The sequence below is a fragment of the Rattus rattus genome, chromosome 8 (assembly GCF_011064425.1).
Source record: "Rattus rattus isolate New Zealand chromosome 8, Rrattus_CSIRO_v1, whole genome shotgun sequence".
Classification (NCBI taxonomy): domain Eukaryota; kingdom Metazoa; phylum Chordata; class Mammalia; order Rodentia; family Muridae; genus Rattus; species Rattus rattus.
The window spans coordinates 39,023,400-39,093,450 of NC_046161.1; the positions used below are offsets into that span (position 1 = coordinate 39,023,400).

Sequence of the window (70,051 nt, forward strand, 5' to 3'; positions counted from 1 at the left end):
TTAAGACGGGGTTCGAGAGCAGACGGCTTTCGGCAGCTCTCAGGCACTCGCTTTGCGTGTAGTTCCTCCTGTTACTGGCAGCCTTTCAGGGCTCAGATCAGCCGAAGTTCCTGGATCGCGTTCCGGGCCTTAAGGTGTTAACTGTGGGAGTGAGGTCCGGAGTCCCTCCCTCCCTCCTTCGTGACTCAAGTGTCACCACCTCCAAGTCCACCAGACTGGCATGCTAGGAGTTAAGTCTGCCCGCAATCTGCAAGACTGGAGCCTGAGGGGGGAGGGGGAGGGGGGAGAGCAAGGAGCTGGGGGAAGCAGACTGCAGGGAGACAGTGCCTGGAACCCCTTCCCCAGGGACCTGGCCCTGGGCCCCCAGCCCCAAAAGGGGCCCTGCCCTCTCTGGGGTCGCGCTCCCTTCCCCCGCCCTGCCCCCCGCCCTCCAGCTTTGTGTCCCCAGGAGGGTGGGCTGCAGGATTTCCAGCCAAGCCTTGGCTGCCTGCTCAGTTTTTCCAAACCCTCCAGTCGGAGAAGGCGGGAGCCTTGTCAGGATAAGAGTCCCTCCCCCTCTGCCCCTGTCGGCCCCCTAGTCCAGCTTGGAGTTTCCTGTCCCCGCAGCTTTCTAAACTCCTTTCCGACCCTGGCCCCAGCGCCCCCTAGCCCCACCTCTATTGGTTCCCAAGTTCCAAGTTCAGGTTGGAGGGGGCCAGGTGGACTCCACAATCTTAGCGAGACGCAGGTAAAGCCTCGCTATGCGGGCCGACCCTGAGACCTGCGGGGCGCCGGCCTGACTCCCGGCCTGGGCCCGCCCCATCCCAGGACTCGGCCTCTGGCCACCAGGGAAGGTGGCTCTTGGGGTCTCCGGCTCCCGGAAGGAGGCGGTGCCGGGGACGTCCGCACAGCTGGGCGGTAAGGTCGGTTCGGCAGATGCCAGGCCCTAAGGCATACGTCGAGGAGGGGCAGTGTTCCCAGTGCTGGCAGGGCTCTGTCCAGGGAGTCTATTATATAATAATCACCATCTATCAGGAAGCCGGGCTGCTGGAGAGAGTGGGTAAGCCAGGATGCCCGGATCCGCGCCTCATCCAGGGCCCAGAAAGGTGTCTCCAACAAGATACGCACAGTGTGGGGCAAAGCCCAGTGGTCAGATGATGATCATGATGGGAGGGGGATTCCAGGGGCTAGTGGCTAGTGAGGGGCTCTGGGCAATCTGACTGCAGCCTCGAAAACCCCACCCTCAGAACTCTGACAGGCAGTGCCCCGAGCCAATGATTGAAGTTACTGTGGAGCTTGAGGTTAACCCTTTCTTGGGTCCTAGTTGCTTCAGAATATAGAGTCCCTTCCACATAATTTCCCTTGACCGGAGCCCACCTACTCGGACTAGTGCACGCTGGAGAGGAGTACCAGCATTATTTGTGCGTTTTGATCACCCCAGAAATAGGCAGATGGCTAATCTCAGAAAACAAGCAGTCTCGTCCTGGGCGCCCTCTCCCCACCGTCCAAAAGTAAATTTTATTACAAGATGCTGTTGTGGTGTGGGTACAGCTTCCAGAAACAGTTTCGAGCAGCGCTGGCACAGGAACATCGTATCAAGAACAGGCACCTTAACACCCTTATGCCAATGCCGTACTTTTACCGGCAAAAGCTGACACGGACACTCGCTGGCACACCTGTGACATCCCTCCTGATACCAAGACACACAGAAGCATGGTGTCTCTCCTAGTTGGCCAGTAGAGGGAGCCGCTCGATTCCAGCAAAGGGCCACCCGCTTTCCTTCCCTGCTCTCTGACTCCAGGGTTCCACCCATAACTCGTGGCTGCCCAAACCTCGGCTCTGCATCCAGACCTGGAACCTACATTGGGGGAATGAGTCACAGCCACACCCAGGGGAGCGCTCCACAAGGCTGCCTCTTCATGGGACATACCAAATACTCTTGGGTTTTGGGTTTTGTTATGCACTACGTTAGAGACCCCTGCAACTCACCCACCACCAGTATATTTTTGGTTGTGAGCCTAGCCTTTAAGGGCTGAGCCATCTCTCCAGCCTGCCGCCATCACTATTAATACTGACTTCTGGACCTACTATGAACAGGACTTATGCCAAAACGAATTAGTGGTACATGCCTTTAATCCTAGCATTCAGGAGGCGGAGGCAAGTGAATCCCTGTGAGTTCAAGTCCAGCCTGCTCTACATAGAGAGTTCCAGACTAGCCAGGGCTATATAGTGAGAACCTGTCCCAGTGAAGCCCAAGTGTCTTGTCATTTGTGATCTGAGGCTGATCCACAGAGTAACTTGGAGTCAATTTGTTTGCTGGTTCTCTGCCTGTGGTCAGTAGTATACCCTGGAGCCCCTAAAGGGAAAAGAAAATTAAACCCAAATTCATGGTCCTACTGTCCAAAGTACGGGGATCACAGAGCTCAGCTTCTCTGGGCTTCAGTTCCTTTTCCTTTGTTTAAAGATAGACATACTTCATAGAATTGGGGTGATTAAATCCTTAACCTAGCACAGTGCTTGATACAGTAGTTAGTATACACTTGGGCATTATGTGTTGAGAGGATTTAAATGATGACGAGGGGCTAGAGAAATGGCTCATGGGAAGGAGCACTTGCTGCTCTCGGGGAGGGCCCAGACTCAGTCCTAGAACCCACACAGCAGCTCACAACGGTGGACACAGGCACACACGGGTGCATAACACATATGAAGACACACACTCATACATATAAAATAAAAATAGTTCTATTAACAAAAACAAAACATAGTCCCCGGGCATCATGGTCCATTCCTTTAATCCCAGCACTTGGGAGGCAGAGGCAGGCAGGTCTGTGCATTCAAAGCCAGCCTGGTCTACACAGTGAGTTCAGCCTGGTCTACAGAGTGAGTTCAGTCTGGTCTACACAGTGAGTTCAGCCTGGTCTCCAGAGTAAGTTCAGTCTGGTCTACACAGTGAGTTCTAGAACAGCCATGGCTACAGAGACCCTATTTACAAACAAAAGTCAACCCTAAAATATGGCCATTCAGTAATACAACAGTGTTCTGTAAGTCATAATGTTATCACACACACACACATGTCATAGAGTCATTCTCTCCACTTTCAGGGCTTTTGTTTATTTTTATCTATTACTATTACTTATTTTATTATTTTAGATAGAAAGTCATATTTGCCCAGTTTGAGCTCAGGTTCCATATGTAGCTGAAGATGATCTTGAACTCCTGATCCTCTGGCCTTCATTTCCTGTCACCCTGAAGTCTTTTTCATTCAAGGCTTATGCCCCTGCCCCCATCTGGACCTCCCAGATCTTGCCCAGTGCCCATCCACTCCTTCAGTCAACATTCACTGAAGCCCTACTGTCAACCTGGCCAACACTTGAGTCATTCGTGCAAGGAACATAGAGACTGGCAGTTATGATCTGAGTCCTCAGGAATCTTGTGGCAGCCAGATGTACAGAAAGGAGAAAGGACAATCAGTACTCTGGTGGGTGGTACAGATGTGACAGGTGAGGGGGAACTGAAGATGCACAGTTTGCTAGTGTCCTTTCTTTCTGAAACAGGCAGTGCTCAGCACTGGTTGATCTCATTCTAGGTGAAGGGGCAGCGGGATAGAAGAAAAGTGTCCTGAGAGAAGAAGACTTGAATTCTAGTCCTAGGTTCACAATTCTAATTGTGCAACTCAGTAATTCCTTAAGTCACACAAGCCTTGCTTTTCTCATTTATGTAACGGGGCTATAACCCCTTCCTTGTGAATCCGTGGTAACCATTGAGGTAATACATGCAATGCTTTAAAAAACTGCGTAGAAATTTTTTCCCTCCACTGGTCTGCCATCCTAGGATGGTGTTTTTGTGTGTGTGCTGTGAATGTATGTGTGATGCCTTTTGAGGTGAGGAAGGGTTTGAGAAGACAAAGGTTTCACTTCCTCAAACATTTTCTTAGCATCCAATTTGCACTGCTGAAGGTTTAATTGAAAAAAAAAATTCAGTCTATGTCCTCAGTGGGAGGGGGGAATGTTCTTAGTGCAAAATGGATGTAGGTGGGTAAAATAAAGAGGGGAGCTAGATGTGTGTGTGTGTGTGTGTGTGTGTGTGTGTGTGTGTGTGTGTGTGTGTCCGTCCAGGCTACTCCCACTCTTTCCAATCCGTGCAGATAGCACGGTAGGTTTCTCAGACCTCTCCCTAGCCTCCGATGCTTTGGGTGCTACTCTTCCCAAAGCCTTAGGAAAGGGGGAGGGTGGCTCCAAGGCCCCTTCCCCGCCCAGGGCCAACTGCCTCCTGCTAGCCGGTCGGGCGCCTTACCGAGTCAGACCACTGGGAGGCTGGGGGAGCCAGGTTGGGGAGTCGGGCGAGATGGGGGAGCTCTTATTTTGACAGGGGCCTCTCCCGGCTCTGGTATGAAGGCAGAAGGAGGCAGCCAGAGGCCCCTGATGCTTATTCAGGCTGGGGAGAGGAGCCGAGTGGAGGGGCGAGCGAGGCTCCGGCAGCGCAGGGGATCCCGGGGAGGCGGCGGCGCGCGGCGGAGCCAGTGGCCGGACATGCCCCGGATCCGGGGCCGCTGCAGCACCGCCGCCGCCCGGAGCCAGCCGGCCGGACGCCCGCACGCCTGGGTCCCCTGGCGCCGCGCCGCCCGGGGGCTGCGATCTGGACCCTCGGCATCCGACCAACAATAAGCGCCTAGACAGCCCCCTCCCCGCCCCGTGCCCGCCGTCCCCGCGGGCCTCGGGGAAAGTGAAAGGAGGAGGCGAAGGAAGGAAGGAAGGAAGGAAGGGAGGAGGAGGAGCAGGAGCGGCAGCAGCCGGAGCTGGGAGGTTTGGGCCGAGACCCCAGCCCGGAGCCCCGGCACGGCGGTGCGGTAGCTCTCCCGCTGCTGCCGGCGCCCAGGACCATGCTCCGCGGTTGGGAGGCAGGAACCCAGGCAACCAGCGCCTCCGGGATACCTGCTCGCGGGCCGGGCTGGTATTAAGATCAAGGCGTCCAGGATCAAAAAGACCACCGCCTGCCCGCCTTCTCCACGACTCCACCGTCCTGCTGGAGGATCCCAGTCCACCCAACGACCCTGACCTGGTTATGGCGTCCAGCTCCGGCCTGGCGTGAGGACCCCCGACCGGTGCGAGGTGAGGGTTGGTTTGGGGCAGAGGGCTAAAGTCATGCCAGGCCAGCTGGAGCGCGCCAAGCGAGATCCAGTTTAAATTGGGGAGGGGAAGCGCAGTCTGATTGTCTCTTGCGTTCTAGCTCTCACCCCACGCTGTTTAGGAAGCGGGGGACTCCTCTAGGGTCATCAGAAGAAATTCTTAGGTCCTCAACCAAGCTGGCACTCTCGGAGCACTACGAGAAGGGCTTAGTGGCAGCCAGGAGACCCTACCACCTTAGCGCAGAGAACAAGGCCGGCCTTGGGCCAGCTGGAGCAGGGAACTCTGCCCTGGGGGCTTCTGGGAGATGTAGTCCCCCTCTCAGGCTCACTAACTCTTGGGTCCTAGCACCCAGCACTCTTCCCCTGACTCGTGGGAGCCTCCTGGGGGAGAAGGGTTGGGACAAGAGTGAGAGGTTGGGTCCTCTGCCCCTAGGCACTGCCTCTCAGCCTTAGGAGCCAGAGGAGCCTCCCCTGCCAAGGATTCTGAGTGCTGTGGGCTTGGCTGGGGGTGGGGCAGTCATACAGTTCCTTGGAGGTTTCTCTGCACTGCCAAGGAAAGGTGGCTCCTGTCTTGATCCAAAAGAGCCCCTGGGGGGTGAGGGATATGAAGAAGAGAAGTAAGACTTAGGCCCTCTGCGTAGCTGGAGTATGGCCCTACTCCGAGGGCTGCTGGAATTTGGTTTCAGAGGATATGGAGGTCCGGCGTCTTCCCTCCCGCCGCCCCCACCCCACCCCCCCTGGAGACGGAGAAATAGAACATCCCTCAAGGTCCGGGAGTAAAGAGTGTCTCTCTGGAGCAATGAAGCAAGGATTAGCTTCTGTCTGTCTGTCCAGCTTCCTTCCTTCCGGGTTTTTCTGACACCACCTTCCTCCCTCCTCCTTCTGTTCTGTCTGCTGCTTGGTGTGTGTGTGTGTGTGTGTGTGTGTGTGTGTGTGTGTGTGTGTGTGTGTGTGTGTGTGTGTGTGTTCATGTCTTGTCTGGGGGAACCTCAGCTTTAGGAGAATGAGTGTCATTTCTGAGAGAGGAAGGCTTGGTGTTTGCCTGAGCCCTAGAAGATGTGTGTGCGCGAGGGTCTGCGGGCCCCCTTGGTCTTTTGCTCCGCCTCTTTCCCTCCCAATGAACTGCTTGGCGGTCTGTTTTCCCTGGGAATGTTGTCTGTCTCGTAGCTGCTACACCACCACCAATGCCAGTACCCACACTTCCTTCTCCCCCTCTCCTCAGCCTCTCCAGGGGTCAGTCTCTTCCCTAGGACAGTTGCTGTTTCCCAGAATGGACTTGGCTGCCTTCTCAGGCCAAGACCATGATCTCATGGCTCCAAGGGAAGAGTGTGCTCAAAGTCAGCTTTCAGGCCCCACAGTTGGGAGCCTCAGGATGGGGTGAGAATGCTAGAGGAAGGTGAGAAGCAGGGAGGGAAGCAGAACTCTGGTACCAGGAAGGAGAGCACTTTCTCTCAAGGGATCCGCCTGTCTGGCCTTGAAGGACCGGGGTTCTGTCTGCATGCATGCTGCTGGAATTTCTTTTCTAAGCCGTGTCACTCATGCTTGGGATGGGGTGGAGGGGTTCATGAAGAGAGAAGTGGAGGGCTGGTGGGTCACAGAAATCTGGGGTTAAAGCATCCGTGCTAATTGGAGCTTGGTGATCTGGCTTGTTCAAAGTACACAGAGCACTCAGGACTCTGGTTAGCAAGTTCCTGGTATCTGGATTCAGCAGAAGCCTCAGGCTGGTGGGTTCAGCTTCAACAACCAAGGAGGCCAGTAGCCTGCTGGACAGAGACCTAGTGGGCGGCAGAGTGGCAGTGTCAACTCAGCAAGGGCCAGGTCGCCTGGCCCTTGCTTTAGATGAAAGGAAATGTGTTACAAAGTAGGGGTGGCTGCTTTTGGGGGAAGCTGCTAGGACAGTACTCCAAGGATTCCTGGAGTGAGGTGGGGGCGTGCGGGCACCACCAGAGTTGCAGGCAGCAGAAGCTCTGGAGTAAGTACAGGGAGTCAAAAGTCACCCTGCAGCCTCTCTCCTCCGGGGAACCTTAGATGAGTTGCTGAAGGCACCCTCACCCTGCCTCTGGCTCTGCCTCAGGCTGAGGTTTTGTCCCAGAGCCCTGGGGCAGCTCAAGGGAGCCAGAGTGTCTGTGTCCAGTCTTCCCAGGATCAAAGGAAGCCCGGTAGGGGGTGGGGGTGGGGGACTGATGTAGTCCTGATGCCATGTTTACTTTCCCTGAGCTTCTCCATTGCTGATAGTGAGGTACCTGAAGAGCCCGGGCACCCAAGGATGACAGGGAAATGGCATCCCTTGCTTCCTTGTACCAAGGCCCTGGGCACTGCCCGGGTGCTGACCTGGTGGGGGGAGGGGACAGAGGGGGATGGCACCGTGGGAAAGTGGGCAGACGTGGGAGCAAAGCGGTACAGGCTGGGTGCCCCAGGCAGGGAGCCTCTGCCAGGCCCGCTCTCCCTGGGGTGGGGCTGGCTGTTCCAGGGACTGGCTCAACCTGTTGAGCGCCTGGCTGCCGTAGCTTGGCATCTGTGCCCCTGCTTGCCAGCCCCAACAGATGCCCACCCATGGCCACACTGTGTACACTGCCCCAGGGATCTGAGGAAAGAGGCTCAGATTAGTCCAAGGAGCTTAGTAGGGATCCTTCCAGGACCGGGTATCTCTTCCAGGGATTGCTAAATTGTCCCAAGTCTGGACCTCTGAGTTCCAGAGCTGGAGCTGGTGGCCAGGACCAGGAGCTGAGGGGATAGGTGGAGATAGATGGTCACAGCCCTGAAGAGCTGTTTGCAGCATGTCACTTGGATGGGTGGCCCTGAAGGCAGCCTGGAGTTACAGCCTGGAATTTCCTGCCGGGTGCCAGGGCCAGGCCTCCAAAGCCCCACCCCCAGCCTGGCCTGACCTCCCCTCCCTCCCTCCTTCACCCTCCCTCCCTCCCTCTGTCTACTTTCCCTGGAGGTTGGAGGAGGGGCAGTGAGAACATTCTGGCTAGCAGGGAAAGGTGACTTTCTGGGTGTGGGGGTACTCATGGGAAACCGAGGCGATTTCTCACGAAGACTTCTGGGACAGATGCTCCCTTAGCCAGTCCTGAATGTGGGGACATTTGTCCCTGTCTCTTGACTCTTACTAACTGGGGGAGCTGAGCTGAGGCACTCTTCTGGAGAAAAGGGATGCTCACCTTGTATGTGTAGGTAAGGGGTGTGGTGGCTTCTAACTCTCAGTCCTGAAGGGGAGTGGAGGCTCCCTTTGCCTCCGCACTTCTCCTGTCAGTGGCAAAAGCCACTGGAGGCCTCTCCTTTGCCCTGCGTCCAGCAGGCAGGGCCCTCCCTTCTTGGTTCTAGGCCAGCTGCTGTTCCTAACTTGGTAGCCCTTTCCGGGTCCCCCTTCCCACTGGCTGAGCCACCTCTGTCCGGCCCTTTCCTCCTCCTTGTCCTGGTAGCTCCAAATTGGTCTGTGTCCCCCCCCACCCCACCCCCAGCTTCAGGAATGGCCCTGAACCCAGCATTTCCAGCATTTCGAAACCAGGATTGTTTTGAAATCCTGAATGCTTCCCCGCTGCCCCCTCTGACAACCCCTCCCCACTCATGGCTCACTGTCTTCAAATCTGACTTTTTGCTGGGCTGCACTTGAGGTACTCCCTCTGAGTTTGTGTGCTTGCACATGGATACACACTGTACTACTCTGTATGCGGTGGCTCTGCGGGTGTCCCGGAGTGGGTGTGTCTGTGTCAGTATTCTGTGTGACTGGCTGACGGCTGTGTCCAGAGCATTCTTTGGTTGCCTCTGAATTTGCCACTCTCACTGGTCTAAAGGAAAGCTTGGGCTATTTTAGTTGGTACCTTGAAAGTGTGTCTGCTTGTCTCTCACTTGTGTGTGTGTGTCTGGGGGCTCTTTCTGAGGAGTGTGCTGGAGGTGTGTCCCTGCTGTGTGCTTACGTTTCGTTTCGTATCTGTTCCGCCTCCTCCTCCACCCTGGGAACGTGTCTGGGGAGTGTAGTCACAGGTCTACAGCTCCCTGGGACGTGGAGTCCTCTGCCCTTTGATAGGGAGGTTTCCTGGAGTAAGGCCCAAGCTTCTGGCAGCTCTGAGGCCTTGGAGAAAGAGTGGTGGAGTTGGGGAGACGCCTGGATAAGCTGTTGCCAGGGCCTGGTCCTCTCTTTCTCTGGCCTTGTATGCTCGGAGGCACCAGGCAACCCTGTGTCCTGAGAGTGTAGCGATGGCTGATAGAGGGAGCTTAGGGACTAAAGGGACATATTCCTTTCACCTCTGCAGTCACCTCCTTCACTGGAGACCAGGAGCAGTCAGGCACAATTTACCTAGGAGTTTGGTGGTGAGTTTCAGGTTCAGAAAACTTGACTTCTCCACTTACAGTTGCTTAACAAAACAAACTCAAAATTTAATCCCAAGCAAAAGGCAGAGGGGCCTGGAATGCAGGCATTTGGGGTGAACCATTGCAGCCCTGGTCCAGGGAAGTCTAACTGATGTTCCCCCCCATTTACTTCCTACTTACTGACAGTGAGGTTCTGTATGGTGTGTGTGTGTGTGTGGGGGAGGGCAGCTATGAATGTTTTGGTTTTTGTTTCTTCTGGCTAAAGTCTGAGTATTGGTAGTATATTTATGCTGGTTGGTAATATACACTAACTGGGATGCTCCAACTCCTTGCTAGGACTCAGTTTCCTATCTTAAGATCTGAATGCTTTTCTGGAAGTACAGGCCATGGTCAGTGAGGAGGATGATGGGCAGGGGGTGTTTCTGTGAGTGACAGGCCTGTGGAGGCCTCCCTCAGGGAGGTGGGCATAGGCTAGACTTCTTTCCCCTGAAGTGTCCTTTGGTCCCCAGTACAGTGGGAAGAAGGGAGTAGTGGAGACCCATGTTGGTACAGGGCTTAGTGACCCAGCAGGAGGAGGGCCTTGGCAAGGAATTTTCAATTTGTTTCTCAATCTCTGTCTCTGAGACATGCACATGGGCACGTCACTGCAGACACCTCTGGGAGTTGAGTCTAGAAAAGTCACCTAGATGGTGGTAGGGCAGGGCGGTGCAGACGGAACCATAGGGAGACAGCCTCTTTCTGGTGGGCACGGTGTGCTTTCTGTCTCCTGTCATTAGAAGCTGGGAGCAGTCAGGGTCCCCTTCTAACAGCCCCATCTTGAGCCAAGAGTAATACAGGCTGCAGAGGGTTAAGTCTGGTTGGCAGGGACACCCCCCCACCCCAGTGCAGCAAGAGAGAGGGAGGAGGGGTGGTTAGCAGCTTGCTCTAGTTGGCGTCTCTCCCAGAATTCTTCGGAAAAGAACTCCCCTTTGACCCCCAGTACAAACTGAGCCCAGCCACCAGCCTCCCTCCCCCTGCTGTGGGAGCTTCACCCAATGCTACTAAACTGCTAAACCGTCCTCGCCCCCGGGCCCTGGTACGTAGACCAGGTGCCCAGGACTCTTTGTCTTTAGAGAACCAGGGTTATAGCCAAGGAGACCACATGGGTACCTAGGAGCGAAAACCCTTACCCCTGCCACAAGTTAACCTGGGGATGGCTGGCTCTGGAAGCGGGGTCCTGGGGCTTCAACCACCCCTCCCCCCAGGTCCTTAGGCCAGGACGTGGGAGTCCTCCACCCTCCCTCTCTCTGTGGGGCCAAGCTCTCAGGGAACTAAGTCTGAGGTCTTCCAGTGCCTTCTCCTTCCTGCTTCCAGGACAGGGAGGGGGAGTGGTGTGGTGGGGCAGCTGGGTCAGGCCTGGATCCTGGCCAGTCCACAGAAGTCCTTGGTGTGTGTGTGTGTATAGGGGGTGTCTGAGCAACTCTGAGACTTCCTGGAGCTGTAGGTTGTCTGTGAATTACAAGTTTATGGCTGGGGAGGGGGCTAGGGTTGGAATTCTGGGAGGATCAGGGGCATACATGGCTGGCCTGGGACTTTTAGCTGTGACCATTTCTCCACAGGGAGCCCACATCCCAGACCACACCCCTGAGCCTGAACCTGACACACATTCCTCAGAGGTGAGCGGGTCCATGTGTTTTGTGCTGCTTTTTGGCCTTCCCATCCTGTCTGCAGTGGCCGCATCATCTTGGCTTAGCCTCCTGCTTGGCTCTTTCTGTCGGCTCCCTCCTCCTGGCTTTCTGCCCCACTTGCATTCTCCTCTGTCTCTGGGTGGGCAGTACTGCTGGAGTGTATGTGTGTGTGCGTGCCCTGGATAGGGAAGGGTTAAAGCTGGGTGCCACCAAAAGTTCTAGGCCTTCTTTAAGCCTCTTCTCCTGGTGGGAGGTGGGAGACTCAGAACTGTGTCCACCTGGAGGGCAAGGTAGATTTTTATGGCTGTCCCAATTACTTGTCTTCCCTCCTTGGCTTTGGCTTCTAGAGGTTGAGTCAAATCCAACATGCCCATTGGCCGGTCCACTGGCCACCAGCCACCACTGTAAGTTTGGTTTCTGCTGTCCTGGTTCCACAGGCGTGTACACACTCACAACACACACACACACACACACACACACACACACACACAGAGGCACGTACATAGCTTCCCTCCTCCCTCTTTCCTTACTTAGCAACAACTCTACATTCACAACAAACAAGCCTGTAGGCTCCTGTGGACTAGGGAAAGTCTGAGGAAGGGAAGGGGGGAGGTGCTTCTTTTTCCTGGACGGTCCTCTGGAGGGGGAAACTTCTAGTTCCTTCACCTAGTTCCCCCAACCCCCAACTTTCCCTTTTGGAGGCCACTATCTTCCCGGAGGAAACTGTGCTTCTAACTCAGATGGTGAAAAGAAGTGGGAAGAGGAGGGCCAGGTGGGTCAGCAGTGGGGCTGGGACTCCTGCCTTCTCTGGAAAGTCCCACTTGACCTTTGACTCCCACCTAGGACTTGTGGGACGGCAGGACTTCTCATAGCCCCAGGGCATCTCTGCAGGAGCCTGTGCTAGAGCACTAGGAACTTGTCTTGGGACCATGCTGACTTGATAGAGACCTGGATGAGTGAGGAGGTAACGGACTGGGGGGGGTGGGGGGTGGAGCTAGGGAGGCCCTAGAACTTTGCTCTTTGAGATCTCAGGCCTGGCTCAGCAGGGCACCTGTATAGAGGCCGCAGGGTTCAGGTCTCTCTTTGATCTCTTCCCCCAGGCAGGAACTGTGGCCTTTAGTGCAGGACCTGATATCCATTAGACCTAGGAGGAGGGTAGAAGGGTGCAAGGGATGAAGGCTAGGCCTGAACGCTGTGAGGGGCTGACACCATGATGCATCTGCACAGGGCAGTGGTTAAGAACCCAATTGCTGGAGTGTTGAGCTCCAATCCTGATCCTTGTAATGGTGGGCTATGTATTTTGGGCAAGCTACTTAACTCTTCTCACTTGCAAAGAGGGAATAATAAAAGGGCTTTCTAGGCCAGGAATGGAATTTCCAACAACTGAGAGGTAGAGGCAGGAGGATCATTTCAAGTTCGAGGCCATCCTGGATTACAGAGTAATATCCAGTCTCAAGTAGACAAGCCAGCAAACCCCAAACGCCCCAAGATCATAAAAATAAAGTCTTTTCTAAGGCTGTCTGTGGTGGTAGGAGCCTGCCCGTAGTTCCAACTGTTTTAGCAGCTGAGGGAGGATTCCTCTGTCCTCAGGAGTTCAAGGCCAGTCTAAGTAACATAGCAAGACCTTATCTCAAAAAATAATTTAAAAAAAAAAAAGCTATACTGGGGCTGTGGCTCAGCTGATAGAGTGCTTGCCTTCATCCACAAACTCCACGCTCAAGCCTAGGATGACAAGCTGGGCATAAGGCAGGCGTGGAGGTACGTGGGGCCCTTCCTACCATCCAACTCCTGCTGCTCTGTTCTGAACCAGACTGAAGGAAACAATCTGTCCTTAAATGGCTCCAATGGCCTCCTTCTTTCCCTCCTGGTCTAGGAGTCAGTGCCCTTCCTTGGGAAGAAATAAGGCAGTATGGAGCTGTGAGGTGGGTGGTAGTGGTTAGACCTGCCTCAGGTCTTAGGGTATCATCTTGAACATTTTCTAAATATCCCAGCTCTCTGAAGGTAGAAACAGGAAGCTCGTGAGTCCAACGCCATTCTTAGCTGCACAGTAAATTGGAAGACTATCCTGAGATAGAGGAGACCCTGAGAAGAGTGGAGCACATTACTGCTTGCTTACACTTCCAGGCAGAGGCAAGAAGAATGCCGTACAGTCGAGGCCAGCCTGGTCTTCACAGTGAGAGCCTGTCTCAAGAAGAAAACTGTTCAGATGGTGATGTTGTCTGCCTAGCAGACTCAAGGCCCTGGGTTCCATCCCAGGACTAGCTGGGGGGGGGGGGAGAAACCAGACTTTTTGTAGAATTGTTCTGGAGGTTAAGTTAGGTAAAACATAGAACGAGTTTGTAGATGTTTGGCAGATATCAGAGATGCTTGGCTTTATTGGTTAATTTAAGCCCCTTGCGGGAGCTTTGTCCTGGGGCTTTGGCCTAAGGGAGAGTTTAGGGCTTGGAGGAAGAACCCATCTAGGTCTTTAGACTCTAATGCCCTTGTTTTTGTATCTTGAGGCAAGTTCTCACTGGGCAGACCAGGCTGGCCTTGAACACACAGAGCTCTCTAGCCTCTGTGTTTTGGGATTAAAGTTGTGAGGTACCACTGCTGGCGAGACGTACCTTGTTGCCTCAGTTTCCCCACTGTTGGTGCTGCCTCATACTGTGATTGCAAGTTTTGTAGTTGCCCTGGACCTAGAGAAGGACTTGAGTTTCCAAGGACCACCTCACCCCCGCCCCATTCCTTTGTCTTTACCCTTGCATTTCTGGGCCCAGCCCCCCCCGCCTGTTTGCTTGCTTTAGTTTTGGAGCCCTTCCTACCATCCAACTCCTGCTGCTCTGTTCTGAACCAGACTGGAGGAAACACTGTCCTTAAATGGCTCCAATGGCCTCCTTCTTTCCCTCCTGGTCTAGGAGTCAGTGCCCTTCCTTGGGAAGAAATAAGGCAGTATGGAGCTGTGAGGTGGGTGGTAGTGGTTAGTTAGACCTGCCTCAGGTCTTAGGGTACCATCTTGAACATTTTCTAAATATGGAAGGACACTGCCTGAGAGATGAGTCAAGCACACCCGGCATCTCACAAAGGCAGGGAGGGCTATCCTCAAATCTATATGGAGAGCAGGGGCATGTCAGCACCCCTGGTATCCAGTAGGATACCCCTGGAATCCTTCCCTAAGAGTGTTGAAGAAAGTCCAGTGTGTCTCAGGGCAGGGGGTTGGGGGGTGTGAATACCAGTGGGCAACCAGGATTGTCAAAGGTCCCGAGCTAGGACTGGAATGGTAGGGATGGAGCTTCTGGGTGAGGAGCCATGGTAGATGGCAGAGCTGGGTTGCCCACAGAAGAAAGAATCCATGTCAACAGGTGGTTAGGATCTGTGGATTAAGGAAGAGCAGGGCTTCTAGGTCTGTGGCCTGGGCTTGGCCCCCAGGTACTCTCTAAGGGCTTGGACTAGGAGGGACTAGAGCCCCACACTGTGCTGCCCACCACCTCCTGGGACAGAGAGAACTTCCCCTTTTCTATGGACTCGGAGGTGAGGGCTCATCTGCCTGCACCATGGTGCTTCACTGTTGAGCCAGCCATGCCTCCTGTGCCCAGCCTCTGGGCCTGTTCCTTGGGCAGACTGGGGCTATTTTTGGGATTGGGCTGGGGCTCTGGGGCCGGTTTCAGATGTTCCATCGTGAACAGGAGAAAACGGGAACAGATGGCTGGAGGGTTCTGATCAGTGGGTCCTGCTGGGAACAGGGTTATTTTTAGGACCTCGTTAACCCTTTTGGGACTCTGTGGGGCCACCCTGAGAGGTATTACCCTTTCTGGTTGAGAAGAGAATGGGCTTCCTCCTTGGGCCTCCAGTCCTCTAGGACTGTTTGTCAGTTGCCCTTTCAGTTCAAGACCTTCTCTTTAGAGAGAACTATGGCTCCACACTGCATGTATTTCCAAAGGGGACCGACTGGGGGATTGCAGATCTCTGGAAGAGAAGACCCCTTCACTCTTCACTTACCTCAGACCTGAGGCTGAGGGAGCTTCGGATGGCTGCTCTCTGCATCCACGCTCTGGATTGGAGAAAGTCACAGAATCCCGGGGGTGCTCCGGGAGGATGCCTGTTGGTAGAGTGAACAAGCTTCTTCAGAGTGCAGAGAAAGCCATGCCCTGTGTAACACAAGTGCGATGCTCAAGGGCCCTGCTTGCCTGAATGCTCACAAGGCGCTTCTCATTCTTGGGTACTAGGAAAGAGATTGCCCAAGGGACTTGGTTGAGGGCTAAGGTGCCATAGACATTTTTAGGTAGTTTCTGGAAATTAACTCACTTTGTAATTTTTGTAATTGAGTAAACTGAGGCTGCTGGTGGTGGTGGTGGTGGTGGTGGTGGTGGTGGTGGTGGAGGAGGAGGAGGAGGAGGAGGAGGAGGAGGAGGAGGAGGAGGAGGAGAGGAGGAGGAGGAGGAGAGGTGGACAAGGTTCTGCAGTTTAGAAGAGGCATGACGGGATTGGTGTTCTATCTGCCCAACTACAGGTTATTCTGCTGTTGTAACCTCATGCATGGCAGGATGCATGGTCAAGGATATAGTAGCTACTGTAACTTGTAGGGGGAAGGTTTATGGAGTGGATGTGGGAAGGGAGGCTTTAGGACAGGGGACCCTGCCCGTCGCCGCGCTCACAGTCCTGAAAGCCCTTCTTGCCCGAGGGTGCCAGGACTGACACTAGAAACCGGGTTTGGCCTTCCTGTCTGCCCTGCAGGAGATCACAGGCACACATCCGGTCTCATCACCCCACCCCCACTAGCCTTGGCCCACAAGCCCCTGCTTCCTGGAGGGTCATGGCTATCTGCATGTCAACGTAGACCGAGCTACATGGCTACTCGGGTGCTGCTGGTGCCAAGAGCTTGGGGCTAGGCAGGCAAGGCAAGGGACAGAGGATGTGTCTGCCTCTGGCAGTACCTGGGGGAGAGAGCAGAGTGCGGCAGGCAGGCAGTCTTTGGGCGAGGTCCCGCCCGTGGTGTGCTGGCTGTGCCAGTGGCCTGCCCGCACTCCACCTCCCACAATGGCCCCATTGTTTCTAGTAGCCAGGCAGTTTGGAGGAGGTTCCTCGGTCACCCATGCCCCCCTAAATAGGGGCCCGATTAACCCCTTGGGAGATGAGGACCAGGTGAAGGCCCCCCGGAAGCTACCTGGCTTGTTTTTTTTTTTTTTTCTCCCTGTTGGAGGAGCACGGCTTGAGAAGTCACTCCTTACCCACGTGCATACAGCAACAGGCCACCTCCTAAAATCCCGGGTCTCCTTTCAGGGAGAGGTAGCACCTAGACCCTCCCCCACCCCCACTCTGGTACAGGTGCCAGGGGGCAGGAAGTGCCAGTAGGGTGGCAGTAGAGTCCAGATATATTTGGGCGGTGGGGCTAATTCCAGCCACCACCGTCGGCTCTGCTGGCTCCTGTGCTCTCCTTTCCTTCCTGTGAAACCAGAGCTGGGTTGGGCCTAGCTCAGGATTTCGGTGGATTTAAAGAGGCAGCCCATCTCTGCCAGCCTGGCTTCCTCTCCCCCTCCTCAGGTGGGGTCTGAGGCCTAGAGAGGCCAGGAGGCCTTTGAGCACCTCCTTTGCCCTGGGCTAACCCCTGGCCCGGGCCTCAGTCAGGGTACTAGCACTCCTCTCTCCCAGAGCCTTGGGCGGGTGGGGTGGGCGGGGGTGGGCTGTGGTTTCCTGTGTTGGCTGTTTGTGCCTGGCCCAGAGTGCCCGCTGCCTGCCTGGGCTTCCTGCCCTGTCTTGTTTCCTAGTGCTCTCCCCCCTCCCCACCCCTCTCCCTAGGGGGAGGGAGTAACTAGGGATTGGGCATCAGTCTTTTGGGGGCACCCTACTGCCAGGTCATGATTGCTTCCTGAGGTCTGGACTCACTGGTAATGGCTGAAAGAGTGAGGTGAACTTAGGCCTGTCCTAGCAAGGGTATTTGTCCCCACAAGCTCCAAAAGGGGCAGTGGTCCAGCAAGAGTAGAACTACCCTCCCACAGGCATTCTGTTTCAAGATCCTGCATTGCAATGGTCTAGATCAGCAGACTTCATGGTCCTTCAGGGTTAGGATTGTATGACCTTACCCTGGGGCTATAGGTGGGGCAGGCTGGAAACTCCCAGCTGAAGCCTCCCAAGCAAAACTGGTTTATTTGCATGGACTCCTGGGAGGGGAGTTATGCCAGGAACCACGACAGGGAGGGAGTTGGGGGTAGGGGTGGGCTATTCCCCCCAAGCCTGGAAGTCCCCACCTCGAGGGTCCCCACCAGAATAACATCTTGGGTCCTTGGGTCTTTAAGCTAGGTTCTGAACCCCAGACCTCCCTATCTAGCTGAGTTACCACTTCAGGGAGAGAAGCAATTTGAGTGCTACAAGGGAGCTTGTGAGGACGAGGGGACATCAGGAGAAAGGGGAATTGGGACATTATCTTAGGAACTGAATCTCCCTCAGCCAGAGGCCAAGAACCTTGTCCTGGTGTATCACACATTTTCTTTTCTGGAAGTCACTGTATGTGGGGGACATGGCCCTCTGAGTATTTCTCACTGCCCCTCGGTGTCCTTGGTCTTGCTGGGATTGTACATGGGTCCCCTGATGAAGTATTTGCTCTGCTGATGACATCATTGGCCCTGAAGTGAGTTGCATTTTCGTTGTTGTCATCATCATAGTTGTGTTTGTGATAGCATCTCACTACACAGCCCTAGATAGCCTGGAATCTGGTATGTAGCCTGGGATGGCCTTCAAATCAGAAAGCCGGTCTACTTCTACCTCCCGAGTTGATGGGATTCTGCCACCACACCCAAGCAGAAATATTTATTTTGTAGAGAGAGTCCTCTTCTGGAACCCACTGTGTAGCCCGTGCTGGTCTTGAATCCACAGACATCTTCCTGCCTCAGCTTCCTGAGCGCTGAGACGCTTGGGCTGAGCTGCAATTCCTGGCTTCTCTGAGATAGTTGTGAGCAGGACAGTGAGACTGGTGGGCTGGCTGGTTTGGTCAAGCAAACTCTCAGATGCTCGCCCCACTGGAGAACAGTTGTGATGAACAGGGCTGACACAAAACACCTGGGGGCTCTGGCCGTAGAGCCAGCCCCTTGTCCCCCTCCTCTCACTGGGATTGTTCTCACGGACCCTCAACCTGTGGCCTACCCTTATTTTACACAGTGGAAGCCAGTGACACCCACTTTAGGCTTCTTGTTTCAGAAGCTCACTAAGTATCCTAAGGCTGGCCTGGGTCCTATCTCAGTCTCCCAAGTGCTGGGATCATAGACCTGTGCCCAGTATGCCTGGGTCTGGCTTCTTTGTCTCAGCTCTTTGCTCCAGGCACATTCTCCTGGGTTTGCTTCTGGCCTTTCTTTAATTCAGGTGACTTGCACCTGCTCCCTGTTTGTGAGCACATGTCACCCTTCCCCAGTCTAAGAGCGTGGAGTTCCCAAAGCCCAGCCTACCCTGATATGCCAGGTCTCCAGAGCCTTCCAGTCTGGTGCTAGGGAGGCTCCTTACTCATTCCATGCAGAAGCATTTCCCTGCCAACCATCAGCCTCTCAAGGCTTCACGCCGGGTGTCATCTGGGACTGAGCATGGAGGAAGAGGGGTCTCTGGGAGCTAGGGCCAAGTCTGTCTGCTGACTGAAGGGCACACAGGAAGATGCTAGATGGGAAAGCCCTGACTCATCTGTGCTTACCTCAGCTTGCTCCACAGCTGGGTGGGAGCAGGAGGTGGTGTCCTAGGGGCACACTTCAGATTGACGGGAGCCATAGAAGAGGACCAGTTTCCTAACAGCCCCTCCTTGGATTGTTATTGTGGTGGTCCTCCCCCTTCCGCCCGTAGCTTTTTGGGGAAGGTTTTGAGACCAAATCTTGCTAGGAAGTTTAGGCTGTTCTGGAACTCACGGGTTGGACTTTGTGATCCTCCTACCTTAGCTTCCCAAGTGCTAGGATTACAGCAATGACTCACTGTGCCAAGGCTGGGTCTCCAGTTTTTGAGACCCCTTTAACAGAAAGTACTAGATGGCTCATTCTTATCTCCCTTCACAGGCGAGAAGTTCTGGGGCCTCAAATGTGAAAAGACCACTGTTTTGATTTAGACTGAGATGAACAGTCAGGGTCCCAGGGTAACACTGTAGTACCTGGAATGGGGGTCCTGGGTCACCCATGCTGTCATGTGACCCAAGAGCACACAGCTTTTCCCAGACCTCAGTTCCTCCTGAAACTGGGAGGACAACTATAGCTTTGAGAATCAACTAGGGATGGAGGTGAGGGCTTAAGCAGCATGTCCTCAATTGACCAGGGCCATTTCCCCAGGAGTCCTCAGTGACTCCTGCCTCTCTGTCCTTCCCTGGTTTGTGTGTGTGTGTGTGTGTGGGTGTGTGTGTGTGTTGGGGGGGGTGCTTGTTACAAACTAGGCCCTGGACTTTGGAACCTTTTCCAGAGACAGAGTTGGAGTGGGGAAGGCCAGTGTTCTACAGGGTTTAAGGTTAGACGCCCACACTGTACCTGACAGGGCCCCCCCTGACTTGGAGGACCCAGCCCAGCTTCCAGCAGCTGAGCAGGGAGCAGGAGTGTGTACGGGTGTGTCTAGCTGGACCTGTCACGGGGAAGAGGCTCTAGAGCCCAAGACTCCTCCCCCTTCCCTCCCCCACCTTTTACCGGGATCTCTGCTGGGGGCGGGGAAAGGGGACAGAGCAGGGGGCGGTTGGGTGAGGCGTCTGTGTTTGTGTAAGTCAGCTTGTTGGTGTATCTATGGCCCTCTATGTATTCTTTGTGACTGTCGGGCTCAACTTTCTATGGCTCCCTTGTGTCTGGGTCTCAGCCTTCACATCTGTTCAATGAGTCCGCCCGCTATCACTCAGCTGGGTGGCCTGGATGTCTGTGTGCCCCAGGCTGCCCCGCGGCTCCGGCTGGTTCGCGCTGTCCAGTCCCTCGGGCACACCTCCGCCGGCTGGCCGTGAGCGTCTCTAGTTTCCTGGGCTCCGTGCGTGTCTTTGTCTCCCTGTCCACGTGTGAGCTGTAAGTGTGCGTGTGAGTCAGAGTTCGGGTGCTTGTGGGTCTCTTTAAGTCCCAGCTCTGTGCACCCAGTCTGCCCGGCCGGCTAGCGCCCAGTCAGTCCCTAGAGGACTTGTCCATGTGTCTGTCCGCGCGCCCTCCAGTGGACCCGGGAGATCCACGCTGCAGCCCTGTCCGCCTCCTTCAACCTCGCTAGCTGCCTCGCTGGCTCTCTCGCTCTTAGCTCGCTCTGTCTCTACACTCGGGCTTTGCCGAAGGGGGCGGGGTAGGGGGGTGCAAGGGAGGGGGGAGGGGAGGCTCCTGCATTCTTGCGGTCGGGGAGGAATCTGAGCCAGCGTTACTGGTCTCCAAAAGAGCCCAGCTGCAGCCCCGGGGCCCCGCCAGGCCTCTCGCTGCCCGCCCGGGCCTGCCGGGATGGGCACGGGCTAGGCCTGGAGCTGGGGGCGGGGCAGGGCAGTGCGCCCACCCCGGCCCCTGGGAGGCTGCAGCGCCCGGGGACAGGGCGCAGTACTGGGGCGGGGCGTGAGGGATTCCCGAATCCTGGGTGAGGGGCGTGTCTCGGAGCGGGAGTCCCCCAGTGGGCCAGAACAGACCTCGCAGCCGCCCCACGCGTCACTTTTGCGACCAAGCCTATTAGTGAATTCTGACTTTACAGCCCTTGGAGGGGGGTGCCTAGGGTGGGAGGCTTGCTAGATACTTCAAGCTCCCCGAGGACAAGGTGTGGAAGGGATGGGGACTGGACTGGTCTTTAGGATTGAGAAGTCCTCTCTTTCCAATCCTACCCTACCCTATCCAGTTCCTTAGTCCCGGGGCTTTGGGTTCTCCCCTTCCCTTCATACACCCTCTCCCCAAGTCACAAGTTTTCTCTTTGGGGCTTGTTGCTGCAGTCCCTGCTCCAGTACCGAGTACCTGGCTGGGCCCTGGGCACGCACAGGGGTCGTAGCCCCACTGTGTGTGGGAACCATGAGGATCCTGGCTAACAAGACAAGGTGTGTGGGTGTCACGGAGGGTGGGATATGTGTGTATGGAGAGTGGGGAAGGGAAGGGCCCATAGTGATGGTGAGCTGTGCTGGCTTGCCGAGGAGCCCCTCAGGCACCTGGCTTCCTGGCCACCAGTGGGTTGAAGGGAAGTAGAGTGGTAAAGTCTGGCCCCAGGCAGGAGCTGGCAGTCAGCCTTAGCGCCTGGGCCCAGGGGGCAGAGGAGACTGGCAGCTAGCTTTGCTTGCTTCTGGTCCCTTCTTCCCTCCTAAAACCGTTAGAACAGACCCTCATCCTACCCTAGTGTTGGGGGTATGATGGCGCCCTCCAGCCTCAGTCTAGTTGGGGGTAGGAGCTGGAATGGGGGTGGTGCCTGCCTCCCTCCTCCCCAGGAGAAGCGGGCAGACAGGGCCAGGCGGCAGCAGCAGGACAGCAGGGCTGAAATAAATCTGAGCTGGTGTGGAATGAGGGGGGATAAATATCCTCTCCCGTGATGTGATCTTTCCAGCGGCTATTAATAGGTCTCCGGGGAGGGGGAGGCGGTGGGGGGAGCGGGCTGGAGCTTAAAGGGCCCGCAGCCTAGGCTGCGGGAATCCTTGGCTTCAAGCTGTACTCTTGTCTGCTTGACATACCCCCCCACCCCCATCCCTGCCTGCAGACAGCGCCTACTGGCCCACCCTCTTCAGGCCTTCCCCTTTAGTCTCTGGGGAGTCTTCTGGACCTGTGGGTACCACTCTCGGGTTGTGCTTTCCCTGGTCCCCTAGGGAATAGGGCTCGGGCTTGAGCAGTGACTCACAGGTCCTGTGGCCCTTCTCAGCTAGTTGTTAGGGCACAGCATAGTTGAGGTTTGGGGCCTTGGGAAGGAGTCTTAAACCCTAGAAGGTGCTAAGAATTCATCAAATGCTAGGGGCTGCTACAGAAGCTGGTAGATCACTGGGGCTGAAGGTAGATAGATTCTGCCAAGTTAAAGCCCTAGGTTTCCATTTGATTGGGCCTAGAAGATAAGGAACACTGCTTCATCTCCACTCCCCTAGGGGACAGAACTCTGCTGTTATCTGATGAACCACACTGAGGTAGAGAATTGCAGGTGGTCTCAAGATAGCACCTAACCACCCCCTGCATTGTTAGGTGAGGCGGGAGAGCTAAAGTCCAGGCATGCCTAACTCCTCGCAGGATTAATCTTTGCTGTTTCTCCTCCTTTTCCCCAGGTTACCCCACCCCAGGAGGAGAGAGGCTTCAGGGAGTCCACCGCTGTCCCCTCGAGGCCACTGCCCCCCTGCCCCAGCCAAGCCAATGCACCCAGAAAATAAATTGACCAATCATGGCAAGACAGGGAATGGAGGGGCCCAATCCCAGCACCAGAATGTGAACCAAGGACCCACCTGCAACCTGGGCTCCAAGGGCGTGGGGGCGGGGAGCCATGGGGCCAAGGCCAACCAGATCTCACCTAGCAACTCAAGTCTGAAGAACCCCCAGGCAGGAGTGTCTCCTTTCAGCTCCCTCAAGGGCAAGGTGAAGCGAGAGCGGAGTGTGTCCGTGGACTCTGGAGAGCAGCGAGAAGCCGGAACTCCATCCCTGGATTCAGAGGCCAAAGGTACTGTATTCCCTCACGTCCTCTAGACTTTAACATCAGAGACCGTCCCTACTTGGTTCTCATCCTGTGTTGCCATCCAACATGTACCGTTTGTAGTAACTTTCTCTTACCTGTACCCAGCAGTCAACCAGTTCATTCCAGAGTGGGGCTGGTTAGGGTGCCACTCATGGAAGGGCCTGACAGCAGAGTGATAGTATTCCTAGTTCCACTGTCCTCCACCTTCCTGTTGTAGCCCCCAGCGTGGGAGAGGGAGGTGTCTGGGGTGAAGACCAACCCCCCACCCCCATCACCCCTGAATGTCCTGGCACTGGGGCCTGGAAGAGTCACAGTGGCTCCTCCCGCACCCCCCCCCCCAGCCCTAATTAGAACCAGTTGTGGTTGGGATTATGCTGTACTGGGGGGGGGGGGGAGGGGAGACAGGCAGCCAGGGTTGGAGAAAGAAATCAGAAACAAATGGTGGTGTGGTGGGGGCCAGGGACTGGCAAAGTGCCCACCGTGGTCTGGGCAGTGCCCTTTAGGGTGGGGCACTTAGGAGAATGGTCTGGGAGGGCCTCTGCATGTGGAAGGACCAGGCCACATTGCCACACATTCTTACTCTCCCTGCCTGTGTCCTGCCTGGGCAGAGGTGGCACCCCGGAGTAAACGGAGGTGTGTGCTGGAGCGGAAGCAGCCGTACAGTGGGGATGAATGGTGCTCTGGACCGGACAGCGAGGAGGACGACAAGCCCATTGGGGCCGCCCACAGTGAGTACTCATTGATTCTGTGCCTGATGGTGCCCTCCCCCTGGTATGTGCGTGTGACTCTCCTAAGGGAGCCTCCTTACCTAGAGCTTTAAGGGATTGTTCAAGGAATGGCATGGATCAGGAGCCCAGGTTCTTCCTCAGTCCTGCTTTTGACTTTTTCCCTATCAATAGTGTGTGTGCTACCCACGTTCTCACCTTCCTTTCCTTCCTCTCTCCTTCCCTCCCTCTCATTTAAGGTCTCTCAGGTAATCCTTTTTCTGGACAACGCACCTACGTGTCTAACAGATTTCATGGCCTATGCTGCCACCTACTGGTCAGTGGAGGATTGGCAGGGAAGGTCTGGCTTCTCAGGGAATCTCTTAGCTTGGCTTTGCAAAGCCTTGCTAAGCCTAGGTGTGAACTGACACTTAACTGTGTCTCTGGTTCCTTTCTCCAATCTCTAAATGACGCTCGGAAAAAAGCTCGTGGTGCATTTCCAGGATGAGATGTGGATGTCAGTTAGTGGCCGTTCCTCTCATTCTTTAATCCATCCTTCTGTGCCTGAGACCTGAGACTTCCTTCTGTTTCCAACTTAAGCTCGTAAGAAACTAGCCAGAGAAGGTTAAATCCTGGGCTGTCGTTGTTGTCATTGGAGACAATATCTCACTGTGTAGCCCTGGCTAGTCTGGAACTCGCTATGTAGATTAGGCTAACCCGGAACTCACAGAGATCCTCCACCTGCCTCTGCTTTCCCAGTGCTGGGATTAAATACATGTGTCATTATGTCTGGTTAAACTGTGTGCTGCCTATAGGCAGGAATTAAGGAGAGGAGAAAGAGAAATGCACTTGCTACTTAGTTCTGTCCCCATAGCTGCCTATGGGGAACGTGATCTGATGACAGTCACAGCGGAGGAAAGTCAGCAAGTAGGGAATGAGTGGACCCTACTGGGGAGTGTCCAGCAAGAAATCCCCACACCTGGCTGGGACTGCCAAGGACCCATGTGACTAACTAATGCTGTATGGGCTATGTTCGGTCTCTGCATGGATGCTTGAGCGGTAGAACCTTTCACTGCTTCCTGGGACAGGGACCTCCTGTCACCCTGAATTTGCTTCTGTAACGTTAGCCTGTATCATTGTAGAAGCTTTGAAAGAAACAGAGTGATAAGAAATTGCTAAGATCCCATGACCAGCCTCTTTTAGATGGAAAACCATTCAATGGAGACCAGGTTTCATGTAGTACAGACTAGCCTCAAGCTTGCTATGTAGATGAGGCTGGCCTTGAACTCCTGATCCTCTTGCCTGTACCTCCCAAGGGCTGGGATTATAGTCTTGTGACACTATGTCGTTCAGCAGCATTCAACTGTGCAATTGAATTCTTCACATGCAGCAAGACAGACTGACAGGCTCAGAGACCAGGCCCCTTCACTTACATCCCTGGGATTATAAACTTGAGAAAGGAGTTCTGATTTCCCTTCTATAGAAATGATCTTTATTGGGGTTGGGGATTTAGCTCAGTGGTAGAGCGCTTGCCTAGGAAGTGCAAGGCCCTGGGTTCGGTCCCCAGCTCAAAAAAAAAAAAAAAAAAAAAAAAAAAAAAAAAAAAAAAAAAGAAATGATCTTTATCCTGTAGATTTGGCACAGGGAGAAAGTGAGTTAAGTATATGACATACTTTGAACGGTGTTAGCTTGTATTGCTATTACGGTACTAGAAAGTTCCTTCTTGTGATAAACTCTGCTTCCTTCTCTAGCATGCAGAAACCTGTCGTGTGTTCTGATTTACACCCTGGGCCTATGGTAGCTGCTGCGTTGGCCAAGTTCTTGTGTTTTCGGAAGTGCTGGCACATGCTGTCTGTAGTCCGAAGGCTTTGACTTGTTTCTCTTGGATCCTCGTCCCCTAAACCCACTGATGACCAGTTGTGGATCTTATCTATGCGAGAATGGAATGTCAGGCTTGTGACCATGGAACAAAATCTGTCTTGCTCCTGAGGGATACTCTGGGAATGTTCTGAGTATGTCGGTCTGTGATATTGTGAAATATAGATTTGATCTTCTCTTGCTTCCTGGCCTACTACTCTAAAACCCTGGGAAGGTCCAAAGGGAGAAGTGTTTTTTCGTTGTTCAGTTTTCTTTAATGCTGTATTGACTGGTGTGTCTGGCAGCCCTGAGGTAGCTTCTAGATAGAGCCTGATGACTGGAAAGATCAAACAGGATTAGAGGTTTAGAGCTTTCGGTCCCACACTCCAACCTCGTCAAGGGAGTGGGGCTGGAAGTTGAATTGATCATCTGAGGCCAATGGTTTAATGAAATATTTCTAATGTAAAAAACCCAAAAAGAGGGCTAGGTAGATGGCTCAGTTGGGAAAAACTTGTCTCCCAAGATTTCAGATTCTAAGAACCCACACAGGAAGCTGGATACAGGGGTACCTGCCTGTAGTAAGCCCAGGGGTGGCAGCACTCAAAGTGGAGGCAGACAGGTTCTCTGGAAGCTCATTGGCCAGTTACTCTGGTGTGCGTGATAAAGTCTGAGAGCCAGCACCCAAATGTTCTCTGTAGACCTCCAAATGTGCCCTTTGCCCTTAAACTGTGTATGTGCACACCTGCCCCTCCCCTGCAAAATCCTAAAGGATTTTCACTCAGAGAGGGCACAGACGCAAATGCTCTTTCTCACATGACTTGTGAACTGTGTTCATCTCACCTGTCTCTATCTACAGCATCATTTTCATCTATTGTGTGTGCATGTGAGAGTGTATGTGAGTGTGCGTATGCGTGTGTGTAAGCCTGTTGTTGATGGGGACACCGCTGTATGATTCTTGGTGATCAGAGGTGACCAAAGTCATCTTGTGTTGATCATTTTGTGAAAGCCTTTCGGACTTCAATTGAAACTGATGTTTTGATTCGTGGCATAGTAACGGGGTGTGTGTGTGTGTGTGTCACTTCCTCCTTCTAGGGTCATGGGCCTGAGGAGGTTGTCAGGGTTGACAACCGGTGCCTTTATCTGCTGAGCCATCTCAGGTCCTGTAGTGTCCTTGTGATAAACAGAAGCAAGGCATTTCTTCCAGCTGCTCTAGCATCTGAAACCTGGAAAACCTCAATGCACAGGTCATTCACAGACAGGCCAACCCTGAGCTTGCTTGGGAGGGGAGAGGGCAGTTTTGTGAGCCTGCTTTTTTTTTTTTTAAATTTTTATTTATATAAGTACATTGTATAGCTGTCCTCAGACACACCAGAAGAGTTAGGTCATCAGGGCCCATTACAGATGGTTGTGACCCACCATGTGGTTGCTGGGAATTGAACTCAGGACCTCTGGGCGAGCAGTCAGTGCTCTTAACTGCTGAGCCATCTCTCCAGCCCCCAAGCCTGCGTTTCTTAACTCGTGGGAAAGACAAATGCCAGAATTCAACTAAACTAGAGGCCACCCTGCCTGGCCCACAGGGTTTGCTGACTGGTTATTGATGGGGACACCTCCATAGGATTCTTGGTGATCAGCGTTGACCCAAGTCTTGCATTGATCATTTTGTGAAAGCCTTTCTGACTCTCGTTGAGAGCCGACGCTTTGCTTTGTGCTACAGTAATGATGTTTTTCAAAAGACTTGTCCTCGGGTAGGGCACATGGGAGCCCAGTGGTGTTTCCATTTTGTAGGTGAAGAAACTGAGGCTTAGACAAATGCTATGTTTTGTAAAATCACAGTCAGTGAATCGTGGGGTAGGATGAAAATCTGTCTGTGGTCCTCCCTGCCTTCCCCTTGGCTGGGTTATTAGACAGTATATTCACATGCATGCGCACATGCACTCACACACAGACACACACATACACACATACATACACATACAGACACACACATACACACACAGGCACACACAGACACATATAGACACACACAGAGGGAGAGAAAGGGGGGGAGCACACACATAGTGGGAGCACTCTAGAGCAGAGCAGAGCTTTGGGTTGGAGTCTCTGCTACGTTTTTCTCTCTCCTCTCTCCATGGTCATCATTCTGGCCATCCCGGGCGAAGGTTAGTATAGGGCAAGTGAACTGGAAAGTCAGGCTGGTAAACACAGAGACTGTGGGGACAAATGACCCTCTGGGCATGGGCTTGAGGCAGTGAGCATCCCAGGGCAGGAACACCAGCTGATCCTTCTTCCCACAGCTAGGCTGCTCACCTGCCGGCTCTCCTCTCTCTCCTCTTGCAGATTGTAATGTAGCAGACCCAGCCATGGTGGCCCCACAGTTGGGTCCTGGCCAAACTGCCCAACTGCCCCTCAGTGAGAACAGTGCACCAGGCCCCCAACATGGCCCCCCGCCAGGCCTTCGGCCAGACGTCCCTGGGGGTGGGGGTGGGGGCGTCCCAGGAAAGCCTCCGTCTCAGTTCGTGTACGTCTTCACCACCCATCTGGCCAACACGTAAGTCTTTGGGAGAGATGAAGGGTGAGGGGTGTCTGTCTATCCACGCCCAGCCTGAGCACGTATGGGGGTCGGCGCATGTATGAGTGGGCGGTGCAAGGTTGGTGGGTGAGGGCGGGCTTGCTTTTGCCCGTCTCTGAGCTGCCTGTGACTGCTCCCCTATGCAGGGCGGCAGAAGCAGTGCTACAGGGCCGGGCAGAGTCCATCCTCGCCTACCACCAGCAGAACGTGCCCCGGGCCAAGCTGGATCAGGTGAGTATGGTGTCCTGCCTGGTTCTAAGATAGGTTGGGATGTCCCCTCATCTGTCTTATTCTTTACCTTTGTCCTCCTGCAGGCCCCTAAAGTGCCACCCACCCCAGAACCACTACCCCTGAACACGCCATCAGCAGGTACACCACAGTCCCAGCCACCTCCGTTGCCACCGCCACCACCAGCCCCTGGCAGTGCCCCTCCTGCTCTGCCCCAGGAGGGGCCTCCTGAAGACACCAGTCAGGACCTGGCCCCCAACTCAGTGGGAGCTGCCAGCACAGGTGGTGGGACTGGGGGCACCCACCCCAACACCCCAACGGCTGCCACTGCTAACAACCCTCTGCCTCCTGGAGGAGACCCTGGCAGTGCCCCTGGCTCTGCCCTATTGAGCGAGGCCACGCCCACAGGAAATGGGCAGAGGAACCTGGTGGGCTCCGAGGGCCTGTCCAAAGAGCAGCTGGAGCACCGTGAGCGCTCCCTCCAGACACTTCGAGACATCGAGAGGCTGCTGCTCCGCAGCGGGGAGACTGAGCCCTTCCTCAAGGGGCCCCCTGGAGGAGCTGTTGAGGGAGGCCCGCCCGCACAAGCGTCCTCTGCCGCTCAGCAGCCTCCCTCCGCCCCTCCTGCGGGGCTGAAGAAGTACGAGGAACCTCTGCAGTCAATGATTTCACAGACACAGAGCCTCGGAGGCCCCCCATTGGAGCACGAGGTGCCAGGGCACCCTCAGGGCGGAGACATGGGACAGCAAATGAACATGATGATGCAGAGGCTGGGCCAGGACAGTCTGACACCTGAGCAGGTGGCCTGGCGCAAACTGCAGGAAGAGTACTACGAGGAGAAGCGGCGGAAAGAGGAGCAGATTGGATTGCATGGGGGCCGCCCTCTGCAGGACATGGTGGGAATGGGGGGCATGATGGGGAGGGGACCCCCACCTCCTTACCACAGCAAACCTGGGGATCAGTGGCCACCTGGGATGGGCACGCAACTCCGAGGACCTATGGATGTCCAAGATCCCATGCAGCTCCGACCTGGACCTCCCTTCCCCGGCCCCCGTTTCCCAGGCAACCAGATGCAAAGGGTGCCTGGCTTTGGAGGTATGCAGAGTATGCCCATGGAAGTACCCATGAATGCCATGCAGAGACCTGTAAGGCCGGGCATGGCCTGGAATGAAGACTTGCCCCCTATTGGGGGACCCAGCAACTTTGCCCAGAATGCCGTGCCCTATCCAGGTGGGCAGGGTGAGGCAGAGCGGTTCATGACCCCTCGTGTCCGGGAGGAGCTGCTGAGGCACCAGTTGCTGGAGAAGCGGTCAATGGGCATGCAGCGGCCCCTGGGCATGGCGGGTAGTGGCATGGGACAGAGCATGGAGATGGAACGGATGATACAGACACATCGACAGATGGACCCTACCATGTTCCCAGGGCAGATGACTGGAGGAGATGGTTTGGCTGGCACTCCCATGGGCATAGAGTTCGGTGGAGGCCGGGGCCTCCTGAGCCCTCCAATGGGACAGTCTGGGCTGAGGGAGGTAGACCCACCTATGGGACCGGGCAACCTCAACATGAACATGAATGTCAACATGAACATGAACATGAACCTGAATGTGCAGATGACGCCACAGCAGCAGATGCTGATGTCACAGAAGATGCGAGGCCCCGGAGACATGATGGGTCCTCAGGGCCTCAGTCCTGAGGAGATGGCTCGAGTTCGGGCCCAGAACAGTAGTGGCATGATGGCGGGTCCACAGAAGATGCTCATGCCTTCTCAGTTTCCCAACCAGGGCCAGCAGGGATTCTCTGGGGGCCAGGGACCCTACCAAGCCATGCCCCAGGACATGGGCAACACTCCAGACATGTTTAGCCCTGATCAGAGTTCAGTGCCCATGGGCACTGTGGGCACTGCCCGGCTCAGCCATATGCCTCTGCCCCCTGCATCCAATCCCCCTGGGTCTGTGCACTCGGCCCCCAATAGGGGGCTTGGCAGGCGGCCTTCAGATCTCACCATCAGTATTAATCAGATGGGCTCACCAGGCATGGGGCATCTGAAGTCACCCACCCTTAGCCAGGTGCACTCCCCGCTGGTCACCTCACCTTCTGCCAACCTTAAGTCACCCCAGACTCCCTCACAGATGGTACCCTTGCCTTCCGCCAACCCTCCAGGACCTCTCAAGTCACCCCAGGTCCTCAGCTCTTCCCTCAGTGTGCGTTCACCCACTGGCTCACCCAGCAGGCTCAAGTCTCCCTCCATGGCGGTGCCTTCTCCGGGCTGGGTCGCCTCTCCCAAGACAGCCATGCCTAGTCCTGGGGTCTCCCAGAATAAACAGCCACCTCTCAACATAAACTCTTCCTCTACCCTGGGCAACCTGGAACAGGGTGAGTGATCTAGGTGGACTTGGGTGGGAGCCTTGGTGGCGGGTAGGTTCCCGCAGGGGCATGATGGCAGCTGTAGATACCCAGAGCTGCAGGTACATCTAAGCATCTCACAGGGTGTCACTTAGAACTTGGACTCTCCACTGTGGGAACTGCTTGGAGATGGATGGGACTGTCACAGGGACCACAGGGGGCCTGTGATCAGTGGGATGGGGGTGTGTCTGAAGCGAGGGGGAGATTCCAGGGAAGTCAACCTCTCCAGTGACCCCTGCTCTCTTTTCTGTCTCTCTTCAATTCTGTAGGTGCTCTCCCACCTGCTGGCCCCCGGAACAGCTCCTCAGCTCCTCCCGCCAACCCTCCCAGCAGCCTCATGAATCCCAGCCTACCGTTCACATCCTCCCCAGACCCCACGCCTTCCCAGAACCCTCTGTCACTGATGATGTCTCAGATGTCCAAGTATGCCATGCCCAGCTCTACCCCGCTGTACCACAATGCCATCAAGACCATCGCCACCTCAGATGATGAGTTGCTGCCTGACCGGCCCCTGCTACCCCCACCCCCACCACCGCAGGGCTCTGGGCCAGGTGCGAGGAGGCAGAGCTCTCTGGCAACAGTGGGTTTGCTTAGGAATGGCCCCTGTGGACATGCTGGCTTCTGCATGCTTCCACAGTCTCTGGTCATGGGGGTGGTGTGAGCTCTGGGGCCCTGTTCCAATCACTAGCAGGACTGGGAGGCACTTCCCCAAGGTTGGGTGGGCATAGCCTCTAATGCACTGTTCTTTCCCCACAGGTATCAGCAACAACCAGCCCAACCAGATGCATATGAACCCTGCTGCTGCCCAGAGCCCCATGGGCATGAACTTGCCAGGCCAGCAGCCCCTGTCCCATGAGCCTCCACCTACTATGTTGCCCTCCCCCACCCCTCTGGGGTCCAACATTCCACTGCACCCCAATGCACAGGGGACTGGGGGCCCTTCTCAAAACTCAATGATGATGGCCCCAGGAGGCCCAGACTCCCTAAATACCCCTTGTGGCCCTGTGCCCAGCTCTTCCCAGATGATGTCCTTTCCTCCTCGGCTGCAGCAACCCCATGGTGCCATGGCCGCCACTGGGGGTGGGGGACCTGGCCTGCAGCAGCACTACCCTTCAGGCATGGCCCTGCCCCCTGAGGACCTACCCAACCAGCCACCTGGTCCCATACCCTCCCAGCAGCACCTGATGGGCAAAGGCATGGCTGGCCGCATGGGCGATGCATACCCACCGGGGGTACTCCCTGGGGTGGCATCGGTACTGAATGACCCAGAGCTGAGTGAGGTGATCCGGCCCACCCCTACCGGCATTCCTGAGTTCGACTTATCCAGGATCATCCCCTCTGAGAAACCAAGCAGCACCCTTCAGTACTTCCCCAAGAGCGAGAACCAGCCCCCCAAGGCCCAGCCCCCCAATCTGCACCTCATGAACCTGCAGAACATGATGGCGGAGCAGGCCCCGTCTCGGCCCCCCAACCTCCCAGGCCAACAGGGGGTCCAGCGGGGTCTCAGCATGTCCATGTGCCACCCTGGACAGATGTCCTTGCTGGGCAGGACAGGTGTGCCCCCACAGCAGGGCATGGTGCCCCACGGCCTGCACCAGGGGGTCATGTCCCCTCCACAGGGCCTCATGACCCAGCAGAATTTTATGCTGATGAAACAGAGGGGCGTGGGGGGTGAGGTCTACACCCAGCCTCCCCACATGCTCTCCCCACAGGGCTCCCTCATGGGCCCCCCATCCCAGCAGAACCTCATGGTGTCCCACCCTCTGCGGCAGCGCAGTGTGTCTCTGGACAGCCAGATGGGCTACCTCCCAACGCCGGGCGGCATGGCCAATCTACCCTTCTAGCAGGCCCCTCGGTTTGGAGCTGGGGATACTGAAAATACGTTAACTTTAAAAAGTTTTGCTTTTCCTCCAGTGTTGGGATGGATGGCCTGGGTCCAGGGGTAGGGTGGAGGGGAGGGATAGGGCTTGTGTGGGGAGTGGCGTTTGTGGAAACCTGATGTGCTGGCAGCTTAGGGGGGGAGCGGCAAGTGTCGGTGAGGAGTTGGAATTGGGGTTTGCTCCATTTCTGACACCAGGACCGCTCCTCCCCGGCCCCCCTAGTCCCACGGAGCTTCTGTTCCCTGTCGTCTTTGCCCCTCTCCGCTTTCAGCTGTGTTTCGGGGGTCCTTGGGGAGAGAGGAGGGTCTTCCATCCTCTGACCTGTTGTGGACAGGTCGGTTTCTCTCCGCCGGGTCTCTCTGCTTTGACCCCGTTTTCCTTCTGCCTCATTTCCTCTCCCTACTGACGTGGCTGACCTCCTCTCCCACGCCCCCTGCAGGCAGCTGGCCAGGTGGGCAGGTGTCAGCGGAGCTGTAAATAGAGCTGCGCTTTTGTGCCGGTTTGTGCGTGTGCCGTATTTCTGTGTTTTGATAGAAGTCACACACAAGGGAAAAAAAAGATTAAGAAAAAAAAAACCCACCTCCCTCCTCTTTCAAGTGATCACACCCTCCATTTCCCTGGACCCAGAGACATACAGTCCTCCTACGCCCCACCTATAAAATGAGGTCAGACCATCCAGGCTTCCATTTGGTGAGCCCCTGAGGACTGAGAATCTCCCTCTTCCCTCTGTGGCCGCCTGTCTGCTGCTGAGTGACTTCCGGAGAGCAGGTGTGCACATGTGCATGTGTTTACCCACACCAGTGACATAGGGCCCCCAGCCTGGGTGCCTCTGCTGCTACATCTTAGCCAGAACTTGAAGCCCTTTGTCCCCATTCTAGGATAAAGGAGAGAAGGAAGGGGCAGCGTGTGGCCCCTTAGAATGGAGCTATGGAGGGGTTAGCATGCTGGGACCCATGGGCCAGGTAACCCCTCAGGGCATGGACTCTTCTAGAAACCACCACTTGCTTCTCACCAAAGAAGGAAGGAACAGAGTTGGCCCTCCAGCCTCCACTTCTAGCGCGGAGTGAGGGAAGGCAGTGTGGGGGAGAACATCTTGCTGCTTCCCCCACTGCCTACTCTCTGGCAAGGTCTTTCTGTCCAGGGCTCAGGGCCATGTACCAGATCTGACTATGACCACCAGGCACAGCCACTGCCTCCCCTCTTACTTCCCAGGAGAGCCCCTCACCTGCCACTGGTCAGACTGAAGCCATACAGGAATGGGTGTTTTGTCTCCTTTGGCCCCAGGAGTAAACTACTTGTGTTTTTTTCACTTCCTTTCCTGCCTTGTTAGGTGGCGGGCAGCTCCCTGGCTAAGGCCTTTCCTGCCCTGCCTCCAGGGCCAAGGGCCATTCTAGACAGGGTGTCTTTTACTAGGGCCCTGTCTGTCCCCAGCCTTTCTGACCTGCAGGGCCTGGTTTTGCCTTGGCAGCTGTAATACAAAGGGAGTTTGTGCCCACTTCTCCCAGTCTGGTGCTGTCCACTGTCAGCCAGGTCAGGCACCAAGCCCCTCCAGAGCTGGCTGCAGGCCCCTGGCTTCCCCTGCCCCTCCCAGGGACCATAGCCAAGGTCTCTTGTGTTGAGAGGTGGGTAGAAACCTGTCCTTCCTGCCAGACACTGCCCTCCCTGCTCCCACCCACATCCCCACCCTGCCCAAACTGTCTAGCCTGTCCTGCTCCAAGGAGAGGGCTCAGGCCACAAAGGGCCTGATGCCCCCTTCTTGTGCCCTCGTCTCCCACCTCCACCACTAGCTTCCTAAGGTGAAGTCCACAGGCCAGCCTTCTCCCCTCCATCCATGGCCATACCCCAGCCATTTTGTACCATTATATAAATATATATATAAAATATAAATATATAAATACAATATGTGAAGACATCTTCCTGGTTTTTATTTTGAAACACTTTTTAGGCTTGTTCCGGGGGTCTCTGTGCAGCCTGTACTGTATTGCCCTGTTTTATAGGTGCCTTTTTATTAAAAAGAAAATTCAAAAATGCCTTCTCTTGCATTTTTATTTCTGTGTCTGGTTTCGCCTCTGCCCAGCTGGCTGTCAGAAGCTGGGAGCAGAAAAGGGGATCCCCAGGTGTCACCACCATTCTGCAATGAGGATACAGTCTCCGAACCTATAGCATTGATTTCCCCAGTGGGGTCCCCCGGGAGCCTGTATGGTTGACTTGAGTGGTGCCAGGCAACTCTGCTTCCCTCAGTCCACCCCCCACCCTCCTAGATCAGTGGCTGGGAGGAAGCAGAGCTCAGAATTGCCTGCTGGCTTCCCCTAAGTAGGTGTGGAGCAGTTTCCGCTGGTTCCATCTGAGTAGCACCCTCCCAGGTGCAAGGTACTGCCTCCCTGGGCCCGGGGACTTGCCCACCCAGGTTGGCTTCTCACTTTGTCTCTACCTAATGAAGACAGGGACCTCTATCTTCATTCTCTTAGCTAAATGTCCCCTCTCCTGGGGCTTACTTTCCCCAGGCAGTTGACCTCCTTCCCCATCAGTGCCCAGAATCCACTAGGGCCCTGGATCTCATCTCCCTGCCAATCTGGAAACTTTGGTCCATGGTTCCTCTTTGGAGCCTGGAAAAGGTGTCTTTCCATTTTTTCCACTGGGCCTCTTTCCTGCTGGCTTGCTTGCCCTTTACTCTTCTCAGGATACTGGCAAGCTTCCAGGACCTTCTGGAACTTGCCCTCAGTCTGTAATCCAAGATCCAGTAACATGGGGCTGATCCAGTGGTGGTTTGGTTGGAGCCAGACAGCTACCAAAAGCAGATCAGTTTCAGGTTCCTGCTGGTTAGGAGAAAGGCACGGTTGAAGGTCTGGCATACGGCTGCATTTAGGAGACAGGCACATTAAGGCCACAGTCTGCCGCCAGGTGGCTGTTCCTCAGTGGTGTAGGAGTGATGGGGAGCTGCAGCAGTCGGTAGCCTTCAAGGCGACGGGATACATTCTGAGAGGAGAGTCTGAGCTCATAATTGGGAGGAAGATGATCCTGTGTGCCTCAGGCAGAGGTGGCTTTTCCCAATGGCCAGGAAGAAATAAAGCTGAGTCTTCGCTTTAGCTTAAGATGGGAGGTGTGTGGAGTCCTCTTCGTCCAAGGGGATATAGGTGGTCTGGGTATTGCTTGCCTTGCCTTTGGGCCGCTTTCCCCTCCTGTGGCTCTAGTCTAGCCTGAGGGCTGGCAGAAGAGCTTTGGGAACATTCTAGAAAGAGTTTGTCTAGCCATCCCAGCTGGGGGACACTGGCCCCAATAGCTCTTAGAATCCCAGCTTATGTTGGATGGGTTTCTAACACCACGTTTATGCTCCCAAGGAAAACAGAAACAGAGCCGGGGGCTGAGACCCCGGGATCTAGAAGGTGGTAAGAGAAGTAGCGTTCTCTGACTCAGAGAGACTGCTCTTGCGCCAGCCCGGAAAGAGCTGACAAAGGGAGGCCGGGCCAGCACAGCCCAGCTTGGTCAGAAGCCGAGACAAGTCACTGCGGAACTTTACGCCAGCGAAGGTGTAGAGCATGGGATTGAGACAGCAGTGGGCCAGGCCCAGGAATTCACATAAGGTGATAGCCACAGAGAGGTAGCCACTCAGTTCGCAACTGCTGTTCACAGCCTTCAGCCTTTCCAGTGTATCGAGGAAGATGACAATGTGGTAGGGTGACCAGCAGAGAAGGAAGATGCTTGTCACCAAGATGGCCACCCTAACTGCCTTCTGCCTCTGAGGGCGCCGCTGGGCCTGCAATAGCCTGTGTACCACTCCCACATAACACCAGGCCATCACGAGCATCGGTAGCAGGAAGCCCCCAGTGTGGTAGAGAAACCGGGAGGCGAACCAGGCTCTAGTTTCGGCTTCGTTTTCTTGGGAGAAGATGCACTGTGGTAAGGACTCGTTGTTATGAGGTTGGACAACCTTGGCAAAGAGGAGTTCTGGCAAGGCGAATAGGAAGCCGGCTAGCCAAATGGTCGAGCAGGTGATGTGGATGGAGAGGAGACGACGGCGGCGGTAGGCGTGGACGGCATGGACGATGGCCAGGTAACGGTCGACAGCTATGCAGGCCAGCAGCAGGCTGCTGCAGTAGAAATTGATCTTGTGCAGGGCGATCACAGTTTTGCAGAGGAAGGTCCCTAGGACCCAACCCACAGAGCCCTCAGCCACTGCAAAAGGCAAGATGAAGACCAAGAGAAGGTCGGCTACTGCCAGGTGGAACAGGAAGGTCTCCGTTGAGCTCCGAGTGTGCCGGTGCCTCTCCAGGATTACTAGTACCAGGATGTTTCCCATCATACCCAGGAGGAAGATGAGGCTGTAGGCCACAGGCATGAATACCGTCTTAAAGGAAGTCAGTAGGGGCCCCTCCTCTGTAGAGCAGAAGATGCTGTCCTGTAGGGGGATCTCCGTGCTGTTACTGTAGATGGCCAGTTCCTTGTACTGCAAGGACAAAGAGAAAGAAACATCAGAATGGCAGCCATATCCCTTCTCTCTGAGAGGAAGCTACCTGTGACGTTTCTTGTCCGTCCAGGCTAACTGCCTTTTGTTTGCACTATTCTATGTCCCTTTGGCCTGTCCTTAAACAGATCAGGCCATCTTCCTTCCTTCTACTTATTTATTTTAGACAGGATCTCCCTATATAGTCCCGGCTAGCCTGGAACTTACTGTGTAAACCAGGCTGACCTCAGATTTGGGTGGTTTCTGCTTGCTGAGTGCTGGGATTAAAGGCACATGCCCCTGTGTCCTGTTTCATAAATATAACGCTTTGGGCTGGAGAGATGGCTCAGTGGTTAAGAGCACTGACTGCTCTTCCAGAGGTCCTGAGTTCAAATCCCAGCAACCACAGGGTGGCTGACAACCATCTGTCATGGGATCTGATGCCCTTTCTGGTGTGTCTGGAGATAAATAAATGTTTAAAAAATAAATAATGTTTTGTTCTAGTTTTTGGTATATTCTGGAGATATAACCGGGGACCTTGTGAGTGCTGAGCAAATGTTTCACCATTGAGCCACATCCCTCAGGGTGTTGTTGTTGTTGTTGCTGCTGCTGTTGTTGGTTTGAACTCTTTGGTAGGCAAACGGGCCGAGTGGTCACTCACAGAGTGGTAGGCTGTTCTTAGAGGTGGAAGGTTACACTGCAGGCGTAGGGATGGCAGTCAGTACTGACATTTGGGGACAGCATCTGATCAGAACAAGAAGTCAATATTCCATTCCGTAAGGACAGTGGGTAGTAAATCTACCATCCCGCTGGGAGTGGGGACTGGTTGGGTGCTGATGTGGCTTGCTTACTTCCTCTTAATCTCTCCCCTTCTTCCGGTCTTGATTATTGCTGAAACTGAGGAGACGGCCTCCTATCTGGTTTGATCCACTCGAGCTTGAGGTATGGAATCTTACTCCTATTTTACAGAGGTGTCTTGCTCAGAGAGGAGGTTTGCTTAAAGGTACGTTCGCCTGTTCTCAGAGTCAATCAGTATCTCTACACTGAGCGCCACTACCCGGAACTTCCCTCAGAAGGCTGCTGGGAAAGGGGTGGAGCCTAAGTTTCCAGCTACTTCCCAAGCAGAGAGCAAACGCTTTAGGCGCAGGAGCCCTGCAGAGGAGGCAAATATGAGTCACACACAGGGAGACCAGGCACAGGGAAGGGAGGAAGCGTGTACTGAGTGGAAAAGAAGGGGGCGTGCCTGTTATATCTCCGGAAGTTCCTACCTCCACATCCTCCTCCCCATCTATCACTGCCCTCCATCACCCCAGTTCTCATGTTGTTTGCCTGCTAACCACAAAGGAAGACAGGGTGCCTGTTTTCATACCTTTCACTCACAGCTGCCCTGCACCTGCGTTTCCTCAGCTCCCAACTCTGTTCTTCTGCCCTGCCCTGGTCAACCTCCTTGCAGGGCAATACAAAACCAATTACACCCTCTCTGGGCAATACAAAACCAATTACACCCTATCGACTATGGGTTCAAAAGACAGCAGTATAAATGATGGGCCCCAGGGAGGTAAGAGACAGTGGCATGTTCTGTCCTCTAGGCTCTGGCAATCTAGTCTTTGTGCTGACCCCCTTTCAGGAGAGTGAGGGTCTCCTACAAGCAGAGGTTGGTTCACTGGTTACCTTAACTCTTTCTTGTCACCAGGCACGCTGGTTGTAGGTGGCACACTCACTTCCCCTGATGGGTAGACTGATTCTCCATCTTGGTCTTTTGGTCCCTAGAACAGATGGCTCTTTCATAGGGGATGGGGACACATTACCATGTGGCAGCACTCCCTACCTACCACCTCTCCAGTGTCCCGTCTGCCATCACCTCATCCTGCCTCTCATCCTGTCTCTCTATGGGACCTTTTCTTTACTTCTTTCATTTTTTTTTTTAAAATCAGACTTTAAACTTTCTTACTTATGTGTATGAGTGTTTAGCCCGCATGTATGTGTGCCATGTGACCTCCTAGTGCCTATGGAGGTCAGAAGAAGGCACTGGCTCCCTTGGAACTGGAGTTACAGATGGTGTAAGTCACCGTGTGGGTGCTAGGAATTGAACCCCAGTCCTCTGCAAGAGTAGCACGTGCTCTTAACCGCAGAGCCATCACTCTAGCCTTATGGGTCCTTTATTTACTATCTTTTCCACTCTTTTACACTCAGTGGACAGGGTGAGTTTCCTCAGACTCAAATCCCAGCCCCGCACTTCTCAGAAATCTGGGGTGGGAAGATGACTTAAGCCCACAATTTGAGTTCCATTGTTAATATAGCCAGACTCTGTCTCCAAAACAGACAAACCAAAACTACACCTACACAGGTCCTGTAGATCTAGTGTCTTGCTTAGAGTCCCTTGATGGTTCCCCATCACCTGTAAGAAATAGGTGTCTTTTCTGATATCATATATAGCGATATCATATACAACAGCAAAACCATTTATAAAGAGCCATTTTTGATGTTATGTCCACTAGCAGAAAAAATGGGTCAAGTCAAGTTTCACACAGCAGAATTCAACACATACTTGGAAGGAAATGAAGTTTATGGTGTGTCTGTCTGTCCTCTTAGGGGCAGATATTTAACTCGCATAGCTTGATTTCAGAACCAACAGCAGGGAATCCATACAGCATAAAGACCCAGGCATACTTCATGAGTTGTTATGAAATAGAATGGGGGGGGGTTGTACCTGGTGGGCCCATGCTAAGGTGTCCCTGAGAAATTACGCTGTGCAACAGATCTGGTCTGAAGGGGGTTTAGTGGAGGAAGGGAGGGGAGTGAAGGCCTGGAGGAGGGGTAGAGGCAGACAGATGGGAGCAGAGCCGTTAGGGCAGAGAATGGGGGGCAGAGAAGGACAGAAAAGGGGAGAGAGAGATCAAGAGATCAGGAGGAACAGGAGGGAACAGAGAGAGGGCCAACTAGGGTGGCAAGCAGTCCTTTTATTTGCTGCCCACACCTCAGCGGCAGGTAATGGCAGAAGTAGCTGATGTAAGCCATTGCTAGGTCCCTGGGATGAGCCTAGCAGAGCTAACAGGAGTTCCTAGATTAGGGCTCCCAGCTCCTCCTCTTGCCTTTAAACTAGGGTTGTTCACTTTCATGTCTATGGTAAAAACAAACAAACAAGCAGGCAAACATAGGCATTGGCTAGGCATGGTGGCTCAGGCTGTGATCCTAACACTGGAGGGAAAGGCCAGAGGATCAAGGGATGAAGGATAGTTTCACCTACATGAGTTCTGGACTGGCCTGTGCTGCTTGGGTCCTTGTAACAAACAAACAAACAAACAAACAAACAAACAAAAAAGGGCTCTTTATGGAGCAGAGCACTACAGAAACAGAGCCTGTGTGTGAGAGAATGGCCCTCATTTGAAAACAATAGACCTGTTGGACAGAGTCTCAATGCCCGAGATAGACGGCCTTTACATTCCCTCTAAAGCAGGGCTGGAGGTACAGCTCAGCAGGAAGATGCTTGCCTAATATGTACAGGGCCCAGAGTTTGAACCTCAGCCCTGCAAAAATTAAAAAAAAAAATCAATTCTCCCAAATGCACACTCCTTTGATGTGTCAGACCTCACCTCCAACGTCATTGCACCAGACATGCTATGCCTCAGGTATGCACACTACCAGCTGCCTGTCCCCAGCAACCCAGGCAGCTTCCTGTCACCTTTGCTCAACCTCTTCCTGTCTTCAAGTCCACCTCTCTAAGCTCCTGCCTTCCTTCAAGGCCCCCAAGTTGACTCCATCTTTCTATATCCTACTTAGCTCCTTCTGCTTGGAGTTCCAAGCTGTCTGGGGCTCAGCAGGGATTTACACCTTTGCATCTGTCTGTAAATTCTGCCTCTGGGGTCTTTCTTGGGCTCTCTATCCCTTTAAGGAGCTGTCTCCAGTAGAATAGAGTGCAGCTATTTGGTTCTGACTCTGCAGCAGGGGGTGGATGGAAAGCTGTGGGGTGAACAGTCCCTGTGCAGAGCACAGACATCAGGCAGATGGTGGGGATGTGATGACTCACACCTTGGTGGCACTGAACCCGTCCTGAGGAGCTTGTGAGTCTAGCCAGCCTGTCTGGCCTAGAGGCCCTTCACGATAACGCCTCAAGTTTTTAATCCTACAAAGAATCTAGGCTGATGAGCTTCTTTTCCACTTAAAGTTCAGTCAGTGCGACATTCCCACAGGGACAGGTAAGGGGGTGAGGGTCTGTCTATTCTTCCATGCCAACAGGTATTGTTTTGGCAAAGTACTCAGGGGAGGGAGGGAAGCTGGTCTGGTGCAGATCAACATGAGGTGTCAAACAAACATTCAAACTTGAGAGTGTTAAAGCCACTTCCCACACACAGGAGCTTGGGCACTCCTCTCCATCAAACCATAGAGAGAGGCCTTAGGTGAGGTTGGCTCTGGCATGGTGGAAAGATGATGTCAAAGGGAACTGGTCTAGCTAATGCGCTGGGAAAAGTGCACTGTCAGCAACAGGATGAATGGCTCACTCATTCTTGGCTATGAAAGACAGCAGAAGCCCTCATGTGTGCTCCCACCATGATGGGCAACACACTTCCTACATAGACTTAGGCGCGGGCCCCGATGGGACCACACGGCCGAGCTGCCCCGGCAGGCACTCAGAGCACAGACAGCTAACAAACAAGCTATACGGATGCATGCCCCATGGGAAAGCGCGCTGCCTGGAATGAGGCCCGACATAAGCTGGGAATGTATTTAGAAAGCACTGTGAGCTCTGGGGCAGGAGGAGGGGAAGAGGTCCTGCTGTTAGGGATAGGGTGGGGGGAAGAGGTAAGAGAGGCAAAGTTCTCTTCCTATGATGGGATCCACACAGACTGCCCTCTACACAGGACTCAGGTCTCTCCCTGAACAAGCAAAGTCTCTAAACCCCATGTGCGTGCGTGCGTGTGTGTGTGTGTGTGTGTGTGTGTGTGTGTGTGTGTGTGTGTGTGCTTTCTAAGTAACAAACCTGCTTTGTTGCCTCAAGCCGTCTAGCAGGCAGTCTGCTAGGGTTTGCTGACTGGATTTCTCTGGGAGCAGGTTGGGGGACATTCCTCAAGGATGTACTCTGGATTTTCTTCTAGCAGTCACTGGGGTGTGGCTGAGGAACACTATCAATGCAGAGTCCTCCATAAGCAGAGACCAGGGACCCAAATTCATCAGATAAAATTATCGTCGGGGGCTGGGGTGTAGCCAGTAGTCTCTGCAACCAGACATCTTTGAGCTCAAGTGTAAGGGAAGAGTTTCTACTTCAGGAAAGTCTGGACCCTGCCTTTTGATTCTGTTGTTCACTGATGTTCTGGTTGTCTGTCATGCCCTGTGTGATGGTCTTGGTTCCCCTCCCACCAGTAGTCTTTGCTTCTCTAACCTGCAGGCCCACCCTAATCCCCAGTCCTGAGGAGCCTACAGGGCTTTTTACCCAGTACATGTTCTCTCAGGCTCTCTGAAGAGCAATAATGCAAGTTAGACAAGTGCTCTACCACTGAGCTACTGTGATTGTGTGTGTGTGTGTGTGTGTGTGTGTGTGTGTGTGTGTGTGTGTGTTTGGAGGCCAGAGGTAGACATCAGGTGTCTTCTTCCATTATTCTCCACCGTATCTTTTGAGACAATGTCATTGAACCTTATGCTTACCAATTATCTAGACTTGCTGACCAGTGAGTGCAAGTAACCCCACCCCCACCCCTTTAAAAGAAGGTCTTTATGTGTACAAGCGTTTTGCCTGTGTATATGTTTGTGCCCACATGCATTAGCCTGCACATGCCAGAAGAGGGTTTTGGATCCCATGGGACTAGAGTTATATAAGGTTATACAATCTAGGTGCTAGGAATTGAACTCAGGACCTCTGGACGAGCATCCAGTGCTCTTAATTGCTGAGCCATCTCTCCAGTCCTCCGGGGATCTTCTTGTATTTGAACTTGAAATCATAACTACTTACTTTTGTTTTGTTTGTGTGGTTTTTAAATAGATGTGGATTTTTTAAAAATTTATTTTCTGTATATGAATACACTGTCACTGTCTTCAGACACACCAGAAGAGGACATCAGATCCCACTACAGATGGTTGTGAGCCACCAGGTGATTGCTAGGAATGGAACTCAGGACCTCTGGAAGTGCAGTCAGTGCTCTTCACCACTGAGCCATCTCTCCAGGGTTTATTTTGTGTTTTCAAGACAGAGTTTCTCTGTGTAGCCCTGGCTGTACTGGAATTCACTCCATAGGTCAGGCTGGCCTCAAACTCAGAGATCTGCCTGCCTCTGCCTCCTGAGTACTGGGATTAAAGGTGCACACTGTTACCAACTGGCCCTTACTTGCTGTTTTAAGACAGTGCCGTGTCACTAAGTTGCCCAGGCTGGCTTTGAATGAACTCTGTAGCCAATGTCTTGAATTTTCCTTCCTCCTGCCTTCGCCTCCTGAGTAGCTGGGATTCCAGGCTTGCCTTTCCAGGTCCCACTGAGCTTTTATATGAGACGTAACCCCGTGTGAGCATTTCCACACTGGTTGGAATCTGGGAGTGGGTGGGCAAGGTATCTCTCATTTCAGCCTTCAGCGGCTCCTGGGTCACAGTGTATAGGACTGGGTTATGGGTGTGTAGGTCTGCTCTTCTCAGCATCTTCCTTCAGAATTCCCCAAAGATGATTCAGGACTCTGGTTTGCCATGCCATGTGCACTGTGTCCTTCTTTCCCCCGAAAGAAACAAGCCTGCTGGATCCTTGTCCATCTCTGACTGAGGGTTTTGGCTATTAGGACTGTGTAGTGCTTTTTTTTTCTTTTCTTTTTTTCTTTTTTTCTGAGCTGGGGACCGAACCCAGGGCCTTGCGCTTGCTAGGCAATGCTCTACCACTGAGCTAAATCCCCATTCCCCCTATGTAGTGCTTTTAATTTTTGATATTTTTTCAAAAGATTTCTTTTTATTTTACTGTTTTTGTTTGTGCATGTGTGTGCATGTGCGTGTGTGTGTGTGTGTGTGTGTGTGTGTGTGTGTGTGTGTGTGTGTCTATGTGTATTCTTGGGAGCTAGAAGAGACCATCAGACTAGATGTGGGTGTCTCGGAAGAATAGTAAGTGCTCTTAGCCACTGAAGCATCTCTCCAGCCCCAGCGTTTAGTTTTTAAAAACAGGATATCACTGTGTAGCCCAGGCTAGCCTTGAGCTCAAGCTAGCCTTGAACATTACCGCCCTCCTACTTCAATCTCTTGAATGCTTAGGTTATTGGCACCATGCTTGGCTGGGGGTGGGGGGGAAGTATTACTACCTCTTTGCCACATCTTTAGGTTTAAAGTGAGTTCGCTTGTGAACCAATGTCTGTCTACACTGTGAACATGGGGTCCTGTAGTCAAGGTACATGCACATGCATCTCCCAGTAACCTCTCAAAACTGCCTCCCGAGATAACACTTGCTTTAAATTAAAAAAAATTATTACATTTATTTCCGTGTGCATACTTGAAAAGATCAGTGGACAACGTTGGTTCTCCTTTTTCACCGTATGAGACGCAAGATCAAACTCAGGCTGTCAGGCTTAGCAGCAGACACCTTTACCCACTGAACCATCTTGCTGGACCTTCTGGGATAGTGTAGATTTGAAATGCTTTGTCTTCCATTCCCAAAAGAAACTCATTCCTGTATTCTGGCTTTGCATCCCAAGTACCTGTTGCTTTTTACGTGTCTGTCAAAGGAATGGGGCCAGGCAGACTGTGTCTCTTATAGAGGGGTATGTTCCTAATGCGGTCTGTGGGATCTGGCTGACAGAACCTAGATTCCCCTAATGCAGCCCCTTGAAAGCTAGCTTCAGGTTTCCCCTCATTTCTGATCCCTCCAGCCACCCTCAGTTGAGGTTTCCTCTACCGGGGCTTCTGTGGGACTTTTCACGTGGTTAGAACAAGGGGACCCTCCCCTGCACCCAGGTAAAGCCCAGAAGCAGCTTGAGTGAGTTTTGGTTCCTCTTTTCACTCCCTTGCTGAACGGAGACAGTTGCATGTGGACGGGCTGTGACCTGATGCTCTGGTCACACTGCGTTCATGGTTCCTAGTGATTGTCTGTGCGGAAGGCTCAAGGAAGCTAAACTTAGACCAGCTTCCCCCTGTTTTATGGCAGCCTCACCTCCTGAGGGCTGGAGATTTACTTCATAACTAGCCTGTGGGTTCCAGACATGCCCCGCTGAGTACCTCTGATATGAGGGGTGACAGGAGACAACTCATGGTAGTTCTCTTGGGCAGGACCTCCTCCATGTCCACCCGGACCCATCTTGCCAAGGTAGGGTGACTTCTGGGCATACCTACCCTAGGCACCAGGGTTCTTCCTGGCTCTTAGCCTTCTAGAAGTTTTGTTCCGATCTTGCACTCATAAGGATTAGCTGCCTGCCTTAAGCCAGCAGGTGTGCAAATGGTCAAAGGTGATCTTTGAGTTCAAGGGACAAAGGGCCCCAGTGGGTAAAAAGGTGCTTGTTATACAGGCCTGACAGCCTAAGCTTGTGTCCTGGAACCCATCATAGGAGAGAAGGAATTCTCAAACGTTCTCTGACCTCTACACAGAGGAGGTCATGGCACATGTGTACACACACACACACACACACACACACACTAATAATAATAATAATAATAATAATAATAATAATAATAATAATAAATGTATTGATAAAATGATGGACAGGGTATAGTGGAACATACCTTTAATCTCAGCACTGAAGAGTCAGAGGTAGATAGATCTCTATGAGTTCAAGGCCAGCCTGATCTACACAGCAAGTTCCCGGACAGGCAGGACTACTTAGAAAGATTCTGTCTCAGGTGGCAGTGGTGGCATACACCTTTAATACCAGCACTTGGGAGGTAGAGGCAGGAAGATGTTTAAGTTTCAAGCCAGCCTGGTCTACAGAGTAAATTCTAGGATAGGCAAGGCTACACAGAGAAACCTTGTCTCAAAAAGGCAAAGGGGGGGGGAACCCTGTCTCAAAACTGATTAATTCATTAAAAATAATAAAAAGAGTAGCTGATGCGACACTTAATGGGCACCTGCTATCAAACCTAAAAACCTGAGTTAAGTCCCTGGAACAGACGTGCTGGAAAGAAAGAACTGAACCCCACAAGCTCTCCTCTGTTGACTATAAATAAACAAATGTAGAAAAAAATTAAAATTAGGACAAAGGGATGGTTGCGGCTTGACTTATCAATACTGTTGTTCTTGGAACTCAAAGTTGGGAGTGTTGAACCTATTGATCTGGGGAAGTGGGCCAGTAATCAGCTGGGTCAAGGACGAGGAGTGAGGAGCAGGAAATAAAGTCAGTGGTAGAAGCTCAGCAGACACCTAAGGGAAATGTCAAGCTAAAACCTCGGAGATTTGTAATCCCAGCACCCAAGAGACTCGGGCAAGAGGACTATGGGTTTGAAGCCAGATTTAGGTTACGTAGAAACTCCATCTCAAACAAACAAGACAACAAACAAACCCAAAATTTTTTTTTCAAGACAACAACAGCAAGCCTTGAACCAAGCCTGCAGTCCTGTCGTCCACAAGGCAGGAAGTGCTCCTTAGGAGAGCTAGGGATGCGAGAGGCCTTGGTTTCCAGTTCCAATATGGCAGACAAACAGAGCAAAACAGAAACCCATGGTTTTATTGAGAAGCCACTAATGCAGAACTCTTCTGCCGGTTTCCAAGACATGGATACTGTCACAGAATAGAGCAGTGTGCCAAGGCCAGTCATGGCCTTTTGGAAGGCGAGTGGGCCCAAAGAGGAGAATCTGTGACGAGAGTGGGGTTAGGTGAAGGAAGAACGCACCTGATTGAAGGACTCCAGGGACAGGGTTGTCTTAGAACCCCCGGATTCCTAGCTAGGCCCTAAGTGATGTCCGGGCACATAGCTCAGGGCCTTGGGTTTGATATGTGTCATGAGAGAGGTGACTATGCTTCTCTCCTTGGAAGGCCGGTTTGTTTCATGTCATGAGCACACCCTGCTGTCCCTCTGGCCCCCCACTACCACCTGTCTCTAGTAGGTCACACAGGGATGGGAGGCATGCAGTGGGAAACTCTTGAGGTTTCTCAGAAGCTGGGGCACGGCCAGGGCTCCAGGTGGTTACGGAGGCTTCCAAGTGGGTCAGAGCTGATGGTCAGCATGAGGACAGAAGATACCAGCTAACCAAATAGGGGCAGCGGGCGGCAGGGAGGAGGGCAGGCACGGCCGCACACTCCCGCGAAGAACAGTTAGCGTTTAAAGGGGGCTGGCCTAGATCCTGATTAGCTTCAGCTGGCATCACGGGATGCCACTTGGGCAGTCATGGGGATTCTGCCCTTAAAAAGACCTCGGGCTTGGCTCAGTGCTTTCTGTTGTCGTCTTGAAAAGAATTTGCGGGGTTTGTTTGTTGTCTTGTTTGTTTGCAACGGAGTCTCTACGTAGCCTAAATCTGGCTTCAAACTCATAGTCCTCTTGCCTGAGTCTTTTGGGTGCTGGCATTATATATCTCTGAGGCTTAAAAAATTTTTTTTCAATAAGAGGCCCTAACTTTCAGTCTTGTCTTAGACCTGCAAACTATAGCAGGTCCTGGGATTGGGCTGTCGAGGCTGGACCTGCTGTGATGAAGCCCAGCTCTGCAGGCCACAGACACTTCTCAGCTTGAGAGAAGCTTCTCTTAGCAAGCCCAGGGCCATAGTGTGAGGAATTCTGAAGCTGGAGGACTGAGGGAGTTGGGGAACACCTCACAGTGTGCTTAGAGCAGGAGAGCTGGTAGGGTCCGAGGTTTAGAGCTTTCGTAGCCTAGCCCAGAAAGCAGCTTGCAGAAAATAAGGCCACGATGAAGGTTCCAAGTCCTCTGTTGCCCATAACTCACAGCCCTGGGGTTTTTCCACTTGAACTGCTCCTGACAACACCGTTTGGTAGTCCAATAGCAACCAGGTCAAATGAATACTGTGCTTAACTGGAAGGCGCTCAGGTGGGGGGCAGAGGGAGTACTAGGACTGCTTCCTTTTCTTTAACTTGAACCTAAGAAACTCTTCCAAGATACCTTATCTCTAGAGATGGTAATCCAGGGTCAAGCCGCGTGCTCCAAGACGTTTGCAGGAGTAATACAGCTTAGCATTCTCTGCTCCCTGACTTTGACCACTGGGATCCTCTTCCTTGCCACCAGCTGGCCTCGCACTTCCTTCATCTATACAAAATCGCTGTCTAAAAGCTTCCAGCCCAGGATTGATTCCCTCTTGTCTAGACCATCAGCTAGTTGAGGGCAAAGATTAGGTTCTCAGCTTCTCCATCCAGCACAGACGGATGCTGTGTTGTGCCTTAATGATAAAGTCACACAGCAAGATGAACAGTTATATATACATTTTTTTTTTTGAGACAAGGTCTCAACGTGTCCTCGGCTAGCTGAGAATGAGCCTGAACTCCTGGGTCTCTTGCTTCTCTCTTTCTCGCGCTAGGATTATAGGCGTGTACCAGCGTACTAAGTGTATGTGTGTTGAGGATGAACTTAGCGTCATGCATGCTAGGCAAGGAATCTATCAACTGACCCCTCCTCTCCCACCTAAAACTACACACTGACGGATTGACTAGCACTGCTGACAAACTGACATCAAGAAAACCTCCAGCCAGGCGGTGGTGGTGCCCACGTTTAATCTCAGCACTTGGCAGGTAGAAGGAGGTGGACTTGAGGCCAGCCTGGTTTACAGAGTACCAGGACAGCCAATGCTTCACAGAGAAACCCAGTCTCAAAAGAGCAAACAAAACCAAAAAGAAACAAAACAAAAACAAAACCCCAAACCAAACCAACAACAGCCACAAAACCTTCCAAAAATACTTTGCCATTCTAGCCCAGTGGGACAAAGAGAAGATCCTCTATTAAGGAACCAAGAGGCAGGACTGCATACCCAGTCATACAGCAGGGGATGCAAAAACCTGGTCCTATGTCTCCCACCTCCCTTTGGCATCTATTAAGGGCAACAGATATGACAATAAGAGTCTAAGTGCAGGCACCCATGTATTTGCCCATGTTCTATAAGCCTTGCAGCGGGATTCCCAGGCTGTCCCCTCTCCCTTGACAGAGTGTGTTTAAAATTCCAACAGGACCCGAGCGACAGGGAGCCACATGACTCTACTCACCAGCTCATCCATGTTGTAGGTGATGGAGTCTATGTCCAAGGTTAGTGGGTAGTTCATTGCTACAGCTCTGCGTCACCAGGCTGGTCACTGTCTGATGCTGAGAAGGCCGATGCCAGCGCCTATGGAGAGGTGGCAGGCGTCAGCTACAAGCTTAAACAAATGAGCCATGTGTGGTCTCCCGGGGCCAAGGAGAGCTTGCTGTTCACCTCTCGACTCATCTCTCTCTCTCTCTTTTTTTTTTCCATTGGGTCTTTTCTGGTGTGCGTGCATGCGTGTGTGTGTGTGTGTGTGTGTGTGTGTGTGTGTGTGTTTCCCCCTTTCTTTCTTTTCTTTTTTTTTTTAAGAAAAAGGGAAACTCCCCTCACAGAATCAGCACTAGTCAAGCATTTCGGCATCTTTCCTGGCAACCATGGTCTGAACTGGGCCAGGAGTCTGGTGTGACGGCAGCCCCTCCCTTCTGCTCACTGGAGCTCTATGAGGGATCCATATAGATTTGGGAAACGCCTCATAGAAAGAGAAAAGAAAAGAACACTTCCAGTCTCCTCTAGACACTCCCTTTCCTTATCACTAGGGTGACCAACCACCCCGGTTTGCCCAGAACTGAAAGAAAGTCCCCTGCCCTGGAAAAACCCTCAGCCCCAGGCAAACCAGGGCACTTGATCAACGTGACTGCCACCCTTTTGCCCAGCCAGGAGGGAGGAACCCTGCCCCTTTTCTCTTTTCAGCTCAAGTTTGAAAGAGTTAAGTTCAAATTTTTCAAAGGGAACAACCCTAAGCTAATACTAGAAGAAAAAAAAAATGTGAAATGAAATTACCAGACAAGAGCACAATGTAAACACAGCCACAGAGCTGTCTCTGACTCAGAAAAAAAGAAGAAAAAAAAAAAAGAAAAAAAAAAAGGTGTTCCTCCACAAATAAACTTGTAGACACCTGGCTAGAAAGGACATGGATGACCCCACCCCCGCCCCAACACACACACACCTCCAATTTTACACAAGATGACCCTGAAGCCCAGAGACAGAGACTGACTTACCCAGGATCCCATAATGCACCAATGGTCCAATGATGGCTACCTTGCACCCAAGGGTCCTGACTCCACGGTTGTCAACCTCTGCTCCCACTGGCAAGCTCACCACGCCTGCTCTGTCCCATCCCGAAAGCTGCTTCTTTCATGAAGAACTGTGGTGGGCATTGATCAATTTCCCACCAGGTCTTGTCCTGGTGGGTTTTCCTCCACGGAAGGGCATTTCCTGACTTAGTCCACGATGGTGTAAGATTGTACCTAAAGGCACTACTGTTTGTGTGTTTTGCTTTGCTTTGCCCCGACTCTGCAATCACCCTCCCCTTCTAAGCCAAATCACCACCCACACAGGCCGTGCTGTTCTCTGCTCTGCCATTGTTATTACCCTTCCCTTTCCTCCCGAGGGGATCCTGTCCTGGCAGCATTCCTCTTCCATCATCTCCTCCATGGTCCAGTCTCACCTTTCTCTGCCTTCAAACCTTGGTTATAGTCCCCACCTCTTCCTCAATATACACATCTTCCTCAGGACTAAAGTGTGAAGACTTCTAGGCTCTCTTTGGGCTATTGGAGTCTCTTCCCTCTTTTCTCTCTCTGTGTGTGTGTGTGTGTGTGTGTGTGTGTGTGTGTGTGTGTGTGATGTCAGAGAGAGAAACCAGAGAGAGACACAGAGATAGAGACAGACAGAGACAGATAGAGACAGACAGACAGACATACCCAGAGAGACAGAGACAGACACACAAACACAGAGACAGAGAGACAGAGAGACAGACAGGGCCAGACACGCACACAGAGACAGAGAGACAGACAGAGACAGATACACACACAGAGACAGACAGAGACAAACAGAAAGATAGACATACACACACACACACACACACACACACACACACACGGGGACGGGGAGGGGAGACTATGGAGTCTCAGAGGACAACTTGTGGGAGTTGGTTCTCTCCTTCTACAATGTGGGAATGTGGGATCTGGGGATCAAACTCAGGTGGTCAGGCTTGGTGGCAAGTGTCTTTCCTTGCTGAGCCATCTTGCTGGTCCCCGAAACTGTTCTTAAGGAGGAAGAAGGCTAGGACAAGGGGCTGGAGCCCCGCTCTAGCTCTTCCAGTCCTGTACTGCTCAGGGATATACAGCCTCAGTGCTTCCTGACTGGAACTGACTAAGCACTGTTCATCCTTCCAACCCTATGCCACATGGTCTTGCCTCTCCTGCCCAGCAGCATACAAGCACTCCAGGTGGAGAAAGTTGCGTCATGAAACCATGTTTCCTCAGATGTGAGAGTGAATGTCTGTCACCCAAACACTTGGGAGGATGACGCAGGAAGATTGTGAGTTTGGGGCTAACATGGTCAATGTGATGAGACCCATCCATAAAATAAAATGCAAAGGGGGGAGGGTAGGTCATCTTTCAGAGTCGGATGATTTAGTGTTTAGAATTAGAAACCGAGTCCTCATGCTGAGTCAAATGTATCTTCTGTGACATCCCCAGCAGTCCCTGGGCCTCAGACAGGACCTTGTAGCATGTCTCCCAAGTGACCTCTGGGTACAGACATCATGTGCCTGTGAGTCTCATGTGTCCCAACCCACACCCTAATGTATTCAACTGCTTTTCAAAGAACTGGTTTCTGGGTACCTTATCAGCCTGTGCTTTGACCTTAGGTGATTTCCTGTCAGGGGTCCAGAAGGTCCCTTATGACAAGGACAAACTATGGGAAAGTGAGTTTCCTTGTTCGGGACTCAGTACATATTTACTTACAATTAGCGTGACCTTTCTGTAGGCGTCTCCTACTCCTGGCAGCATGCTTAATGGACTTCATGTTGATGGTTCTAACCCACCAGTGGATTTTATAATGGGAAACCCGTCATCTGTGGAAGCCAAGTCTTGATAGAACAATTCTTGGCAGGATAAAATCAAAACCATCTTACTTCATATAGCTAGACACTTCAAAGGTCGGGGAAGACTTTGTGGAAGTAGGACCTAAGCTGGACATTAGGGAGGTGTGTGATAAGTGTGTGTGTGTGTGGGGCACTCAGCAGTCAGGTGTGGTGATGCAGATGGCAATGTGAGGAAGTGGGAGCAGCCTGGAGTTGATCTGGGACTGTCTCCTCCATGGTTCTCAATCTCTGCACTTTTCTTAGGTTGTGTTGTAGACTCAGAAAGAACATCAGGAAGGGCCAGGATCCTACCCTACCCTACCCTACCCTACCCTACCCTACCCTTCCCTTCCTTCCCTTCCCTTCCCTTCCTTCCCTACCCTTCCCCCCTTCCCTTCCCCCTCCCTCCCCTCCCCTCCCCTCTCCCCCTCCCCTTCCTTCCTTCCCTTCCCTTCCTTCCCTTCCCTCCCTCCCTCCCCTCCCCTCCCCTCCCCTCCCCTCCCCCCCCCCCCCCTTCCCTCCCCTCCCCTCCCCTCCCCTTCCCTTCCCTCCCCTTCCCTTCCCTCCCCTTCCCTCCCCTCCCCTTCCCTCCCCTTCCCTTCCCTTCCCTCCCCTTCCCTTCCCTCCCCTTCCCTTCCCTTCCCTCCCCTCCCCTCCCCTCCCCTTCCTTCCTTCCTTCCTTTCTTTCTAGCCCAGGAAGCACATGATAGGAGAGAGCAAACTCCCATAAGTTATCGTCTGACCACTTAAGCGCTGTTGTTAACACACACACACACACACACACACACACACACACACACACACACACACACACTGAATGTAATTGTGATGACTAATCTTGGTTGTTAATTTGACAGAACTTGGAAGAAGGGACCTCAGTTGAACTGTCTCCATCAGACTGACCTGTAAGCAAGAGTCTGTGGGACATTTTCTTTCTTTCTTTCTTTCTTTCTTTCTTTCTTTCTTTCTTTCTTTCTTTCTTTCTTTCTCTCTCTCTCTCTTTCCTTCCTTCCTTCCTTTCTTTTTTAAGATTTATTTTTATTATTTTGTGTGTATGAGTGCTTTGCCTAAATGCTAGTCTGTGCACCACACACGTGTCTGATGCCTGAGGAGGTGGTGAGCCTCCATGTGGGTGTTGGGAAGCAAACCTGGGTCCTTCGCAAGAACGAGTGCTCTTAATCACTGAGCCAACTTTCCAGCCCCAAGGGGCATTTTTCTTTCCTTTCCTTTCCTTCTATCTTTTCTCCCCCCACCGTTCTTGGTTTTTGGAGACTGGGTTTCTCTATGTAGCCCTGGCTATCTTGGATATCACTCTGTAGACCGGGCTGGCCTCAAACTCACAGAGATCCACCTGCCTCTGCCTCATGAGTGCTGGGATTAAAGACATGTGCCACCACTGCCTGGCACAAGGGGCATTTTCTTGGTTGCTGATCGATGTGGGAGTCCAGGCCACTGTGGGCAGTGCCAGCAATGGGCATGTGGTCCTAGGAGGTGCATGAAAGGCAGCTGAACCTGAGCCTGGAAGTAATCAGTAAGCAGCGTTCTTTCCTCGAGGTCCTTACTCTGTCTTCTCTGCATGAGTGGACCGTGACGTGGATGTATAAGTCAAATGAACCCTTCCCCCCATTTTATCACAGAACCAGAGAAACAAACTAATACAGTATAAGAATAAATAAGGTATACGGGTCAATAAACAAAGAGATGGGGCCTAAAGCAGTGTGGAGGAAATCTTTTTTAAAAAATCTTTTATTTATGTATTGGAGTATTCTGTAGCTGTCTTTAGACACACTAGAAGAAGGTGTCAGGTCCCATGACAGATGGCTGTGAGCCACCATGTGATTACTGGGAATCGAACTCAGGACCTCTGGAAGGGCAGTCAGTGCTCTTAACCACTGAGCCATTTCTCCAGCCCCTCTACCTGCAATCTTAACACAGAGAATAGAGTGCTGAGGCAGGAGGATTCCTGTGAGTTTAGGGCCATCCTAGATGACCTGAATGTTCAGGGCAAGACACTGTCTAATAAGCCCAAGCCCAAAACAAAAGCAGGTGTGGAGCAGAGGGAGGTTTTAGTCTCCGGTGATCCTCTCTCCATGCACCCACACCCTCACACACTGGCCTCCTCTGCCCCGTGGCTCTGCCATATACTCCTGCCTCAGGCCCAAAGCACTGAGGTTCACTGCTGGTGAACTGATACCTCTGAAACTGGGAGCCGAAATAAGCCTTTGTAAGAGGATGGTTAAGGAGAGTTGCTATGGTAACGGAAATCTTCACACCCATAGAACCCGAGTATCTTCCCCAAGATGGAGAAAGCACTCACGGCCTGTGCTGTGGTCCTTGACTTAAAATATGTGAAGGCAGAGGTTTCACCTGTATGCTACAGTCTTGTATGCTATGTCTTCCAGGTAAGGCAGCCAAGGTTACATTTCGATTTGCAGTTTGGGTGTGATTTCCAAGTTCTACTCTGGGGACAGCTCTCCTGAGGCTGAATTATTGGACCCCAGGCTTCTCACCGAAGTGACCAGTGGTGGCGTTGCCAGAGCTGGATTTGTGCCTGGCTTAGGTGTGGGTAGCTGCGTAAGCCCCAGGTCAGGTGGATTTTTCTCAGTAATTATGCTTTGCTGTTAATAGATTATATTACATTTTCATTTGTTCCGGCCGCTAGATATAATCACTTGTATCTGCAGAAAAATTAAATTGCTCCACAGAGGTTGCTGGAGGGAATAAGTCCCCTCTGCCTCAGCCTTTTATTAACCGGAGTGTTCTCCTCCGTTCCTGGGTGGAGACCTCTTTGTCTTTCCTCAGGTCTCTTTCAATGGTAGGCAACAAGCACTTCACAGCTTGCTAGCCTCAGAAAGTCCTCTAAGTCCATAAGGAAAATCATAGTAGGAATTTCACAGCGAGCGACACGTGACACAGCCCTGTGGTTCTCAAACTTAGCTTTTCTCAGTCTTCATATTTCACTTTATCTGTCTTATTTTCTTTCTTTTTTACTTTTATTTCCCAGATAGGCTCTCACTATGTAAAGGAGACTAGTTTGAACTCACAGAGATCCACCTGCCTCTGGCTCCCAAGGGCTGGGATAATAGGTATGTGCCACCATACCCAACTCACTCTTTGTCCCCGTCTAGTACTAGGGAGTCAAACCGAGGACCTCCCTTAAGCTAGGCCAGTACATTGAGCTACCGTCCCACCCCTTCATATTCACGCTTCATACAAAACTGTCAAAACATCTGTGTAGAAGTCATCGGCATGGGCTCTGCCATATTTAGGGAAGGTAGAGAAACAGTCCCTCCTCTTCCTCTTCTTCCTCCTCCCTCTCTCTCCACCTTTTCTTCTTCTCATGATTATAGTGAGAAAGGTTTAGAGAGCCAGAGTCTGAAGGCAGCTCCATAGGCATCAAACCTGACTCCGCACAAGGCCACAGGCTCAGAGGATTTGCAAAGGATTTATACCTTCCTGGCTGTCTCAGGGGAGGGAAAACTATGGCCGATCCCCCGCCCCCCCCAGGGACTGTTTCTTAGTGCTGTGTTCCATGCGCAGAGCTAAGTTCTTTACACTCTCGTTTCCTTTCATCCTCTGAGCAGCCTTTAAGTGTAACAATTATACCACCACATTACAGGCGTGGAAACTGAGCCGGACTGCAGTAGGAAGCAGTATGCAGGTTAACAGCTCACTCAGGCACCAGGACCCAAAAGAACAGTCAACACAGGAAGTGGGTGGTAAAGGTTGTCAGTGCTGGGAGCCAACTCCCACACACACAGCTCTTCAGCCTTTAGGTACCAGGTAGTAAGTCGTCTGCAGGGAGGAAACAGGTCCAGGGGTTGGGTAGGCACGCCAAGGTTACCGTAAGGTTACAGGGACTATGTGTGTAGCTGGGCACCTCAGCCCCAGAGCGGGAGTCAGATGCCTGGATCATGCGTTTATCTCATGGTACCAAAACGAGCACTGGCCAGGGAAGAGACAAACTGGGGCAGTGTGTCTAACGGGACAGACATGCGGACACATTTGTATTTGTATCTGTATGTGTGTTGAGAATATTTTCAACGGTGCCCTGTCAAGGTAGCAGAGTGGAAGTGGAGCAGGGTGGAAGCCGCCTTAGGATGAAGGTCCGAGGAGCCATCTCTCACAGGAGAGCTGTGTGTGAATGTGCTGTTTAAGGCCCAGAGACTGATGGAAAGACTGTGGATGTAACACCTAAAGGCCCAGATGGAGGTCCCAACACTTCTGCTATTCACAAGGAACGGGCTTTGCCCAGTGATCTAAGATGCTCTAAATACCAAACTCCTCAGCTAGCGGTTCCCGAACTTGACGCAGTGGTCTGAAGGATTTGGTGGACACAATGTCTGGGCCCGAGCTGAGTGTCTGACTCTGGCCTTAGAGTCATGGGTCTAGCATATGTTCAACTAACTGTTATCCTGTGAACACTGAGAAAGCTGGTGCCCGAGACCGCAAGGATCTCCTTACCTGATACGTCAATCAGTCCCCCTGTTCTGACACAGGGAGTATGCCACACTGGAGATCCCATCCCATCCCCACAGAGCTCCCAGCCTGTCCACACAAAGAGCACCTTTCTGGAACAAGGACAGCACCTCCCACAACCAGCAAAACCCACCAATTTCTTTCTGCAGAACGAGCTTCCCCAGGGCCCATTCGGGAACAACTGAAATTTCCATCATGCCTCACAGACTTGGGCCGCTCCTGATACTTTGCTAGTCTAGTTTAGTTTCCACTCTATTTTGTTCTTGTTGCCATATACATGTATGAGTGTGTGTGTGTATGTATGTATGCATGTATGAGTGTGTATGTATATATGGATGTGTGTATGTATGCATGTAGTATGTATGCATGAATGCATGTGTATATATGTATAAATGCATGCCTGCAGCATGTATGTATATGTATGTGTGTATGCATACATGTATGAGCACATATGTGTGTGCATGCATGTAGTATGCATGCGTGCATGCAGTGTGTATGTGTACATATGCATACATGTAGTATGTGTGTATGTATGTATGCATGTATGTGTGCATGCATGTATTTGTGTGTGTATATATGAGCATGTGCATGCCACATACATGTGTAGAGAACAGAGGACAACTTGCAAGAGTCAGTTCTTTCCTTCCATATGTGGGTCCTGAGGACTGAACTTGAGTCCTCAGGCTTGGCTGCGAGTACCTTTACCTATAAAGTCATCTCCCTGACCTTGTTTTGTAATTTTGGTTTGTTTGACACGATCTCCACTGTTGCCTGTTACCCGGGCCGGCCTCAAACTCATGGTATTCCTCCTGCTTCGGCTTTCTAGATGCTGAGATCACAAGTGTTTGCCACTGTGCTCAGCTTCAATCTCTGCTCTAATTGAGTCCCTGCTAGATACGTCATGTATCCTGTCACTTTGACTATGACCCACAGTGAGAAGTGTATGCGTATACACTTATGTCTTAGTTAGGGTTACCACTGCTGTGATGAAATGCCATGAGCAATGTGAGGAGGAAAGGCTTATCCATGGTCCTAGTCTACTGAGAGAAGCCAAGGCAGGAACTCAAACCAGACAGGACTGAAGGCAGGAGCTGATGCAGAGGCCATGAAGGGGTGCTGCTTATTGGCTTAATCCTCGTGGCTTCTTCAGCCTGCTTTGCTGTAGAACCTGGACCACTAGCCCAGAGGCGCCTCCCCCATCAGTAAATAAGAAAATGCCGTACAAGTCCGTCTACACCCAGTCTTATGGAGATATTTTCTCCGTTGACTCCCTCTTCTCAGATGAGTCTAGACTTTGTTGACATGAAACTATCCAGCACAACATACAATAAATATTATAAAGAATACTTAGGGGTTGGGGATTTAGCTCAGTGGTAGAGCGCTTGCCTAGGAAGCGCAAGGCCCTGGGTTCGGTCCCCAGCTCCAAAAAAAGAACCAAAAAAAAAAAAAAAAAGAATACTTAGCATATATGATACTCATATTTTCTTCCTTCTTACTCTTCCACCTCACTCTTCTGTTGTCTGTCTGTCTGTCTGTCTGTCTGTCTGTTTTGAGTCAGGACTTTACTACGTAGCCCTAACCAGCCTGGAACCCACTTGTAGATAAGCTGGCCTCAGACTCACAGGATCTGCCTGCCTCTGCTTCCTAAGTGATAGGATCAAAGGCTCGTGCTAACATAAACTATACCTTTTAAAAAATGATGGCCCCCTCAGGCAAATTACTTTTATGTATTCACATATGAGGTACCTTGAGGTTCAAAGTTAGAAATTCTCAAGCTCTTGTTTGTAGTAGATGATGGTTGATATGGAGACTATGTGCTGGTCGAAGTGTCCCTAAACGAGACAGGAGCATCACTACCTCCAAGACTCAGGGAGCATCTCAGAAGAAAGGCTGGCAAGAATGTAAGATGTGGGGAGGCGTTCTGTGAGCGTTACGTCCTCTGTACATGGTGTGGTCGTGGTACTCATGAGCTCACATCTGTACAAGGTTGGGCCCATCAAATCCTGTCATGTATGGCATGGATAGTGTCACCTCGTGAGGCCCGTCCCTCTCTGAGGGGCTACAGCCAGTTGATGGTTGCTGGGGAAGGAGGAGTTATATTCCTCAGTGCTGGCTTAGACACTTCTAAGGTAAATAACCCCTCACTCGTGGCCATAGCAGCAGCCCCAACTAAACATGTCCACACATGAATGCATGTGCAGTGACACACAGACACACATGAAAGCAGAAAAGGGGTTCACTGGGAAGAATGGGCTTGGAGGGAAGGGAGGGGATACAGGAGGCTCACGGGGGAAGTAACACCAAGGAGACCGCATGTTTCTCAAATCGTGGAAAAATAAAACTTAACATAATACAGGTGCACTCAGGAGGCAGAGGTAGGTGGAGCTCTGTGAGTTCCAGGCCAGCATGGTCTCCATAGAGAGTTCCAGGACCCCGTCGCAATAACAGCAACGATAACAATAATACAGATACGTGTGCACAACCTGTGAGCTGTAGTTTACCAGCTCAGTAATGTATGTGAGTGACACAGTGTTGTTTGCATAAAACAGTAGCATGTGTATGAGGCTTTTTTTAAATAGAAATGTCCCATAGGGACAATTTGCTTTGCTTTATATACACACATCTACACATACCACACTACATCTTCACACAGTCACACACACACACACACACACACACACACACACAGAGACAGAGAGACAGAGACAGAGGTATAGAGAGACTATCTGTTTAAGGGGGGCTTGGTACAGGCATGGTGGCTCACACTTCTAATCCTAGAACTAAAGAGACTGAGGAAGGAGAATTGCCATGAATATGAGGTCACCCCGAGCTACAGAGTGAGGCTTTTATCTGAAAACTTTTTAAAGAAAGAAAAGAGGGTTGGGAATGGCAGGAAGTGTAGACAGGACTCTGAGGGAAGGCCTGGGTGTGGCAGAGGGTAGCACACATCTCAGTGAGCAGACAGAGAGAAGGGAGCATGGGTTGGAGCAGGGGAAGTGTGAGAAGGGACAGGAGGTGAGGAAGGTAGGACTTAGGGGGCCTGAGGGGCATCTGGGAACAGAGAAGAGACACACCAAGAGAGTCTCACACCGACACTGATATCCAACGAGGTTTGTGTATCCTAACCTCTAGGTAAGATAACTAACTACATACTAGATTCAACAGACCACCCAATCAAGTTCTCTAATGAGGATGGGTGCTGGGTCCTTTGATAACAACTAGTTATTCCATGGGCCTGACCATTCCAGGTGCTGACCTACGTGCTGGAGAAGTAATGAGAAACAGCCTCGAGTGGTGTAGCCCATGCTGCGCTGAGGAGATGGGCATTAAACACATAAACCATGCACTTAGTGCTGACATAATGTAGTTGTAAAAACCTTCATGTTCTATGAAGAAAAAGGACAGTGTGCTAAGAGTATCATCAACCCGAACTCAATCCTCATAAACTAACGACTGGACCGTGAGCCTCCCAGACTGATTTATGTTTGAGGCCCCCTCACATTCATTGCTTCACACGAGTGCATCATCCCAGCCTGTGGAGAAGCCATTTGGGAGTTCTTAGCGTATTCTGTTTAGAACTAAAGGCAGCCTCTGTGGATCCAGGTCTATCCAGCCAGCAGGGAGTCTCAGCTACTTCTGATGTGGGCCATTGTGCTTGGCTGAACTGGACAGTTCACTGACTAGCTCACAGCTCTTTTATTTGAGACCGTGTGCCCAGACTTGCCTTGATCTCCCGACTCTCCAGCCTCGGCCTCCTTAGATCACATTCTGAGCCACCATGCCTGGCTCCTGAAACTTCTAGCGTGGCTTAAGTCAGGGGCATAAACTTTGGCTCTCCCATTTTCAGTTCTCAGAGCCTTCACAGAATGAGAGGGTGGTTAGAGGGTCAATGACAGGGTGGTTAGAGGCTTGGGCTGTGGGTGGCCCAGAGTAGGACAGGAGGGACAAGGTGACCTGGAGGCAAAGGCAGGAAATGGCTGACAGCAGCTTCCTAATGTGGTTGTCCTGCAGTGAAAGTGAACCAGGCCCCAGGTGGGGGGGATGACAGGCCAGCGAAACTCCTCACCACATTTCGGGACCTGTTGAGGCGGCCCACCTGCCCTATCAGCACCTTGATCTCGCCTCATGAAAGAGAGGTTTCCAAATGACTCGGCCCGGCTGCTCCAGGAAGGAAGTGTTCCGGGCTGCAAATGGGGTCCTGTGCGTGTGTGGGTCAGGCATCCGCAAGTGAGCAACTGATGACACAGCACTGGGGGACAGGGCTGCTGACAGAGTGAGATCCGATCTGGAGAGAGCAGAGACGGAGAGGCCATCTGGCCTTCCCTCACAGAGGGTCACAACCGGAAATCCTGTCAACAGCTCCCACTAACAGTGACAGACGTGGCCGGTTCTGTGCCCTGGCATGTTAAGTCTTCTGTATGTGATCCGGATTTATCACTTCTGTTTTTCAGGTAATAGGTATGTCTCCCATGTGTTTCCAAATTTCCCACCCTGCCGCCACTGCTAACAACCAGGAGTCAAGTAGCTTTCTCTCTACCCATGTCTGTAACGCTTCCCACCTCTGACTTTTGCTCACAGGTTTTCCTTATGGAATCTCCAGACCTCTGTATGTCCAAAGCCTAAACAACCTTAGAGCCACCTCAGTGTGCCTGCCTTCCTTCAGTCTCCAAGGTCAAGGAGGCATCTTGACCTGGTACTTTAACCAGTGTTTCTCACTTCCTACCTTACTTTCAGATTACTGAAGAATTACGCACTCATGCTAGGTTGTAAGAGGCTCTGGTGACAAAGCCACTTGTGACCTATCCTTTCCCTCTTGTCACCCAAACTTTGCACACCATAGATGCTCAATCATTGTCTTTGATTGACGGAGGGGATGGATGATGGATAGATGGACAGGAAAGGAGAGTTTTCTGGTACAGTACAGGGCCCACGCCTGTAGAGCTCATGTTGAAACTCCCAGCAAGGTTGGGAGTTAGAACTGAAGGTTTGTATGGAAGCTCTGCTAGTCAGTAGCCTGAGGATGCTTGGCAAGCGTCTGTGCCCTTCCTCGGGTGTACATGGTGTAATGCCTATCTGGAAAGGAGGCTTGGGAATGTGCATAGTATCTAGTCAGTGCTGGGCAAGTGTGTGCGTGAGTTATCCAAGCAGGCTTCCCCACATGGGGTAAGGTAGGCACTGACCTCACCTGCCTTTCTTGTGGAGATGCATATGTAGCTGCCCATTGTTTTCTCCTCCATTGAAAACACTTTATTTTTAAGTTATACATTCGCTTATTCATTGTGGGGAGAGCATGAACGCCATGGTGTATACGGAGGTCAGAGGGTGATTTGCAGGAGTCAGTTCTCTCTTTCTACCATATGGGTCCTCAGGCCATTAGGCTTCACGGCAAGTGTCTTTTAGACCTTGGGCTCCGTCTCTAACAATGGTGGGGAAAAAAAGAGCACTCACCTGAAATCCTCTGTTCCCTTAACAAGGGGCCTAGGAAACTAAACAAGACAGGCAGAGTTCTTCAGGCAGTAACGCAATCCCACAATCCTGCAGGGTGTTCAGCTGGCACAGAGCAGACACCTCTGAGACTAGAGCCAGAGAGGTAAGGGAAACTCAGATCCACAAAAGGGTCACTCAGAGAGACCGGTTAGTTCACCACAAAACACTTCCTGCTTTAGACTTCCCAGATTTGGGATGGGGAAGAGAAGGAAACAATGGACCAAACACCATGACCCAAACCAGGGCCTAGAAAATGAACTTCTGTCCTGGAGACAGGCTCCAGGCAACAGCAAGGGGTACTTAATCCCGGAGTTCTTGTCTGAGGCAGGCTGAGTTGGGAAAACACCAAAGAGGAAGTCTCAGAAATGACCCCGATCTGCTAATGAGGGCTCCTCTGAGATCCATACTTCTGAGCTGGGAGTGGTGGGTACCATGTATCTGAGAGAAACTGACTTCAGTCATGAGAAGAGGACTCTGGGGGATCCAATTTCACTCCAGGCTTTCCCCGAGTCACACTGGTTCCAGAACTGATCAGCTGGAGGCCTCCGATGGCAGCTGCCTACATACAGTACTGCTGGACACAGGGCAAAGGGCATAGGTGTTTTTGCTACCAATGTATTCTCGGAACAGGCAAAAGGCACTGGAATGTACCAGTCACTTCAGCCAGAGCTTCCAAGGGCAGGGTACACACAAGGCCTCTCTGGGAGCTACCCGTTTGTTTTTAAGTGACAACTAGAGCCCGGGCAGGGAAAGGATTTTGTTGCTTTGGGAGCTCTTAGTTAGACTGCAATTTGCTTTGCTTTTCAAAATGGCTTCTTTCGATTATTTCTGAAAAATCTAATTCTACATTATGAGCATATGTGAGTTTTCTTTAAAATTATCGAAATAAAAATATTCGTATTTATTTTGTTACTTTATGTGTATGAATGTTTTGCCTGCGTGCATGTGTGTGCACACGACCTGTTGTGCAAGTATCCAGTCATGTCAGAAGAGAGCCTTGGATCCCCCAGGACAGGAGTTATATTACAGATGGTTGCGAGCCTCCGGTGGACACTGGGAATCAAACACCAGGTCCTCTGGAAGAGCAGCCAGTGCTCTTAACCACTGAGCCAACTCTTCAGCCCCCTAATTTGCTTTTTCTGTGTGTGTGCCTGTGTGTCTATTTTTATGTGGATGTCTGTGCACCATGTGTGGGCAGGAGTCCGTGAAGATTAGAAGAGGGCGTTGGATCCCCTGGGACCGAAGGTAGTTGTGAGCTCTGTGTGAGTGCTGGAACTCGAACCCATGCCTTTAGTGAGAGCAGCTGACTGAGCTGCCTTTCCAGCCCAAGAATGCATTATTTTATAAAGGTATTCAGTTATTATTTCAATGTTTAAATGCTTTTTATATGTATGTATATGAGCTGTTTGCCTGTGTGTATGCACACTACCTCAGTGCCTGGTACTACAGGAAGCGAGAAGTAGGAGTCGGACCCCCTGGAACTGGAGCAACAGATGGTTGTGAACTCCATGTGGGTGCTAGGAATTGAACCTGGGTCCTCTGGGAGAGCAACAACTGCCTTAGCAGTAGTTTTTTATCTTTTTAATTAATTCATTTAAAAATACTTTTAGCCTCATGGTGCTGGCACATGCCTTTAATCCCAAGCACTTGGGAGGCCGAGGCAGGCAGATCTCTGAGTTGAGGCTAGCCTGGTCTACAGAATGAGTTCCCAGACAGTCAGGGCTACACAGTAAGACTTCACTCAGAAAGAAAAGAACAGAAAGAAGTAACACAGGGTAGAGGTGGGGGGAATAGGCTGTCCGTCAGGAAGTTCTTGCATTTACAGGGAGGTTTGATGCTTGCTGTGGTTCAGGGTACTTTATCACAGTAGCAGAAACACAACTGGGATACTTGGGAAGACAGAGCCGAGAACTTGGCGGGTGCAAGAACGTTGACCTGGGCATCTAGGAAGGTCTGACTGCCCTTAGGTGAGGTAGCAATGAAACAAGGGAGACTTTGGGAAGGGCAGGTTTAAAGATGAACATGAGTCCAGCTCTTGTCCTGCAAGGCTCCAGATAGACTAGCTATCTGAGTGGAAGAGACCGTCTAGAAGTCAGATGTGGGAGTGGATCACTCCTTGGACAATGAGCCCGGGCCAGCACATGTGCAGGATTTCAAGCCAATGACGTAATTCTAGGCTGAGAAGAGAGAGATCAAGGCTTGTGTGCCAGGGCACCCCAGAGGTCAGAGGTGATGGGATAACCAGGTCCTCCTAACGACTCTCCGTGGAAACCATTATTCTCATCATCACTTTACAAGCGACGTCACTGAGGTATGCCCGGGGTTTTAGGAACACTGGCAATGGCCACACAGCAGAGCAGCTGGGATCTGACCTGATGGCTGCTTCAGGTTTCTAAGCTACACTACAGGGGTGCGCTCTGTCAAATGCACGCCTCTTCCAGGCAGAGAAACTGGGTCTTAAGGAACGTAATCTGTTCACACTGGTGGCAGGGCTGTGGTAGAAACCCTCTTCTTTCCTTTTCTTTTTTTCTTCTTTCCCTCCCTTCATTCTGGAATGATCACAGGCATTGAAAATGTTAAGCATGCTTTCCTTGTACCGCTGAGCTACATCCTCAGCCCAGGAGATCTCTGCTTTAATCTCTCTCTCTCTCTCTCTCTCTCTCTCTCTCTCTCTCTCTCTCTCTCTCTCTCTCTCTCTCTTCTCTTTTTTGAGCCAAGGAGACCAGCAGCCTTGGCTATCCTAGAACTCACTCTGTAGACCAGCCTGGCCTTCAACTTGGAGATCTGCCTGACTCTGCCTCCCAAGTGCTGAGATTAAAGCTGTGTGTCACCACCAGCCGACTAAACATTTTTTTTTTAATTATACTTATGTGTGTGTATGTGGGGTGGGGTCACATGTGCTATCGTGTGCTTGGGAAAGTCAGAGGTCAACTTGTAGAGTCTGTTCTACCTTAGGAGAGTAAGCTTGGGTTGCCAGGCTTGGTAGCAAATACCTTTAACCCACATACTAACTATATTGCTAGCCTGAGGTCTTGTCTTTTGTTTTATTATTATTATTATTATTATTATTATTATTATTGTTGTTGTTGTTGTTGTTATTTATTGTTGCCATTGTTGAGACAGGTTCTCACTATGGAGCTCTGGCTAGTCTGGAACTTGTTATGTAGAGCAGGCTGGATCCCCGTTTCACAGAAATCTGCCTGCTTCTACCTCCCAAGTGTTAGACTTAAAAGCCATGAGCTAACATGCACATGACTTCTGACTTCCAGATGCTCAGATGCTGGCCTCAAACTCTCAAGCTATGAGTGACTTTGAACTTTTGAAGTTCTGGTCCTCCTGCCTTCACCTTCTGAGTGTTGGGTTACAGGCGTGTAACACCACTACTGGTTTATGAGGTACTGCTGACTGAACCCAGGGCATTGCACATGCTGGGCTCATATACTAACTGAGCTACATCCCTAGCTCTAGCCGATCTTCTAGATGGCCGTCTGCCCTTCTAAACTCAATTTCCTCTTCAGCAGGACACAGGGGTTGTTCTAAATGACAAACAATCACCTGCCCCCTCCCCCAGGGCCCTAGCATTTATAGACCCTCTGAAAAGTTCCCAGAATTCCAAACGTCACACAATCCTAGAAACTATCTGCAGCTGGCAAAACCACGCCTCTGCTAGAGCACGAGGCAAATCACAGTCAGCTGCTGGGGACAGTCCGAAGCAGCTCCATATCCCCATACCTTGGATTAAAACAAAACCAAATCCTTATATTGTTGTGTTTTTTAAAGAAACCAAAATTCCAGAATTGTCACTACAACGCACAGTGCCCACCACAGACCTATTGAACCATACTCTGGAAGAGCGAGACAATAGGGGCTGAGATGCTTGGTAAGACAGTCGTGAAGCTCTCTCAGTTCTAAACTATTGTGATTCTGGAACCTTAGCTTCTTGACTCTCCCTCTCCATCCCTCCCCACCTCCCACCCACCTCGGCCCAGCACCGCGTAGGAAACTCATCTCATCAGAAGGTGGACAGCCTGAGTCTTCATTCTAGCCACACCAATGACTCAGCTTCAGCAAGCTACTTCCTCTGTGGAGCGCCATTTCCTTCTCTGTTAAGACTTGGTGGTGGGTCAAGCTCAGCCCCCCTGCGGACTGAGCACCTACCCTGGAAAACCCTAGCGTTCAATGGGATTAAGCCAGAATGGTGAACTTGGTAAGGGGTCAAGCGCTAGCAGCCAGCGTGGGAGGGGCCTGTTGCTAGGTAACTGGCGCTGATTACCTATACTTCCCAGTCTGGATGGTAGTAGTTCCTGCTTTGCACTGACATGATAGTTCTGTCATCAGGGTCCCCCCACCCGACCCTGCCACAGCACACAAACCTCCTGGGTTCAGAAAGGGAAGTGTATGCAAAACTGGCAGAGTAGACTTCGAGAGCTTTTCACAAACAAAAACATTACATTGAAAAAATATTTGTGAGTTAATTAGAATAGAGTAATTTGGGTTTTCTTAATTATAAGCTTTTCCAGAGCACCCCACTAGTTTTAAACTATGATTCTAAGCCACCCAGGCTGCCGAGCCCTCTTCATCTAAGCTGCTGAGGATCCTGGGTTCCTAGCGCCATGCCTGGTCTCATCTTGGCTATGGAGTCAGTCTGCTTACGGTTGGATTCCCAGGACAGGTGGTGCAGGTTTGTGGTCCCAGCACTCACCCATAGGCTGAGGACCCGTCTGCTCAATGCCAGCTTGGGCTACCTGGTGAGAACCTGTCTCCAAAGAACAATCAACAGCCCAGCCGTGGCGGCTCGCGCCTTTGACCCCTGCAATCAGGAGGCAGAGGCAGGTACATTTCTGAGATCCAGGCCAGCCTGGACTACAGAGTGAGTTCCATGACAGCCAAGGCTTCCCAGAGAAACCCTCTCAGAAATTTAAAAGACAAGAGAATAGAAGAAAACAGCAACAAAAACTAAAAACTAAAAAAAAAAAAAAAAAAAAAAAAAAAAGATCACCAGATATCTGCAAGCAGTTTGGAAGCACTGTGGTTCAGATGGTCTTTGGCAGGAAGAAACTTGAGATCCTCATGAGGAAAACCAACTCCCCCCAGGAGCCTGTGCCCGGCATGCTTCTGTGGAGGTGACTTGAAGTGAAGGCATCGATACTCACAGATATGGGATGGGTCCAAGTGACTTGTGAATGTTATCTGAAAGAGTAAACAGACAAGCAGAGTTCCTTTCCCTTTGAAAATAACAATAATTAACTGGCTCTGCCCTGTCAGAAACGGTGCTTGGGCTGGGCACGGTGGTGCACACCTTTAGTTCAACAATTTGGGAGGCAGAGGGAGGTGGATCTCTGTGACATGGAGACCAGCTTGGTTTACATAGCAAATTCTAGGCCAATTAGGACTACATAGTAAGACCCTGTCTTAGAGAGAGAGAGAGAGAGAGAGAGAGAGAGAGAGAGAGAGAGAGAGAGAAAGGAAGGTGCTAAGCCACCCTGTTTAGCCACCTTCCCACAATACACCAGTTAGACAAATAATATAAAACTGGCACTAAAGGAGGAGAAGGAAGCCGAATAATTAGCATCTAGCTCTGCCGCTTCTGGGCATGTCCCTAATCACTACTGGGAACTGAACTGTGTCCTTTTAATCTTATATGTTGAAGCTTAAACTTCCTCCTTATGTCTGAGCACAAAGGGAAGACCACATGAGGAGACACTTAAAAAGAGGCCACCCTGAGCTAGGTATCATGAGACCCCATCAAAATGAAAAAAAAAAAAATCAGAGGCAACGTCAACAGGTTGGGCACATAAGCAAACAGCCTGGACCCCATTAGTGGGGTAGCATAAGGAAAGGCAGGGATGACAAGATGAAGCCACCATCTGGGGGGTGATGGCCAGTCTTCTCACAGCTCTTCTCCTCCTCCTCCTGCATTTCAAATTTCTTTATCCTTCCATTTCATCATGGGGCCCCTGAGAGCTGGGGTGGTAGCCTTACCCCACCATGCTACTTACTCTGAAAAAAAGTCTATCTATCTATCTATCTATCTATCTATCTATCTATCTATCTATCTATCTACCTATCTATCGATCGATCAATCTATCCATTCACTCATCTACCCACCCACTCAGTTATCTATCTGTCTGTCTGTCTATTAAGTTGGGGTCTCTCTACATAGCCCTGACTGTCCTGGAACTCTGAGACATCTGCTTGCCTCTGCTTCCTGGGTGCTGGAATTAAAAGTGTATGCCACCGTGGCCGGCCATCTATGAATGTTTTACCTATGTGTGTATATGTGCCTGCCTGGCACTGAATGCCCTGGAACTGGAGTTGTAGATGATTGCAAGCTGCCATGTGAGTACTGAGAGTTGAACCCACCTGGCACACTTGTCTGTTTTTAAACCAAGACCATGCCTGGGTCAATCTCCACATTTTACAAGCTGTTCATTTGAAAGCTTTCAGATGCATAACCTGGTCTCATCCTCAGGCCTTTCGTTAGACAAATTAGACTATTTGTAATTTCCAGTTCTAAACTTCTAGTTGGGATAGGGAGGTGGCTAGACTGCTAGCCAGGCCCACTGTCATGTGTTTGGCTGTAATTGGACTAAGCTGTCTCAAGAAACTTGTTTTTTTTCTTTTTGTTTTTGTTTGTTTGTTTGTTTGTTTTTTGTTTTTTTTCCAGATCTGGAGACTGAACCCAGGGCCTTGTGCTTGCTAGGCAAGCGCTCTACCACTGAGCTAAATCCCCAACCCCTAAGAAACTTGTTTTTTAAAATGAACCATCCCATGTTATTCCTTACGATCAGTGCTGACGACTTTGTCTTAGTCAGCAATAAAAATGCAGAATGGAGCAAGGGTCTTGTGTGAGAACACTTAAACCGGCAGCCCAAAGAAGGGTCAGGGAATCCTGGCAGCGCTGTTGCCCTTTCCAGAGCAAAACAGAGCTGAGAGACAGCTGAGGACTGAAGCCTGAAGACCTGAGTTCAACCCCCAGAAGCCATGTACGAGGCCAGGCACCGTGGTGCATCCAGCATGGTGGTGCATCAGGTGCTTCAGAGCTAGGGAGGTGGAGACAGGCGGATCCCAGAGGGTTTACTGACCAGCCTGGTTAGCCCAGGGGCTGATCTCCAGGTCCCATAAGAGATAAGTTTGACACCCAAGGTTGTCCTCTGACCTCCACACACACGCGCACAGGTTTACAAGTGCACAGACACATTAAATACATACACGCATAGACACAGGAGCATGCACACACAGAAAAGTCTATGCCTTCAGAACTGTTTTCATCGCGAGGTTAAGCTTACATCCCCATTATTCATCTGATGGGAATAAGCTGTGAGGCTTTCCCCGAATGGCGTGGTATAATAGTGGAACAAATATTCGCAGAAATAGTTATGCGAGTCTAACTACTGTCTTATTTATTCTATTTCGCAATACCCTCACTGTGTGACTCTGGCGGGTGTGGAACTAGTTATGTAGATCACTCTAGCCAGGAGCTCACAAAGATCTGTCTCCCTCTGCCTCTGTGGCGGTTTGAATGAAAATGGCCCCACAGGCCAGTAGGGAGTGACACTATTAGGCCCTGTGGCCTTGGACCCTTGTTGGAAGAAGTGTGTCACTGCAGGGTGGGCATTGACGTTTCAGATGTTCAAGCCAGGCCCAGTGGCTCACTCTCTATTCCTGTTGTCTGAGGATCTGGATGTAGACTCTCAGCCATCTCTCCTCCCCATGTCACCTTGCTTCCCACCATGACAATGATGGACTAAACCTCTGACTTGTAAGCCAGTCACAATTAAATGCGTCCTTATAGGAACTGCCATGGTCAGGGTATCTCTTTACAGCAATAGAAACCCAGACTAAGACAGCCTCCTCGCATTGAGATTAAAGGTATTCACCATAGGCTGGAGAGACGGCTCAGTGGTTAAGAGCACTGACTGCTCTTCCAGAGGTCCTGAGTTCAATTCCCAGCAACCGCATGGTGGCTCACAACCATCTCTGATGCCCTCTTCTGCTGTGTCTGAAGACAGCTACAGAGTACTCATGTAATAAATAAATGATAATAAATTAAATAAATAAATTATTTATATTTTAATTATATTTATAATTAAATAAATGATAATAATTCTTTAAGAAGGTATGCACCATTGTGCTGGGTAGTTTATGTAGTGGATACAAACTACAGTCATCTAAGAAGAGAGAACCTTGTTTTAGGAATTGCCTCAGACTGGCCTGTGGGGCACTTTCTTTATTAATGATTGACATGAGAGAGCCCAGCCCACTGAGAGTAGCATCACCCCTAGACAAGTGGTCCTGGCTTATATTAAAAAGCAGGCTGGAAGGGTTGGGGATTTGGCTCAGTGGTAGAGCGCTTGCCTAGCAAGCAGAAGGCCCTG

General features: G+C 51.8%; 2 protein-coding genes across 2 annotated transcripts; one reads left to right on the top strand and one right to left on the bottom strand.

Moving 5' to 3' along the window:
• The first annotated feature begins 5,002 nt into the window (after window positions 1-5,002).
• On the top strand, window positions 5,003-34,313 carry Bcl9l (BCL9 like). Its single transcript, XM_032909447.1, has 10 exons — window positions 5,003-5,087; window positions 11,014-11,070; window positions 20,942-21,043; window positions 22,241-22,626; window positions 23,250-23,369; window positions 27,540-27,750; window positions 27,918-28,002; window positions 28,086-30,372; window positions 30,672-30,953; window positions 31,159-34,313. The coding sequence occupies exons 3-10, from the start codon at window positions 21,018-21,020 to the stop codon at window positions 32,244-32,246; spliced, it is 4,485 nt and encodes a 1,494-aa protein (XP_032765338.1). The 5' UTR covers window positions 5,003-5,087; window positions 11,014-11,070; window positions 20,942-21,017; the 3' UTR covers window positions 32,247-34,313.
• A 560-nt stretch (window positions 34,314-34,873) lies between these two features.
• Cxcr5 (C-X-C motif chemokine receptor 5) lies at window positions 34,874-38,160 on the bottom strand. The gene is made up of 2 exons (XM_032909446.1): window positions 38,093-38,160; window positions 34,874-36,726 (listed from the first exon to the last, which is right to left on the bottom strand). The coding sequence occupies exon 2, from the start codon at window positions 36,616-36,618 to the stop codon at window positions 35,659-35,661; it is 960 nt and encodes a 319-aa protein (XP_032765337.1). The 5' UTR covers window positions 36,619-36,726; window positions 38,093-38,160; the 3' UTR covers window positions 34,874-35,658.
• Between the last annotated feature and the right edge of the window lie 31,891 nt (window positions 38,161-70,051).

What these genes read in the sequence shown, in the direction of transcription:
- Bcl9l (XM_032909447.1), top strand. Translation starts at nt 21,018, where the DNA reads ATGAGGATCCTGGCTAACAAGACAAG. An exon ending in CCTGGATTCAGAGGCCAAAG is followed by an intron (nt 22,627 to 23,249) that starts GTACTGTATTCC and finishes CTGCCTGGGCAG; the next exon opens with AGGTGGCACCCCGGAGTAAA. An exon ending in GCCCATTGGGGCCGCCCACA is followed by an intron (nt 23,370 to 27,539) that starts GTGAGTACTCAT and finishes CTCCTCTTGCAG; the next exon opens with ATTGTAATGTAGCAGACCCA.
- Cxcr5 (XM_032909446.1), bottom strand. Translation starts at nt 36,618, where the DNA reads ATGCCTGTGGCCTACAGCCTCATCTTCCTCCTGGGTATGATGGGAAAC.